The following is a 60,948-nucleotide window of genomic DNA, read 5'->3' as shown; positions in this document are numbered from 1 at the left end:
GTCAAGCGGCGAAAATCCCACACGTTTCCGTGGGGCTCCCGGGTCTTCCCAAACTTCAAACTGACAGCTTTGTGACGTTCTCACCAACCAGAGAGTAAATAGACGTGTGCATAGTCATTGAAATATTGAAGTTTGGGACTCATTTCATGATGTTAGGTTATGCCATGTCAGGTACTCTTTCACAAACTCAGACCTTATGCCGAGAATAGCATCTATGCAAAACTTCTGACATTATAAGCTGCATCATAAGCCACTCTTTCAGATGAGAGAGTCAAATCATTTCAAGTCAACGTACTTCTCTCCAATAAAAAACGACAAAATTCTCGCAACTTCCCGCGCCGTTTTAACTGACGATGTTTTGTTGACTTTATGACACGAGGAGGTACACCGTACAAAACATCTGCTTGCTATGTTATGATGCATAACATCATGCGGATAAGAACAGTAGGTTTAGAGGCCATCTCTTTTATTCAACGCTGTTCAAGTAACTTTGCTTCATAACCGGCCATTGCAAGCACCTCTGTTTGTGTGTAGTAAATCGTAGTTATTGTGTAGATGGCAGATGGAAATGGACGGCAGACGTCGTCTCCTTGTGCAGCATGTAAGCTGTTAAGAAGACGATGCACAGAAACCTGCGTGCTCGCTCCTTTCTTTCCACAGAACGATCCCCAACGATTTTCAGACGCTCACCGAGTGTTCGGAGCAAGTAATATTGTTAAAATGATTGAGGTACTCTTTTTTTTCCTCATTTAATTAGTGTGGAACTCAAATCATGATGTAAAATTTGTGACATTGACGGTTATCTATTACTATATTAGATATTGAGGACTCATATTGTAAATAATTGCTGCTTTTTTTTGGATTAAATTGTGTGTAAGCATTTATATAAAGAGCTATAGAGTAAGAAATTTATTTTCTATCTTGATGATAAACAAAAATGTATGATCTGTTTTTACTTTCTATCGTCTTGGATTTGGAAATAGGTCAGGGAGTAAGATCTGTTTGTATTATGTATTTTTTCAATGATAGATTATGGAATGTGAACTAAAACTTTGATGCAAAAAGTTTTGATGGAAGTAGTGGTTCAAAATTCAAATCCTCGTGCAAAAGAATATTGATACAGTCGGTCAGTTATTAGTCATAGAGATTTCCAGAAGACACATTGTGAATCATTGTTATTTTTGGATTAAATTGTATGTACAGTTTTGTAGAAATGTTTTTAGACAAGGATAATAAAGAGTTGTAGAGTAAAAACTTTTTCTCTATCATATGATGGATCATGAAGCTTGGTCTGTTTGGCTCTTTGTCATGAATCATATGATCTAATTTCTTTTTGGTTATCTATCATCTCGATGACAAATCATAGAGGGGATTTATTTTTATTATTAATAGAGTGTGATATACAATATTGATAAAAATTTATATAGTAAAAATAACAATAATCTACAATTAAAAAACTTATTGAATGATTTGCATCGGCTATGGGAACATATTGGCTGCTACTCTTTTCATAGATTTCTCATGTTACGTGTTGAAAAAATTGCAGGACATTCCATTTGACAAGAGAGCGGATGGGGTAAGCAGCATGGTATATGAGGCAAGAGCAAGGCTGAGAGATCCTGTGTATGGATGTGCAGGAGCAGTTTGGCAGCTGCAGCAACAGGTATCAAAGTTGCAGTCAGAAAAGGCCATTTTGCAGGCAGAGCTTCTCCATATGCACTTGCAACAGGCCAATCTGGCTGCTCTATTTATGGCAACAGAACAACCATTGTTCAATAGTTATGAGAGCTTTTCTGCGTCGGACAATAAGAGTTTTGCTCAAGGACACACCAGTCATGCCCCTCTGCAAAGGGTAGGTGGTTCGGATGAACGAGTACCACATTCGGATGCCTGCGACCCCCTCTGGAAATAGTGTTAAGATGCACGTTTTACAAAGATTTACACGTACATTACCCTAAGTCAAAGTTACATATAGATTTAAATCTGGCATAAAAGAGCATGAATGCTTCTGAAATCTATGGTACAAAAATTTGTATAAATGATCCTTGTTCAAAGTTTACAAATAGCATGTTTTAGCAAGGGCTATAGTCAACATACTGTAAATTTCTCACCAAACATCCCAGTTTGATGTCTTACAATAGATTTAGAAATACACGTAAATGATCTGTGATCATAGTTTCCTCTTTGTCTTGGATATGCACTCTATCCATACTGTGCTTTTGAGAAAAATCTTTCTTAATATAAACTAGTTGTCTAGAAGGGAAATATAGTTATGTTGACATAGGAGTTGGATTTGAAGCTCTAATTCGTAGTTCTTCTTTGCCTGCAAATCATGAATGGCCCTTGTTTGTTTCTACTTTTAATCTTTTCCAAATGGATCATTTGAAAGTTTTTCAGATGACCACACCAGTAGTTTTTTCCTATTAAACTGACTATTCATGGGTAGATTTTCTTGCTAAAATGACTATTCATGGAAATTTATACATTGTGAAGAGTAGTTTTCTTATAAGTACTGTTTAACACAAAAGTTATTATAAAAATTAGTGAGCAGCAATGTAACATAATCAATTTTGCAATATTCATAATATTGGAGAAAGTCTAGAATGTTGAAAAATATATACTAATTTTCTGAAAAATGAATTTATGAGACATTGTATATTTGATCTTTCTTGATTAGAGGGACGATATCATAGTTTATATTATTTATTTACCGTGTTCTAAAAAGGTTTGATGGAGCAATCTATATTCATCTTCCAATGCATTTAATTCACATTGCCTTGAAAGCTAAAACAAAAAACTAATAATAATTGTTATGAATGTAAAGATCAGAATGAAATTCACTGTTGTCTTCTTGTTCTAATGTATGAAGAAGAGATTTTGGTTCAAATATATTTTGTAATCAAAATACTCTTCTATGTGTCGGGATATGAAGTCTAACGGTCACATGACTGTCTATTATTCCTTTTGTCTCTTCGTATTCGAAGAGCTTTCTATAAATGACTGTGCAATCCATATAAATTGTATCATTTATCGATTAATACAACAATTCCCTACTAGAGTGTGGACAAAAGAAATGTTTGCCAAACCATGATAAACATTGTGTCATTGTGTTCATCTTTTTGGTTTTTTGTTTAACTCCATTTATTTTCTCATTTAAATATTTATAATTGGTACCAAAGCCAAGGTGAGGCTAGAGAAGAGATGGAAGAAGGTGAAGTTGGTTTTATCATCAATGATTTTTTAGAAATTTAGGCACGTTAGAGGATGAGGTTATGTCTGCTAAGAGCAGGAGAATCCGCTATATACGCTGGTGGGATGACTGAGAAAATAAGCCTGAAGCTGAACTAGAATATTTAAAAGCTCTTAAATTTGAACTTAATAAAATTCTTGAGCACAAAGGTACACACAAGAAAGTCATAATGGGAGAATTGCGGAAGAGGACAAGAGTAGACAAGACTGACAAGTCTATAAAATGCCCAGTGTTGGTATATTATCAAAATGACTTCTCCTATTTCTAGTCCCAACCTTGATGACATAAATAATTTTGCATCCAAAGTTCTAGGATGTTGTAGTTAGAGTACTGTAGAGAGCATAAAAATTCCTGACAGAGGAAGATGAAGAGGCAAACAAGAATTTTTCTATAGAAGAAGATGAAGAGGAAAACAAGAAGTTTTCTGGGGAAGAAGTGAAAGTCAACATAGATGAAGACATTGGTAAGATCGATGAAGATATTGTAGTAGTTGTAAATGTTGAAAGCAATGGGTTTCTTGTTGTATGAAACTTTGAGGTTGAATAATTAAATCCTCAAGAAACATATGCCAAAGACCAACATATCGTGCCTAAAGAAATAAGAAGCTTGGATTGCACAAACCAAGCCATTTTCAACGGTCTCCTACTAATTTTGGTCGTAGCATCAAGAATAAAGTCCTCAAGTAAATGAAATTAATGGATTGGTAACCAATGTAAATGGAGGATATCTCTCCAATGATTTTTTCTCCCCACGTAACATGTCCACTTCCTCATCCCAAACTGTGGAGGATGAATCAATCTAGTTTGGCAATAATTTGTAATGCATGGATGTGGATAGCCTAACAGAGACTCTTGTAGTTGGAAGTAACAAATATTATCACATGCATAGAGGCAAAAATTCACATGGTATTCAATTAGATCGTGACTATTTCAATGTCACACTAGGAAGTATTTCTACGCAACTGTAGGAAGTTTCCAATTCTCCCTTGTGAATATCGGTTTCCCTACAAAAAAATAGTTTTAATGTTTATTATTGTGTGGCGGTGTTGATCTCACACAAATTTATCAAACAAGGCAATTTTTCTTGAATTGAATACTGATATGGACTAAAAACTTACAAATCATTGTAGAATTCATGCAATTTGGCCAAATGGTTATAAGGGAAGCCAACAAGATAATCTTAAAATGATGTAGCATCGATAGTTTGGAGTATTTTACTTTATAATCTAATTATTGATAGACAACACATAAGGGATGATATGTGGACAAGAACCGTCAATTGTGTAAAAAGGGGGTTGGACACTATAAGCATTAAAGGGAAAGACAAAAAATGTCTCGTTAGACCATCAGCTAATGAGTTCCTAATATTGCTATACAGTGAAGACTCCAAAGCTAAATTTGGAATGGACGAGAGCATTGCATTCCTAGAAGATTTAGGAGCATGTGGCCTTATTATTTCTTTATGGGTATTGTTATTTTTGGTTTCTTTGCAGTTGTAGTGAGGCATGTTATCAAATTATAAAGGGCACTTGCTGGTTTAGTGTTGTTTTTGGTTGAGAAGTCATGGTGATTTTGGTAGGCTTGGTAGGTTTGGAATCCTTAGGAAAATCCTTTACTGTTGGGGGTCCTTCTGAAAACCCTTCAAGGTTCTAAGATCCTTTTAAAACTCTACAACTCGGCTTTGTGAGCTTGTTTCCTTAGCTAAGCTTTCATTTGTTTTTATTTTATAGAGTGTTTTCTATTGTACCAATTTTTAAGGGCCTACCAATCCCCGCCTTCTTAACAAAAAATAATGGAGGTTGTTATATATATATATATATAATTAAAGAGGGGCAAACGCTTTGACCTGGAGCTATGAACCAGTGAGGCCACAAACGAGGGACCTCATCCCCATGAGATTTGAACCTTGATGGCACGGAGAACAACACAACAACTTAACCATCACAACATGCCACTATTGGCAGGAGGTTGTTAGATATTATTCTTTAAATGTTTTTCTTTTTTTATTCTCTGTGTTGAGTTGAGTGCTTGAATCAACTTGGTATTAGAGCACAAATATGATCTAAGAGAGATATTCATGATGAGTTTGTGTAGTCATTATTCAACAAAAAAAATGTGCTGGACACAAGTATGTAGCTAAGATTAAGAGGACTTTCCAAGCCTTGAGAAGTATATTTTGGTAAGCATCACATTACAGGAGGAATTTCAAAAAGGAAGAGGAAAATAATTAAAGTAACAATAAATGAGGAAAGAGAATGATAATAGGTGGTGTAGATTGGTGGCAACCACAACTAGCAAAGGATTATCTAAGGTGTAGAATAAGTTTTTTTGTGGAAGAATATGAAGATAGTCAGTTACGTATATCAAGGTAGAAGAAATGATTTTTTTTTTTAATGGAATCAATTTTCTAATATTTTTGGTATGATCATGATCATAAATAAGTTGTGGAGCTATAATGCCTAAGTATTAGTCTATAATGCTTATTTATAAGTTTTTTATAGTCTTGATATTTATTTTGAAGTTAGTGATTTTTTGCATAAAGAATCAGTAAATAAAAAATATTAGAGGGAGTAGCCATTGAAAATAAGGAGACAAAAACTACAATAGATTGATGAGTTTAGATTTTCATTGACATGCATTCGATTCAATGTGATGTCTTTTTCAATGAGTATTTTTGACTTTATAAGCCACCATTCTTGTGAATAACCATCTATGGGAATGTAACTTCCCATAAACTAACATAAAACTAACTTTTATTGAGTATATTATTTTATTAACCTAAAATATAAAAGTAAATTTTTTAAATGTAAAATCCAACATTCCCCCTTTTATTGCATTAATCTAAATGAGAGTAAAAGTTGCAAGTGTTTCAACCCAAACCTATAGAGACTTTGATGAAGCATCTTCACCAATTCTCCCCTTTCACTCAAGAAACACCAAACTAATTGCATTAGTGGATCTCCTGACCACAAAACCTAAAGTTGTCTTCATAACGCAAGTGTTTCCATCTTCGTGCATAATGAGACACATTTCCTCCAAAATTCTACATCTCCTCCAAGTGTGTCTAGTGTCTCCTCTTGTGCTATACATGAGAAACCTTTCCTCTTAAAGTCCACATCTCCTTCAAGTGTGTCTAATTACTCGTCCATTTCTATAGAAATAATCATCACCAATATGTATACACATGAGATGCCTTTCATATGAAATTCCACATCTCCTTTGAGTGTGTCTAATGCCTCCTCAAGTGCTTGACAAATCATATTCAAATCCTGCATTCCCTCACTCCTTGGAAGGATAATCATGTTTCCAATCCCACTCTTCTCTTGAGGGACACAAATAAGTCAATCCCCCACTTCTCTCTAGGGATGAATATGCCAAACCTAGAGTTTAAAGGGACACAAATAGTTGCTTCTCATGTAATAATAATCTCCAAGTGAGAATCTATCTTAAGATGATAGGTTCCCTCCTACGTCCATCGCCTCAACCCTTTTGTAATATCTTATTACAATTTATCCATTTGATGGATCATGTGATTTTATGAAGACCTTTCATATATGATGAAGATGGTTTGGGAAACACAAGAAAATATTGACATGTATGCAAAGATAAAAATACTAAATTTTAACAAATGATAGACCCATACCTCCAAAAAAAACTCTTATCACTCTAATTATAAATATAAAAGAAAAATTTGAATGGACAAACCTGATACCCTTTGCAAGATAAATCTAAAAACTTCTTAAGAGAAAAATATGTCTTAAGAACCATAGAGAAACATTATATTTCTGTTACCTCATTCTAAATTAGAATCCTTTCGCAATAAATTTATTTCCCTTGGCTCCTTCAAAATTTAATTCCTCCTTCCACCATACTTGTTTCCTTGAATTTATTTCAGTAAATATGATTTATAAAATCAATAGGAAATATACTAATTTGAGTTGCTAATTATGGGAAGACAAAAAAAAAACATATGAAAGATAATCAGTCATGTTGATAAGGGAAAACTATACTATAAGATACACTCACATAGGAGAATTTAAAGTACTAGAAGAAAGTTTTCAGCGTTGCCTTTACAAGATCATCATTGTGCACATTAGTCTTCTTTATAAATTCTTTGTTGGTTCTATCATGTTTGACAGTCACATTCACATGACTTTCAATCTCTATAGAAAATACTAAATGCTTGAGGTTTAGTTCATATGATAACCACCCAACACACATTACCTCTAAGTACCATTGGTCATTGTTTTGTTTTAGAATATTTAGACCAAACCAACAATATACATAATGGATTATTTGAGTAGCCTTATTTACACCGTAGCATCATTCAATCTTTAACAATCATAGAAAATGAATGTGATAAACCCTAACTTCCATACTTATGCGATACGCTTATCCACTTCTTCACATTGCTACCAGAAGATCATGTCACTTAGAATGCCACTATGAACACCTCCATTTCTCTATGATTCATGCTATCTACTCCATGCTTGAACATGAAAAACAAAACAAAATATAGTCACATAGATAAGCTTTTCTCTGATATCAAATGAAAATAAGGAAATGGAAACTACAATAAATTGATGAATTTGATTTTGCATTTATTTGCATTCAATTCAATGTGATGTCTTTTACAATGAGTAATGTTATCTCTATAAGCTATATTCTTGTGAATAACCATAAATGAGAATGTAACTTCCCATTAACTAACATAAATATAGCTTATATTAAATAAATTATTTTATCAACCTAAACTATTAAACTAACATTTTCAATGCTAACTCCAACAGGAGTTTTGGTTCTGTGTGAAAATTAATTAGTTTCTATTTATGGGAATTATAGAAATCGAAAGTATGATAAAAGTAGAAACAATAAGGAGTAGTTGCAATTGTGCATTTGAATATTGGTTATGCATGGAGATATGTGGTATTAACTAGCAGAAGTATCTTCTTTAAACTTGTATTGATCTCTCTGAAGAGATGAAGGATAGAAGAAAAAAATGTTGATACATATTCAATAAATTTTTAATTCCATAGGAAATAAGAGAAGAGAGTTAAAATTGTATCTTAGAGATGAAGAAATGACCATGGAGCAATATCATGATGCAAAAAATAGGATAAACAGTTGGAAGAAAAAGTAAGACAAAGACAAAGAAATAAGTTGATAAAGGGCTAGAAAAAGGAGTTGCAACAAATAGAGTTTAAGTTGGAGGAGTTATGGTGCATATTAGAAGATTATAAGGCATGCAACAATTAGAAGCCAAAGAAAAATAAGTCTACAACAAAGGTGTTGAAGAGTTAGAAGAATCCAAAAAATAATTATTCATGTTATGGGAAAGAACCATTCTCCAAGAGGAAATCCATTGAGTCAAGGATTAGAGTAGGAGCAGCATTATTAGAGTAGGGAAAGATTGAATCAATTGATGAGTTGGTAGAAATACTAGTGGATAAAAGACCTCTGAATGGGATCTTCCAAGAGTTACAAAGAGAAATAGATGAATGAGATAAAGATGAAGACACACTTGAGTTTGATGAAGCTATTGAGTTGTGCTACCCTAAAAAAGGGGAAGGCATTGAAGAGAACAATGTTGAAAGAGAAAATGAAGACTGCAACAAGAAGGAATATAGCCAATCACAAGAGAAGGTTCAAATTGTTGTAGTAGTGGAAGTGGTCCCTGTTGGAGAGGAACCTACAACTAAGATGGAGATATTTGAGAGCCCCATATGTGATGAATGGTTATTGGTTTTAGAGAACACAACTTGTTGGAAGTAGTTAGAGAATTATCTTGAGAAATCCAATGGTGGTGAAATAGGAGTAGATCATCACTTTCCTAAGGAGAAAAAAGGATTCTTGAGGATGAGAGTAAAGATATGAATCATTATGGTATAAAGGACAATGCCCAAAAATATTGATCGTATGAAAAACATCACATTGAACTTAGAAATGGAAGCCACCTCACAATATATGAAATTGAACACATACCTCAATGACATAATGCATAATACAAGAACACGTGGAAGATTTTTATTCGATTGCCTTTATTTTTGTTACTAATGATTTACGTGCAAGTGATACAAATAGATGATTTAATTATCTATTTCAAACTCTTTCGGAAATGTTTTGATGGACAACAACTTAGGAGAGATAGCAATTCCACATCACAATTTTGCTGTTGCTGTTGTTGTTGTTATAATCAGATTATTATTTGTTCAAGCCTACTTCCATGAAAAGAATAAGCTTTGAACCAGAGGTTCAATATTTTAAATGAAAGGAATAATGATGCAGAACATTTTGGGTAATAGTTTTAGGTTAATTGCCAACACATCCAATTATTAGACTAGTAATAATCTTCAATAGTCTTTGTGTCATGTTTGTTAAACTTCAGATCTTAGTTGAGGGAGAATTATGTAGGAGTAAATTTAGGATATGATTCTCAGCTAATCTACAGTTTACCTTGCAACCACACGTACGCGTAAATTTAGAAGTTAATTATTTATGTTATGAATTGTTGTTTCATTATTGTATTTAGTTAATCTAGAGGTTTAGTATTCTGTGAAGGAATTAATTTTAAAACCATAGAGTTTAGAAATTAGAAGATTTAATTACAATTTTATAAATAAAACTATGGAGATTACTGGATATTAGTCTTTTAAATGTTCATTCTTTTTGTTTCTCTCTATTGAGTCGAGTTTTTACAACAGTAATCGAATTCATCCTTGCAGCTCGAAAATGACAGGCACAATTCTGGTCATCTTTCTTTTCCACTTCCTTCCCTTGATTATTTTCCTCTTCCTTCCCTTCATTATTTCACATGACCATTTTTCTTTCTATTTCAACCAATTCAATGCATCAACCTTGTAATTATTCGGGGATGCTTCAGTGCAGTCGAGCGCTGCCTCTCTTAATCATCATTCCCATTTCAGTATCAGCTGAGCTTTTTTATCGGCCTCCTGTTCATATGAAAGATCACGAGTCTCCCACTTCTGCTTAGTCTTTTAGCACAACTTTTGTGTTCAACATTGTTCCTTCTTCAGATTCGATAAGCGGTCATGGAATGACGTTTAAAAAGATGCCCCACAGATTTCCAGATGGATTGATAGCTATTGAGTATCTTGGATTGGTTGGCAATCTTTCAATCTTTTAATCATCTATTCAAATCCTCAACCAAAAGACAGGCTTGGAATGAGACAAGTTTTGCAAATACTTGAAGAAGAATCTTCATTACCAGATTTTGATGATTTGTTTTATTTGGAGATGAGTGGACCCAACAATACTTGGAAGTCGTCTCCATATTTCAGTTACACCAATGATGCTTCTATTTCCCTGTTTCACACAGTCAACAAGCTATGCACAACCAGGTCAAACATTAGCCTTCTAGTACTCTGTATAAGATGGATCTTTGTATTGTGCATTTTTTCTGCTTTAACCTGTTGGTTGATATCTGAATAAACTTTTTGTTGATTCATCTTGCCCTTGACTTCGGGATGTAGATATTTACATCTCATATTTGGATGGATTAATAATTTCTGTTTAGTATAGCTTGTAATGCAAGCATTTATTAACTCGGTATTGCAATCCAATTTGATTGAGATGCTTATTGCTGCTAAAATTTTTGAACTTCTTACGACATGGTCAGTTGTTTGACTGACAAAAAAATGATCGTTTGTCAAGTAACGACAGATGGTTTGAATCCTATATCTCAGTGAGTCTCCCTCAATCTGGCTGAAGATTATTAAGAAGACGCAGAGTTGTAGAGGTTTCTAACTGGAATTTATAACTGAGGATCGTTGTTGATTGAACTAATGATGGTGGTAACTAGTAGAATCAAACTGTCAATTTAGACAATGAGAATAAAAGATTCTATATGATTTTTAATTCATGGACATATATCCAACTGAAATAAATAATCTTTAATTATTCTTAGCTATATTTTCCTTATGCTAATTATGTAATTCCATCTTTCAGGCAACTATTTCGTTCTAACAAATTCAATTGTCTAAGGCATCAAATTATTATTCAAAAATAAGTCAAATGACTAAATAATCAAATCGGTTGACTATTCAATCTAGTTAAATTTCAGTTAACGAACGGACCAATTGAATAAATTCATGATATTTAATGATTTGAATAGTTGTAAAAATAATATTTTGACTTATTTTCAACATCTAGAACCTCTTTGTCATTAATAATAAAAATCTTGGCAAGCTTGGAAAAATTCAAGATCTTTGACAGAAAACATTGCACAACGCAAATTATTTTATTTTGAATGCTTCACAGAAGAAAAACCTTCAAAAAAACAAAATTTTTAACAGCCTCACGGCAAGACCTTGAATCAGAGCCAATCCTTTTAAGGCTAGGTGTTAATAATCTTCTACACGGGCCAAGACACGAAGACTAGACTCAGTAGACTGGACCAAATAAAATACTTATAGAAAAAGAAAACAAATCTTAACACTAAGAGCGAGTGGAAAAACACGGTCTGTAGTGGAGGATGGGTAACTAGTAAACGTGGCGTGGGAGACGGGGTTTGGGGATAGCAATCAAATTTGAAGCTTTCTTTAGATCAAGCCCAAACTCGTCCCTCATGTCCATCTGCCGGGGACTCATTCCATGGGGAAGAGTCCATTCAAAGGAATGGAGGAAACAAGCCAGAGTCCAATGAGGCATACGGATGGCGAAAGGAAGTCCCACGCATCCTCTTCGTCCACTTCCGAAAGGAATCAGCTCGAAATTTTGTCCCCTGTAGTCTATCTCACTTTTCTCGCCTTCCAAAAACCTCTCCGGTACAAATTCCAAGGGTTCTTTCCACGTCGCAGGGTCCCTTCCTATCGCCCACACGTTCACCATCACCTGAGCTTCTACTGGTATCACATATCCCTCGATTTCACAATCTCTCCCAGCTTTGTGAGGCACCAGCAGAGGAGCAGTTGGGTGCAATCGGAATGTTTCTTTCACCACCGCATCCAGATATAACAATCGATCTATATCACATCCGTCCACTTTTCGCTCGAGACCAATTATTCCATCCAACTCTTGTTTCACTAGTTTCATTTTCTCAGGATTGCAAATGAGTTCTGCCATCACCCATTCGACTGCAGTGGTGGTCGAATCAGTACCGGCAAGAAGTAGTTCCTGAGATAATATTCATAGAGAAATAATTAGAAACCTAGAAAATTTGACGAAATTTAGATATCAAATTGCATCGTAGGTGCTTACAAAAATCAAGGCTCTAACATCAAAGAGACTGAAATCCTCGGATCTCATATCGAGCAGAACGTCGAGGAAATCTTTGTCGGAGTCGACGTTATGCTGATGCTTCGTGTTTTTGATGGCAATCCTATCTTGTATGAAAACATCAATGAAGTCATATAACCTCTTCATATGCCTTGCCATCTCACGGGACACACTCTGAGGATCCACCAACCATGAGAGAGGATGATAGCCCGACAAATTGGCCTTTCCAAAAAGCTTCATCGTCTTCGCCATGGTATCCTTCAACCCTAAAGAAGCTGGATTGTATGGATCCATCAAACTTTTACCGAAGATCATCTTTCCTAACACATTCATAAAAGTGAAGAACGCCATGTGCTCAATATTTACAGCCTTTCCCTTGCTCTCAAAAATCAACAAAACTGTGTGAAATACCTCGTGTCTTCTGAGATGTTCTTGGGCTTTTATTCTTTGTGGGCTAAAAAGTTCAACAGTTGTAATTCGCCTGAGATACCGCCAGTGAGGTCCATACTCGCCCCACACCAAGGAGGACTTGTGGTGGGAGAATACTTTGGCTGCTTCCATGACTGTCCGCCCAACAAAGATATGGTCGTGGGTTTTGAGAATTGCCTTCGCCATGGTAGGGGACGAGGCCACAACTATTGTTTTCGTACCTAGGCGGAAACTAATGAGTAGTCTGTGAAAAATTTAACTATTGCAGTCACTGATTATTAATCTCCTATCATAAATGATTATTAAATTGCTGAAAATAAATTTCCAGCTAATATCGAAAAATAACACAACTGCAACTTTACTTATAAAATATGGAAAGAAATGCGCAACACAATGAACACAATATTTTCGAACAAATTGTCCCTGGAAAAACCCCTAAGGGAAAATCAGTTCTACATATGAGAAATTATATTAAACTTCAGCAAATCAAGAGATACAAAATTCTTTGCCTCTTACTGGCAGAACTTCGACAACCTCTTAATTTATCTCGCTGATATTCCCCACTGCTATTCCCGCGCTAACACTGCGCCCTTGCTAACACTGCAAAATTGTTTGCTAACACTGCAAACGTTTCTCAAACTTCTTGTTCTCCAAATGCCCCCTAGACCCCCTTTTATACTACTCTCATTGGTAAACCAACGGCCAAGATTGATTTACAATCGACGGTGGAGATATAAAACAACTTACCAACCCTAACAAAATTGGTTTCTAGTTGCTTCTAAAAGAAGTCAATTATTTAATAAATAATTGTCCTTGCTCTAACCAATTTGTTAGCAAAATCAATTAGATACTAAATAATAACATATGGACAAACAACTGTCCAAGCTAACAAAACTAACACTCCCTCTTAGCGAGGAAGCTGTTCTGCAGGACACCTAACTTATCTCTGAAGAAAATAAATTTTGCCTTCCCCGATGCCTTAGTCAGAATGTCTACTACCTGCTCCTCTATAGGTATGTATTGTAGCTGAACAACTCCCCTTTGTACACAATCTCTGATGAAGTAATATCTGATATCTATATGTTTAGACCTATCATGAAACACTGGATTCTCAGACAACTTGATGCAACTCTGATTGTCACAATGTATCACAGTAGTTTCAACCTTCTGACCAAACAAGGCTACTAACAACTTCTGAAGCCATATAGCTTCACATGTCGCCATGCTAGCTGCTATGTATTCTGCTTCTGCTAAACTTAGAGCCACAGATTTCTGCTTCCTGCTGAACCGAGATACAACTCCTGATCCCAAGCTGAAACAACACCCTGAAGTGCTCCTTTTGTCTATTGTACTTCCTGCCCAATCTGCATTAGTATAGCCTATCAACCTAATACCTTCACCTCGAACATATCTGATCCCATACTCGACTGTACCACGCAAGTAACGTAGCACATGCTTAGCCACTATCCAATGCATTCTCTTTGGTTCAACCATGAACTGACTAAGAGAGTTTACTGCAAATGCTATATCTGGTCTAGTGTTGACCAAATACATAAGTGAACCAATCAACTGTCTATATCAAGTGGGTCTACATCCTTCTCCTTAGATGTATCTACCTTCCTCCAATTTGTGATCATGGGTGTAGACATGGCTTTGCAATCCTCCATCCCGAATTTCTTCAAGATTTCAATGCAATATTTCCCTTGACCAAGGAAAATCTCCCCATCTGTTTGCCACACTTCCATGCCTAGAAAGTAGTGCATAAGTCCTAAATCCTTCATCTAGAACTCTTCTGCAAGGTTCCTCTTGCAATCCACTATGAGCCCTAGTGAACCTGTAAGAAATAGGTCATCCACATAAAGAACAAGAATGAGAATCTCACCCCCAACCACCAAGTAGTAGAGGTTAGCATTTGCTTCACTCTTCACAAAGCCCATTTTCTGCAAGTATGTATCAATGCGCTCATACCACGCTCTAGGAGCCTGCTTGAGTCCGTATAATGCTTTCTTCAATCTGCACACGTGGGTCTCTTTGCTGTGTGCTACAAAGCCTTTTGGTTGTTCTATGTATACCTCCTCCTTCAACTCACCATTAAGGAATGCTGTCTTGACATCCATTTGATGGATTTGCCATCCCATCTGTGCTGTAAGTGAGATTACAGCTCGTATAGAAGTATACCTGGCAACTGGAGCAAATGTCTCTTCATAGTCTATTCCCTCCTTCTGAGAGAACCCCTTTGCCATGAACCTCACCTTGTATTTCTCGATGCTACCATCTGCACTGTGCTTTATCTTGTAGATCCAACGTGATCCAACTATAGCCCTATCTGTTGGTCTAGGTACTACCTCCTACACATCATTCTGCATTATTGAAGAATATTCCTCAACCATAGCATCTCGCCATACCTGATGTTCTGCAGCTTCCTGATAGCTAGAAGGCTCACTATCTACCAACTGATTAACTAATGCCACATAGTCATTGAACTTGGCTGGTTGTCTTCGCTATCTAGTACTCTTCCTAGGAGCTCCCACAAACTTCTGAGTATCCCTTTGTGTATCTGGAACCACATGGTTCTCGCTGCCAACTGTAGAGGATGAAATGTCAACCTCTAAGTCTTCTAGATGCATTTCCTATTGCACCTATTGCTCCATACTCTATGAATCTTCACTAACTGAGTCTACACTCGTACTAGTAACTGTACTTGAGCTTTGTTGCTCTTGACTTGGTCTTGGAGCTTCTGTTGGCTGCTCACTCTGATCATCTGCTGGCAAATCTCTAGATCTCCTGAATGCCTTGTCCTCCATGAACTTGACATCCTGTCTAACAATAATTCTTTTAGTCTCCAAAATGAAAATCCTGTATGCCTTTGAGGTCTCACTGTACCCAACAAAGTATCCCCTCTCTGTAGTCTGATATAACTTTGTACGTGTATCTCTAGGAATATGGCAATATGCCAAACTCTCGAATATCCTGAAGTGAATAACATTTGGCTTCTTCCCTGTGAAAGCCTCCTCTAGTGTCATCTTCCCTAGCGCCTTGTGTGGAACTCTATTCTGGATGTAGACTGGTGTATTACACGCCTTTGCCCATAAGTAACGAGGCATGTCCTGGTCATGTAGCATAGCTCTTGCTACCTCTGATATAGAACGGTTCTTCCTCTCAACAACTCCATTCTGCTGTGGATTGTAAGGAATAGTCCATTCTCTCTTGATTCCTTCTCTGCTGCAGAACTCTTGGAAGACATTTCCTTTGTACTCGCCTCCATTGTCTGACCAAAGAACCTTTATCTTCTTTCCTGTTGAGTTCTCCACAAGAGCCTTGAACTCTTGGAATCGACTGAAAACCTCATCCTTAGTCTTCAAGAAGTATATCCAGGTCTTTCTAGATAAATCATTAATAAAAGTAACATAGTACTCATATCTTATGAGAGATTTTGTTGACATCGGTCCACAAACATCTGAATGTACTAGATGAAGAACACCCTTAGATCTGGTGTCACTCCTTGGAAAAGATGCTTTCACAAACTTCCCCAACACACATCCCTTACATACATCGTCATGCTCTGTGCTCACCTCTGGAACACTTGTCACGGTCTCACGACGCAATCTAAGTGCTCCATGATGAATATGGCCCATCCTCCTATGCCATAGCTCTCCAAGATCTCTAGGATTACTGTTGCTCATAAGTGCCTTAGGAGTATCAAACTGCAATCTATAAAGGCGACCACTCCTAACTCCAATAGTTATGGGTGATTTCCAATCCTTGTGCTTAATTAACACATGTGTCCCTCTAAAGAGTACATTATACCCCCTATCCTGAAGAACAGATACAGAAATCAAATTCATACCTAAGCTTGACACATATAACACATCATGAAGTGGAATTATCTTTCCATTCTCCCTCTGAAACTGAATAGTCCCTTTCCCAATAGGGTTGAGTTTGGACAAGTTTCCCATAGAAATCTGGATGTTGGTGTCCTCCTCCTTATAACTGGAGAAGTACTCTCTAACTCCTGTCATATGAAATGACGCCCCACTATCTATATACCAAACACACTGTGAGGTTGAGCTAACCATACAAGCTATGAGTGAAAACTCATCTTCCATTCTACTGGAGAGTTCTTTCACACTTGCTAAAGCTGCCACCTACTTCTTACCCTTCTTCCTCTCTGGGCAATCACTGACATAGTGGCCAAACTCGTGACATCCAAAGGACTTGACCTTAGAAAGGTCCTTCTTCTTCTTCTCACTTTGTGAATTTGATCCTTTGCTAGATCCCTTCTTTGCTTTCCCTTTACCCGCTAGGGCAACGTTCTCTTGTTCCACCTCATTTTTCTGACTCTTGTTGGCCCCATTGACAAGACTTAGTCTAAACTCCTCCTGAGTGAAATCAGTCCATAGTCGATCCCAACTCGGTAAAGTATCTCGTCCACTGACAACTTGAATGAAGACACTCCATTATTTAGTAAACCCATTTAGGGCTATTCTCACTAGTTCATCATCACTAGGGCTATCTCCAACAGCTGCTAACTCATCCTTGACAAGTCTGAGTCTGGTGAGGTAACTTGTGACGTCTTCTCCCTGATTCATTTGGGTATTCTTTAGCTTCTCTCTGAGAATCAACTTCCTATTGGTGGTAGCATTCTGGTATAGATTCAGAATGGCATCCCACATCTTCTTCGCTGTATCTAGCTCTGCGATATGTGGAACAATATGATCCTTGACACCATCAAGGATAATCCTCCTCACTTTGGCATCATCCTTCCTATATGCTGCAAGCTGTGTTGCATCCGTTGGTACAGGTACAACACTGGTAGCATAATCCTTGATACCATTCTCTTCCAACAATAAAGAAATTATGGCCTTCCAGACACCAAAATTTGAGGCACCATCCAATCTATCCTGATCTCTCAAACCAGCTGAAGCCATCTCAAGGGTTTAAAGCAATAATAAATCTAAAGAGATCAAAATTTCTTTCCTAGGGCAAAACTCTTCTACCCTTAACAATGCTCTGATACCACATGAAAAATTTAACTATTGCAGTCACTGATTATTAATCTCCTATCATAAATGATTATTATATTGCTGAAAATAAATTCCTAGCTAATATCGAAAAATAACACAACTGCAACTTCACTTATAAAATACGGAAAGAAATGCGCAACACAATGAACACAATATTTTCAGACAAATTGTCCCTAGAAAAACCCCTAAGGGAAAACCAGTTCTACAGATGAGAAATTATATTAAACTTTAGCAAATCAAGAGATACAAAATTCCTTGCCTCTTACTAGCAGAACTTCGACAACCTCCTAATTTATCCTGCTGATATTCCCCACTGCTATTCTCGTGCTAACACTGCGCCCTTGCTAACACTGCAAGACTGTTTGCTAACACTGCAAATGTTTCTCCAAAGTTCTTGTTCTCCAAATGCCCCCTAGACCCTCTTTTATACTACTCTCGTTGGTAAACCAATGGCTGAGATTGAGTTACAATCGACGGTGGAGATATAAAACAACTTACCAACCCTAACAAAATTGGTTTCTAGTTGCTTCTAAAAGAAGTCAATTATTTAATAAATAATTGTCCTTGCTCTAACCAATTTGTTAGCAAAAACAATTAGATACTAAATAATAGCATATGGACAAACAGTTGTCCAAGCTAACAAAACTAACATGGTCCGTATTTCATAGAAAACTTAGTGAGAGACTCGTGAGGCCTTTTGGCCAGCTTAAACATGTTTCCTACAATATGCCAAGCACTAGGTCCGGGTGGAAGTGGAAGGGATGACACCCTTTTCCTTTTCCATTGGAACTAGAATAATGTCACAAGAATGATGAGAATCACAGAAGAACAATACAGTTGTGGGCTATCCATTTAAAAAGGGAACAAAGAGTGAACAAATACAAGGCTAAAGCCAACAATCTCCTGTGGTTCCCAACACTTTGTACTATTCTTTTAATGGGAGAAACCATTAGAAAAATCTAACTAATAAATAATAATAAATTGTCATATGACTTAAATGTGCATCCACGTTGACAATATACATTCTTCAACACTTAATTCGAATGTTCCAAATCGTTACTATATTCAACTTCAATTATGCCACATTTGTGTATTTATGAATCTAAAATTACCTCAAGAAGTGCATAGTTTGTAGATTTTTAATTTTAAAATGGAGAGATCATTTATTTTTTAAAAAATATTTAAGAGATTAAGTTAAAAGTAGGAAAATGTCTAGTTTGAACTTATAAAGTGTTAAATTACTTAAGAAGAAAAATTATATTAAAAATTGGACATTTGATCAAAATAATAAAAAGAAGATAACTCAAATATTGTGTTTAGTTATTATTTTGATGAAATTTGTATCAAGTGTTGAAATTTGTATTACTAGACATTTATAATTTTAATTAAATCTAATTATAATTGATAATAATTAAAATAAATAGTAAAAATGTACAAATCTATATAATTTCTATTATAATTTATCCTATGAATAATTTTTAAAAAATAGGCAATGTGGAAAACGAAAGAAACTATATACTATTCAACATGTATGATTATAACAAGGGAGGGAAAATTCAAGAAAAAAAAAAGGCATGATTTTTTTAGCAGGGTCCATACTTCAATTTGACTTTTGAATCTATTCATTGATACTCAGATCATATACAAAATCAATGTTTCATTTATAGATTTATTATTTTTAAAATCAAATACCTTTATTTTTTATTAGGCAAAAATTAGTTTGAAGGGGCTTGAAATCAGTTACAAATAGATATTTGATGAGATATAAAACCCATAAGCAACTAGTTGCAAAATATATAGCAAAATCACTAATAGCCACACTAACATCAAAACAAAAATAACCTATAGGAAAGAATCAAGACAAAGCTTAGGAGATGTACAAACATAAGAAGATGAAGCCCTAAAGAACATAATAAAAGTGTTCTGAAAAGGCTCTTTTAATCTTCAAAAAGAAACATTGGGAATTTCCAAGCAAAAAAAACCTAGGACATTGGGTTTAACCAAGGCCCCCCAAACCTAAACCTTATCTTTTGACACCTTATTGATTAAAGAAAAATAACAAGGTAAAGAGAATGTATCTATCCAAGGCCCAAAGAGATTACAAACACACTTACTCACAAAATTACACTTATGCATGTACAATTGTACCTCATCTCAATAAAAGTCAATAAAATAGTAAAAGGAAAGACAAGAGAAGGAGAAAAACATAAGAAAACACCACTTCTTAGCCACATAGAAGTCCAATTTCATAAGAGTCCCCTTTGCCTCGATAGGAAACATAAGAAATAGGGCACAAGCTATTAGGGTAGAAGAAATCCAACACAAGCAGAGGACAAAGAAAGGTATGAGCACATCACAATTCATTGACTTCAAAAAAATCATACCCAACTTCCCAAAAGAATTAAAATCTAGTATCAACTAGCACCTTCACCAAAACAATTCTACAATAAAAGGACAACTAACACAAAGAAAGGAAGGGAAGATGATGAAAAAAATTAAACATAACATCTAAAAATATAATATTCCATCCTTATCAATAAATAATAAAACCAAGAGCCAAGTACTTGACATAGAATGGATAAGGGGGAAAGAACATCAAATTATATCCTCTTAAAATGCTCACACCCAACCATACCCAATAATACATTATCTAAGAACCAACCAAAACCTATACAAGACATGTAACAACAGTGAAAATGAAGCCCAATGAAGGGGAATAAGGGTACACACACTATAATGCCTAAGGCTTGGATTTTCCTTGAACAAAAAAACCCAAATGCTTACAATATTCAAATGGGTTTGAGATATTTTTTGAGAAAACATACCAAAAAAAATATTTTTTTGTGGTGTACTCTCTGTTACGATTTCATGTGGTTCGACAATGATGAAACCAAATAACATGTTATTCTAGATCTCTCTATTAGCAAATCTAACCATATAATTTATTTTGAATTCTAATTATGTTAATCTTTTCTCTCTAGTTCTTTTATAAATATGTTCTATTTAAAAAAAAACTAATGTGTAGTATTTTTGAGAGAGATTTTGGGTTCATCAAATTTTGAAACAAGCTACTTTTATATTGAAATCATTTACAAATATTGTGCTCATTCAAGCAACAACATGAGATTTACAAGCTTATTCAAACTCCGTTAGAGCAACCACACTAGAAACAACATTTGGAAGACCAATAGTCACAACTTAGAATCCACATTTTACAATGATACAAATACAACCAATAGAAGACCAAGAGTCACAAACTTAGAATTCCATAAAGATGTCCCTTTTGGGATTTGAACTAGGGTCTCCACAATGAGAACTCATCACTTCAACTAACTAAGCTAAACCCTTTGGACAAAACAAGCTACTTTCTCAAAAAATAGACTCCATTATACATACGTAAAAAAATGAGTAATAATCCTAATTAGTTTTTAATGATTTCTAGGGGGAGCACACATAAATTTCATGTTTTTAGGACATGCGTATTTCAAAAATTAATTAAAAATCATATATCTATTAAAAAAAATTAATATAAAAATATGGGATACACTACATGATGTTAGCTGACTTCACACTACAATGATAAAAAATATTTAAAAATAAGGATAAAATTTGAGTGGGAGCACTCTAGATAATATGTTATATTTCTTTATACAAATAGGACCACTTTTCTACTCTCCATTTTTGAGGGCCATAACTCCAGGGATTTTTTTAGTGGCGATTAATCGCCAATTGGCGAATATGTCCGGATCGGGCTATAGAAAATGGCCAAAAAAAATACCGTATACTAGTTGATCGGTTCGCCCAGATTTTATAAAATACTCATATAGTGGTTGTAATGTTCGCCACTATTATTACGTAATTTCAGTTTGGTAGTCGGGTTCTTCGCCCATATTTCTCTTTAATGTTTACTCGTATTCACCACGAAATTAATTGAGTGTCTCTTTTGACGATCATCATTCACCAAATTCCCATTTTCCTATGTGAAATTTTTATTTGTCCTAGGACCCAATTCGCCATGCATCACACACAATGGGGTCCCAAATTCTTGCCCTGTTTGCCCACTCGATTACTTGAAATTACGCGGGCTTCGCCAAATATTAGTTCTTATCATATGTAACGGTCGACCCATTCACCAAAATGAAAACAATTTATTTGTAGTTGTCTATTTAAGACATGAGTTTCATTATTGAAACATGCCGAAAGAAGGAGCCTTCTTCATAGTATTGCGATCAGTAGAGAATCAGAACGACTATGACTACGAGTCCATAGTATTTTATTGTAGCCTTAATTTGATGGAGATGTCACAGTCACATTTAAATAGGAAGAGGAGTAGGAATAATGAAGGTGGAGATGTCCAAGAGAGGCCAATGAATTGCAAAAATATATCTTCATATTTTGGCAGGGGTAGACACAATAGTGTTGGTCAAAGTAAGGAAGGTACATCATCAGAGGAGCCTGTACAATCTCAACCGACACAAGAGTCCATTCAACAAATTGGGAAGCCTAATAAATCTGGTGATGGAGTTGCAAAACCTGATATCTCTAATGAAGATGACCTTGAAGAAGAATATCTAGTACCAGGATGAATCAATTGACTTCGGTGATGATGATGGTGCAATTAACAGTAACAGTGACACTAAAGGGAGAGGAAAATCGAAAGAAAAGATTGATCGTCATTGGGAGATGGCCAGGAGATTTAAATTTGTTTGGGAAGCAAAGTATCCATTCATTGAGCCCGTGGACAATCCAATTGTAGGTGAGCCACCAGTAGAATCTAGATGTGCAATTTGTAGTTGGAAGTATAAAAAGGAAAAGTGGTTGCAACTTAAACTAGACACCATAGAGAAACATGTTGGTAAGATTTATGAAACCTCAACTGTAGATGGTAAGAAAACAAAAGTGGTAAGATATAAAACAAAGGAGCAATGTCAACATAAAAGGAATGCTGAAGAATATTATATGTTTCAGAAATTTCAGACGGAGCCTGGTGAACTTCAAGGTTCTATCAATGCTATTTTTGCAAAAGCAAGTGAAGTAGAAGAACATGGAAAAGCTATTCAATTAAGTAATGTTTTCTATATTTTGAGCAGAGGGCATCCAATGACAGACTATCCAGAAATGAGTGGTTTTTTACACTTTCTGAAAGTTCCTAACTATCCTGTTAGTCATTGGTCGATAAACAGTGGATGGGAATGGGCAAGTTGTATTGTGCAAGTTGAAATAGAGGATGTACAAAGAAAAATAAAAGAGTCAACCTTTAATGCATTGTCCTTAGATGAAGTTACGGCAATAGATAATACGTCATGGGTATGCATGCATGTTTATACTATACAGAATAATGTCTGCCAACCACATCTACTATCTGTTGCTAAATTGAGAGACAATGCGACAGCAGAAACTTTATTTCAATTAGTAAAGAGCAATTTAATTGAATATGGAGCTATGGATGAATTGACAATAGCGAAGAAGTTGGTCTGTGTTGGAGCAGATGGAGCTTCAGTAATGCAAGGTCAAAGGAATGGTCTTTGCACAAAGATGCAGGCTTCTTGTTCACCATATGTTGTTTCCATTCACTGTATGGACCATAGGATGAATCTTGCTTTTAGAGTTGTGAAGAAGTTTCCTTCAGTAAACAAGGTTGAAGATTTAGTAAGAGAGTTGTATGCATATTTTTGTCGAAGTCCCAAGCATTTTAGGGAATTTTAGCACTTTACTGATGGAATTACCGATGGAAACAAGCTTCTAAAAGATGTTGATACCAAATGGATCTCTTTGGATGGACCAGTGCATCAAGTATTTTTTGAATATCAATCTTGGATTGGACTGATGTACAAAAATTGGGACAATGCAGAAAATCAGAGATGTGGCAACCTACTTTGGAGGTTAAGCAATATAGAGACACTTTTGACTTTGGCATCTCTTCTTCCCATGCTAGAAGAAATGAGGTTAATTATGAAAAAAGCCCAGCAAAGAGCCATGTATATTGCAGAATATGCTTAGCTGTGTAAAATGTCATGCCGAGCCCTCGATAGTCTCTATCGTACTGACCTAAATTTATCCGATGATAGATTTAATCACTGGCAGAAACTAACAGATTTGGACAATCCTGATAATTATTTAAAGATCATTGAAAATGGAGATTTATGTGTTTGTGTAAGGGGATTTTAGATACCAATGTACTACAGTGGCCCAAAGAAGCGAGCTACAAGAGTTACAAGGGAAGAGTTTACCAAGATCGTCGAGTCCATAGCATCTACTGCAAGGGACATAGCCTATAGATTTTCCTCTCAAAAATATCATGATTCCCATATGATCAACTGCTTGAGGCCATGGCAATTCTGTTTCTTCAATATTGGTCCTTCAACAATAAGGAAGATTATCGTAGAAGGCTGTTGATTTTGATAAAGGAATTTTGCAAATCTATAGAATTCAATGGAGTGACTATCAACGAAATATTAGATGAGGGTCTTCTTAGACAGCAATCAGGCACCTTTGCAAGGACCATGAAACATCAATATCAATTAATGCGTAACCCACATGAAGAGGGCTCGACAAAAAAGCTTTGGACAGAACTAAAACAGAGCACATTGTTGCGTGAAGAAATTTCAGAGTACTTCAAGCTTGCTGATCTATGTCAAACCATGATATTGGGTTCAGTGGAGGATGAGAGAGTTTTCAGTGCTTTGGGCTTCCTAAAATCAAAGCTAAGAAACAAACTAGACAAGAATTTGGAATCATACTTGAGGGTATACACATCTAGGTATAATGTCAATACTTTTCCTTTTCAAAAAGCATTGGAAATCTGGAAGAAAAGATGCAAAAGAAGAAGGGTGGGACTGGGCAACACCATTAACCAATCTCCTACAGCAACTCCAAGTGGGACAAGTACAGTTGGCAGTGGCATTGGCCATGAGATTGGGAGTGAACTTGAAGTTGAAGAAGAAACAAATGAAAATGAAGAGAACAATGAAGCAACTGGACTACCAAAATTGGATGATGATGATGACATACAGATGAATTGGAAAATTTAGGAAATTTTTGCTAAATTAGCAGTGGCAATCAATAGGTATTTTTGAACTTATTAACTACTATATGATATCCTATCATTCAATGTTCATTTTAGAAAAGAAAGAAATTAGAATCTATTATGTTTCATCATTAAAATTTGAGAACAAAGAGTATTACTACTGTAGAGTGTAGTTTATATCATGTCATCAATGATCATTCATATTTGAATTTGAAATTCTTGAATGAAATTTTGTTTTGTATTTTATTCATTTATTCAACATACATTGAATTGGAAAACATGAAAATTAGATAGAATCATAGATTCAATTCCACAATTAATAATTATTAATGGTTTTCATTTGCAATATTCAGCTAATATGGTACAATTCTTGTAAGCCAATGACCCTGAATTCTCTTTTATAGAAACAAGGGAGCAACAACAACTTCAGGTCGATTTGCCTAATGTGAAGTCTCAAAATCTAAATCAGTAAGACATCTACAAGTCTACAACATCTCTACAACTTTAGTAGTACATTTCTGCATTTGACAGGTCGGTTTAGTAAATTAGCAATTTTAGCATAGGCAACAACATCTGCAAGACTGCAACATTGATCCAATTCAAAAAACAAAGTTCAAACTTGTTACTTTAAACTCAATTCTAAAGTCTAGACTGTAGTATGTAGGATAATATGAAAGATATTCATATATAGTAAAGATATAGAGATGATTGAAACTGAAAGTACTTTCACATACAGACTATAAGTTTTTGTAGTATGCTCCATTCTTCTTTGGTTAGAAGGGAAATTTTTTTGATGTTATGGTAAATGACCTGCATTCTCGTCAGCATTCCATACTTGGAAGAGCGAGTTTCAAGCAATGTTCGTTCCACTAGTGCATACAAATTTGCGAATGTTTTGATGCACTTTGCAATGCCTTCATGAGTTCTGTCTTGAGGAAGGTTGCCTAAATCAGAGGTTATTTGGTCCTCCAACTTTTGTTTGTAAACTTCTCTTCCAATGAAACCCATTGTTGAGAAATCACATCCAGGACTCGGTAAACCAAGAGATATCAATTTTGTTGTTTTATTGTTCATCTTGGCGAGCTTTGGCCCAAATAAAGAAAGAACTTCTTCTCCTTCTGTTAGTTTTTGACATTTATGAAATACAGAGGTCGCCTTTATTATTGAACCAATGCAGTCCTGAATTCTCTTGCTTGCCAAATGCTTGTCAGCAGTGTTGTTGATTTCTTCCATAATTTGCTTTGCAGTTTTCTGTCTCTGACCAAATCTTTTGTTCTCCTCAAGTTGCTCTTTTAGCTTCCCAAAAACATCTGTAAGAGCTTCGTAGAGTTCGAACCAATCACACAACCTATTAGTAGAAGTCTTTATTTGCCCCTAGAAGTAATTTTTTATTTGCTTTACTGTATTATTTACATGGTCATTCAAGCCGTTTTCATATTTTTTATTAGTATCATATGCCTTCTTTAGGTCTTCTTTCATTTCTGAGTATTGGTGTTCACTATGTTTTCTTATTTGCTCTGCTTTATTTTCCCACCCTTTTGCTTTCTCTTCTCACTGTTTTGTTTTTACCCTCTCATTTTCCAATTCTTTATTTAACTTATTGTTTACATTTGCAACATTCTCGAAGTTTCTGTATAACTTTGTTGAAGAGTCTTTTTCATCTTGGAGTTTTTTTCCCATTTTTTTCCAAATTTTCCCTCAGAGTTTTCAGTTCTACGTCCATTTGTTCTTGCTATTTAGTTATTTCTTTAGAGCCAGAGGATGATTTTTTTTATCCTTTTCTCTAATTCTTTGCACCTATTTACTGCTGCTTTCTCACTTGCCTTTACATTTGCCAGGTCTGCCTTTAACTTATCTATTGTACCCTGAAGCTTTGCTTTCTCTCTCTCCAACTTCATTACTGAACTGTAGACCACTTGGTCATTTTGGACACATTTATCTTGTCCACATTTTTAATTTTGGATAAATCCATTTGGAGGGTGCTAACTTGAAATTCAGATGGATCTAACTGACTCTCTGGTGGATTGTTATCTCTAGCTGGGGGCATAACAACCATGAATTCCATCATATCTTTATCTGGGTCATATGTGGGAAATAACCTGTTGGTTGTAGGTTCTGCAACACGAGCTGCAGCAATTGCTTCCATCTTCATTGTCTTACTATTTTGTCTATTATTGTTTTTTGATTTTTCATAGTTAGTTACAAATTCATTGTAATGAAAATCAAGATTTTGTGAGACAATTGAATGTTTGAATGGTGAAATAGCAATAGAACTTGCTTTGATGTACGAGCTTCCACCAATACCATGAGGATAACCAACACCTAGACCCATTAGTGGGGTTTGTGGATTGTTTTGAGGGTTTTGTCCTAAAGGATGGGCAATTGTTGGACTCATAGTCACCATTGGCATTGTTGTACTAGTAGTAGTACTACTACTAATACTTGTCATAACCTTCTGCTTCTTTACACTTTCTTGATCTCTAGGACCAATTTTTTTTCCATCTATATACAATGTCCTTTTCAGACCACTAGTTGTAGTTGTACCCATGATATCTACAGCTGTGGGAGTGACAGTTGATTCAGATTGAATCTGAGTGCTTGGAAGTGGAACTGTAAATGAAGCAGGAACACATTTGATTAACTGAGATGAATCCAATGTGGATGGAATTGACTGAGTTGATGATTGATCTCCATGCCCAAGGCCTGGTTTTTGACCATGTTTTGGTGCTACAGCTGGTGGTTGATGTGGTAACCAAACCCCTTCTCCACTGGGACCCAGACCACCATAACCTTGGTAGCCCATTTTTTCTACAATTTCTACCCCTTTTCTATATAGAAGTTTGGTGGATGCATCAAATCCTCTTTGAATTTGTGTACTGGATGAAGGATTCAAAGAATCCTGGTCATCGTAATCATCATCAGTATCACTGTGATGTTCTTCAGGTGGATACTCTTTATTCCACAATTCGTCAAATGTTGTATCCTCTTCAACCTCATCAAGATCTAAAGATGTCTTTGGCTCACCGAGATTCTTCCTCATTTCCCAAAATTGAGAAAGTTTGCTTCGACTCCATCCAACATCTATACAATCATTCATTAGCTCTTTTGGAATAGGTTTTGTAGATGGTTTATCAGCTTTCTTGTAGAAATTGGACGATGTCATGCCCTACACTTTTCCTTTCTGTTTGTGCAATGCCATTATTTGTGATGACAATTCCTATATTGACATATTATTTTCAACAACATATTTCTCCATCTATTTTTTGACCTCCTCACAGGAGTCCATGTTTTTGAATTTTTCAATCAAAGGCATACTTTCATGTTGATATTTGCTTGCAGAAGTCCCAATGCCCTTAAGCCTTGCTCCAATTATGTTTAGTGGATCATACTGCCAGTGACTGTCAACATCAAATCGAAAAATTGAAAAAAAGGCTTCTGCCACTTTGAATCCTCTTCTCTCAAATGCAAACCCTCCAAAGGAGAATGGCAAGGAGGGAAATATCATTTTCTTTTGCTGACCATGAAAGAGTACATCTGTGCTCTCCATTTGTCGTACATATTCTAATGCAAATACCCTCTCTGTTACATGTATTGGAAATTTGTAGGGTTATACCCATGAACCGTAAAACCTTAACACAGTGTACTCTTCCATTAAGTACCAGTCAGCCAATTGTAGTTCACTTCCGAGTTGAATGCAATTTCTACAAGTAACAGGAAATCTAGGCATTGGAGTGCCTGTAATTTTATGGTACATTGGTGCCAAAAAGAGGTCTACAAAATTGTTGTAGTTCCTTCTGTTATCAATCATCCTTATCTGAGGTGTCCACTCATATATTGGATTTTAGCCTTGAGTCTGACTGCAAAGCTTGTTTGCCTCAAATAATGCACGATGCTTTGCTAGGAGAAGATAACACAAGTAGGTTGTGGATCTAAATGTCTTCTTTGAACCTCTTTGAATCATTAGTAATTGATCTTGCATGCAACGAACAATGTGCTCAATATAACGATATCTTACTGGTTCTTTTTTAAAATGAATATGATAAAGCATTTCAAGAATGCTGGCATCCACTTGTTTGTTACTATCCAATCCCAAACAAAATGCTAGCAAGGAAATACTGTCCTGTGCCCATGGCACAAAAAATTCAATATCATAAGGAGGCATGTGATTTGGGCTCAGCCTACAACCGCTTGTTATTCCTCTAATATAGGAATCTCTCTGTTTTGCATCTAATTTTTCATAATCATCTGCCAGCTTTCCCAGGTCAATATATAAGTTTGACTGTTGTTGTTGAAACCCTAGGTTCAATAGACTAGCAAATTCACTCTCAGTTATGGACAAAATTTCCTCCTGAGTAATTTTATTCACAATTGCTTTTCTATTTTCATCATAATTTTTGGCGCAGAGCATAACAATTTCTGGGCAAGGGAATACTTGAGGTAATGCCATGTGTGCCGACCCAGCTACCCATGGTGCAATTTTACTTGTAGTTGCATTTACACTAGGGTTAAATGAACAAAATTTTGAAGCCTTATTTGGATCGTTCCACTTGTTTTCAAGTGCAAATCTTATCTCCATTATACCCTTATTTCCATGAATAACAGGATCATGTATATCATGGAATAAATCACTGAAACCTGGTGTTTTAAGCATATTGTGGAATTCTGTTATTTTGCCCATGTTATTCTTGGTTTTTGTTTTGCCCATCATGGTAAATATTTAAACACAGCTACAAGCCTACAGGGGTGATTCAAAATTAAAACCTTACAGACTAAATTTTTTAATATAATATAAACAGTAAAGTTGTAAAATTTAAAATGTGGGACGTAAATTTTTAGTATTTTAGTAGTTACACTTACCCGTTCACGTTCACATTGCCCTTAGTTTTGATTTTTGCAGAGAGCTGAGAGACTGTAGTTTGTTGCTTTCCTCGGACCACAATCCTTAACCTTGAAATTAAGAATCCGTAACTTTGTAAATTGTAATTTGTAACCCCTTTCTAATTTCTAAATCTACAGACAACATATAACTACAAAATTAATGAAACTTAACGCGCCAAAATTGTACAATCTGTACTCTATAGTCTATAGTCATCACACTTGTCACACAGTACACTTTCAATTTAAATGTGAGTGGAATCGTGGACCACTAGTGTTACCTAACCTGTCATAATGTATTAATGTCATTCATAACGTCACTGTTAACTGCAAGTGGAATGTGATTATGTCAATGTGTTAACTAAGCAGTGACACGTGTCATGATTCCGGGACGCATTTGAAATGACAGGGTTTCTTTTTCCTTTCATCCTGAAACTCAACTTTGGTTGTTGATCTATAAACATCCAACGACACCGGTGAATGGTGTGGTGGCCCTGTGGGTCATGGGTCCCACTCCCATTAAATTACGAGTATAGTTAGTATATTATTAAATTATATAACCGCAATGATGTATATTAATTAAAATAGTAAAAGAATATATAAATAAACATTATAGTATCATGCTAAATTAAAATTAGATGACATCCTAAAGAACATTTATCATACCAAAGATATTTATCAACTAATTATACATGAGATATAGATAAAATTGTATAATTTTTTTAAAAAAAGAGTTAAATTGATTAATTTCAATTATTAAATTGTTTTATATATCTTGTTCAAGTGATAATTTTATTCAATTGCAGAAGCTGGACAATATTCTTAAGGTTAAATATAATGCATAAAAAAAAACATAAATTAATTTTAAAATAACATTTATGCTTTAAAAAAACCAAACACACTTATAATAAATAAAGTTGATAATATACTAAGCTAAATAATTTGAACTTTATTAAAATTGATACAAAATTAATATTATATATTTTAAAGTATAAATTAAAAATATCAATATAGTAAAAATTATATATGTTAAATAAATGTATAATCTAATAAAATTATTATTTATATATATAAATAAAAAATAAAAGAAAATTTATTAAAAGCATTGGTTTAGATATGTAAAAATAAAAACAATTAAATTCTAATTTAAACTTATATACAAATTAAAATTAAAATAAATATGAAATTAAACTATATAAAAAATAATTTTTGAAAATTGACAATTTAAAAGAGTTAAAATGTCTATATTTGATTGAAATGTCTATATTTGAATAACATTTTACAAATAGAGGTGTTGAAATTTTTTTTGTATTTTTAATGAAGAAAATTGAATTTTTTCATTGCCTTTTTCATCATGAACCAATCAAGTTTCACATAATTTTTTAATAATAACATATTTTGCTATTAGGTAAAGTCTAAGGGAGGAACTACGTTGCTCTGCAACGTTGTTTCTAGGGGAAGTGTATTAGTGATTATCATTACAAATAATATTTTATATTCACATAGGCTTTTATAAACAATTCAATAGGAAATTCAAAAATGCAAAATATTGCAATGTTACATAAGTAAGCATAAGAAGTTAAAACAATGAAATACAATTTTATATGGAATTGAAACTCTATAAATTTCATTGATATTTCTTGAAATTTACAAATTTACAAAATCAGGGGAAAACCCTAGACTCTAGTACTATTGTACTATTCGTTGTAGAATTTAGAAACCACCAAAATTGACCATGGTTGCGAATTCTTGTAGCCAGTGATTGCCATCTTCCACTTCATCCAGGAAAAACTATTTTTGAAGAGAATTCAACCCAATTCTTGCACATTTCCTATGGTGCTGCAACTGCCCAGCAGTCAAGCCCAGTAAAAATGGTTGCAAGACCACAATATGGCCAGGTTCCAGAAGCTTGTGGACTTCACCCGCCCAAGGGATCCCCACTCCTAAAACTACATGAGCGACAATTTCAATGTCATCGCCCAAATATACTACTTTAAAAATCTTCCTCAAGAGCACCACAATTTCAGCCCTTGCTTCTCCAAGGTCAAGCAGGGAGGCTAGAAATTGTGACGTAATGTCACTGTTGACACGATACCAATTCTCATTCTTCAAAAGCTCACGCCCCAAAACCATTTTGACAGCAGCAATAACAAACTTCACACCAGAGCATGGAACAACCTCATTGCAAATTGACAAGAGGTTTTCCTCAGGAATGCAACCTAGAAAGGCCTTCTGCTCCTCTTCCAAAGTGCATCTCAGGCGAATAGGGTTGTCCATCTTTATTGCAAAGTTCAAACTGCTAAGCAGACTAACACCAAACAAACCAGACCTATCGACTACCAAAAATGAGATGAGCAATGATGAAAGAAGTAGCTCAATCGTCTATAAATAAGCTCGGTGGGCAGGGTGCCAGGGATTTTTTTTTTCTGTCCAAGTGCCAATTCAATTACATTAAATTAGCAAATATTCTCAAATCTTGAACATAATTGCAAGTACGTGCCGAAAAGACCAATTTTAATTAAACACTAACACCGTCCATTGTCCTGTAATGTGTGTGAAGTTGCTTAACCGATGGAAAAGGCCAATTGTAATTAAGACTAATAGTACTACTGCTAGTGGACTATGGCATGTATTGTAATGTGTGCGAAGCTGCTTAGCCAATGGAAAAGGCCAATTGTAAATTGTAATTAATTAATAGTGACAAGACATCAATATACTGAAGTACTAAATTTTCTGGATTCGATTGTGTGTGTTTATTTATCATTGATGTTTCAGATCACACTACATGATCCATCATCAATATACTATCTCCTGCAACTTAAGTGATACACGCTGGACAGAAACGTGTCACCATTTCGGACACTTGAACAAGGTCGAGGCTTCATTCCGGACATTTGGTCCCGAAATAAACCTTCAACCGTTGATATATTATCATCGGACGGTAGTCTGAATCATGTAATTAATATTTTATATGTAATTAATGTTTATCATTTAAATAACCCGAGCTTTGTTCATTTTAAATTTTAAATTTTTGTCTATAATCTACATGTAATTAATGTTTATCATTTCAATCATCTGAGCTTTGTTCATTTTGTATTGGTAATAATAACAAGTGCGTGTATTTGTCATTATAATTTTAATTTAATTAGTAATTAGAAATATAAGTTCAATTTATAAATTGTCAATTTAAAGTAAAAAATATAATGCTCTCAAGTTACACTTGCGAATTATAAAATTTTAAAAATTTGTAAACAATTTTTTTTATCATATAACACATTTGAATCCTAGTTAGATTAACAAATAATCATTTTAATTATTTTTAGGAAGTAAAAGTCATTTGACTAAATTTTAATGATAGTATTTTATATCTTTACTATAAATTTTTGTTTTTGTTTTTTACCTAATTGAATATTTCTAATTTTAAATTAGTTAGAGAACCAAATAAATATGCAATACTTGCTAAAATGTTTCCTTTCTTATTAAAAATATATTTTTACTTTTCCTTTCATGCAGTTATACACTATAAACCCATATCAAAATGTGTATAATATTAAAAATATATTAAAGGCATTTAACTAATTAAACTTAATACAAAATTTATCTCACAATTAGGGGTGATTGTCAAATTTCAAGCCTCACACTAAGTAATTCAGTGTTGGGAGGTTATAAATAGAACATGTTTTTAATTTAAGAGATCAATAAATTTTATTTTATAATATCCTTTTAAAACTGATATGTTCTATCAATATAAAATATTTAAATATGTAAAAAAAATAGTTTATTTGTTGATAACAATTTAAAAGTACTTCATCAATGTTTTGATGGGAGTATTTGTACTTCATTAATTTTATGAGTTTTTCAAAATCTATATTAAAAATTGGTTCAATTAAAAATTTAAATTTAATTTTTTTAATAAACTAAACTGCAATGGTATTGGTAACTGTCGATAAAAAATTTTCAGAAATCGGCTGTACAATTTGGGAAGTGGTGTGTGGTTAGTGGTAGCATTTAATTCTTTTCGGGTACACTGTACTCCGCAGACAATGTCGCTAGTCTAGCACATCACAATTTGTGTGGTTAGTGGCTGTACTAGCGAGAGAATGTCGCTATCAATGACATGGAATTTAATTCTTTTCAAGTACATTGTACTCCACAGACAACTTACCTTGATACGTGTCAACATTCCGGTGACTACCTCGACTATTCTTCTTCCTTCAAGAAATGTTGCCCGAAATTAAACCTTAGCCATTGATCTTGGATCATCAGACGGTCTGAGTTCTCAAATAATACATTTAACATAACTTTCTGAAAACCATTCACCATAACAAATAAATTAATTCAATTATTTGGAAAATAATTTCGCCATTTTTTTTATAAAAAAGGTATCGGTTATTAAAATATTCGCCAACCAATATCTATATTTCAAAACATAATTCGCCATCAGTATTAATAATTTTATTAAAAACAAAAATTATAATCGCCATTATTTTATAAAAATTGTCTAAACTTTTAAAAAATTCGCCACCAAATATCCATTGATTGACGCATAATTCGGCAACACTATTAATTTTTTTCACCCAAATGACATGTGATTCACCACAATTTTATAAATTTTGGAAGGGGGGGTTCCTTAAAGTTATCCCTGCATAACTCTACCATTTAAAATAATATTAGTAGTTTAGAAACTAGATCCAGAGTACTATAAATTTTGTTCTTATCAAATTTTAAAATATTTAGCCTAACTATCTTCAATTTCTTGTTGAAGTTAATATTTTGTTGATTTCAGAAAAAATAGCATCTTATACCTCCTTTTTGGTCCCCATCTTTGTGCACATACCCTAATATCTATCTCTCTATCTGTATAAATATCTCTATATCTTCATGATTTTATGTCTTCCTATCTCTCCTCTTATGTTTCTATATTTACCTTGCTCACTCCCCTCAAACCCAATACTCTCTCTCTCTCCCAATCTCCCTCCTCATCTCCCTCTTCTTCTCATGCCCTATCTTCATCTCTACCTCTATCTTCCTCTCTCCTCCTCTACCTCTATACATATCTCCCTCTATTCATCCATCTCTCCCCCTTGTCTTCCTCTATCTATTTTTGGACCTTAGTATCCATATTTAATTTTCTCTATACATATCTCCCTCTATTCCTCCATCCCCCATACCCTTTGTCTTCCTATACCTATTTTAGACCTCTCTCTCTCTCTCTCTCACTCACTCACTCACACACACACACACACACACACACACACACACACACACACACACACACACACACACACACACACACACAATCTCTCTTTACCAATATATCTCTCCCTTTCTTTGTATATCCCTTCCAATTATCTATTTATTCTTCTTCTATGCCCCCATCCCCTATTTATAATTTATTTTCATCTCACATCTCTATCCATTTCTCTTTTTATCTCTCCATATTCTCATCCTCTTTCTTTATCTATATGAACTTCTTGGTAATAGAACATGATTATCTTTTTCACTCAAAGGTTTTCTATAAATTATAATTGAATTCTTGTAAGTGGATGAACCGTTAATATGAAGCTATTACTTCTCTATTAATATATTTTTTGTACAAACAATATCATTTTCTAAATGTTCAATCAAACACAATTTTATGAAAAAAAGGCAAAGAAAACATAGATTATATTTATTTCCTAATTACTCCTTTACATCTCTTTCGCATACCCATTCAATATCAAGTGCAATTTGCAATTGGGAATTGGGAGTATATTGAGTTCTGAAATTTCTATACATAATTTTTTTTCTAATTAATTATAAATCACAACGTGTCAATTTGGATTATGACACTAAATTGTGACGGACGTGGCTATCCTCTATTACATGCACCGTTAACCAAATTTCAAAAAAATCGAAAATACAATTTTATTTTTTTGAAAATTTCAGCGTTTGTTCTTCATGATCTTCATATTTTGTAATCGAAAACAACCAAAAAATTAAGAAAACATCACTATGTTTTCCTGAATCTAGAAAAAAACATGTTTGACTCTTTTGATTTTTTTGGCTCTTTGCTATTGGCTGTCATTAAAAGTTATACTAAATTAGGGTAAATACAGTACAAATACCTGCATCGCTAATTCTAAAAGCCAATGTCATGACCCCTTAACGGCAAGTGTATGCAGACACTAAGAAGAAGGTTACATCAGAAAAAAGTAGACGTTACAGAGATCCGTCTTGTACACACCGGCATCGGCAGAGAACAAGTTTTACCTTATTGCGCATAGTCTATCGTCCCTCAAGAGAAATAGATATGGAAGCCTCTGCGCTTCGACTGTCACATACAGGAGATCTCCAAGTATTGCTCGTCTCCAATTGAATCGATGCATCGAAATCTGGCTTTGCCGCTTCTTCTTCAAGTGTTTGCAGAACTTGTCTCGTCCCTGGCCTGCCTTCTGCTTGAGGATTACAACACTGCAGCCCCAGTTTCAGCACTCTCTCCATCTCACCTTCAACGTATTGCCCGCTAAGGTTCTGGTCAGCTGCATCCATCAGACTGCCATTGGCATGCAGCTCTCTCACCCAATCCACCATGATTGTCTCCGGAGGTTCGAGAGACAGATCGACGGGTCTCCTTCCGCATGCAACTTCCAACATAAATATACCAAAGCTGAACACATCTGTGGCGGGGCAGGCCTTCCCTGTGTGTATGAGCTCTGGTGCGATGTATCCCAGCGTTCCCACTACGCGAGTAGTCTGCGAGCTTATGTTATGCTCGTATAACCGGGCAAGCCCAAAATCTCCTAGCTTTCCGTTGAGCTCCGAGTCTAGCAGAATATTGCTGGACTTGATGTCTCTGTGCACTACGCGTTGTTCCCACTCTTCGTGAAGATACAGCAACCCTGCAGCCACATCCCTAAGGATTCTGTACCGCTGACCCCATTTAAGCACGTTCTTTGGGTTTCCGAATATCATCTTGTCCAGGCTTCCATTCGGCATGTAGTCATAAACTATAAATAGTTGATTTTCTCGCCTGCAGAAGCCCCTTATCTGGACAAGATTTCGATGCTGAAGTCGACCAAGAGTGGAGATCTCTGCTATGAAGTCTTTCACCCCATCATCTGTTTCTCTCAGAATGCGTTTCACAGCCACCTGGAGGCCGCTTGTGGGAAGAACTCCTTTGTAGACCTGGCTAAAGCCTCCGGAACCCAAAAGTTGTCTCTCTCTGAAGCCCTTGGTTGCAATATGTAGCTCTTTGTAACGGAACCTGTGAGGCCAGTATTCCATCTCCCATTCTTCAATAAGATCTTTGTACTGCTTTCTCCTCAACCACACAAGCGATACTATCACCACCACAAGGACGACAAAGCAAGCTGCCGTAATACCGACAATCAGTCTGGAGTTTGAGCTCTTGGATTTTCTGCGCCGTACAAAGGATGGAAGATTGGATGTATTCAGGGACGGGGCGATTCCATTTGTAGCAAAGCTCCAGCAGAGGATGTAATTCTCTTCAAAAACGACTCCCGTAGCTGCTGAGAAGCCAACGTACATTTCTTCTTCTACAATGTTTGACAGAGACATATTTTTTATATATATCAATGGCGTTTCCGGGCGATGCGAACCAGCCTCTGCAATGGTCACTCTGAGCTCCTTTTGGAGATTGTCATAATCAATCCAGGCCTGAATATTCTGTCCACTCTTGAGATCCAAATTTCGGAACCGATTGTTGGCGGTCCAGAAGCCTGCGGCCTTAGACTCTACAGATCTGAGATCGTTGAGATCTACACCAACGTGATTGTCGTTGATGTCATGAAATTCCATGTTCTTTAAAGTGGAGAACTCGACAGCAAACAGATGATTCGAGGCCTTTCCCATACTCGATGTGTTGCTAATCAAGCCAAGGTACTGTGTGGTTAAAAATCCCTCTGGAGACTTTTGTGGCGTCATTAAAAATGCCAGACCGAACCCGCTATGTGAAGTTGAAGAAGGAACAATGCTAAACACAAAACTTGTGCTGAAAGACGACATAGAATGCAGAGAACCACGATCTTTCATACGTACGGGATATCGATAAAAAGAACGGCCAATGCTGTATTGGAATTGACCGTTAAGGGAGATGGCATTGGACTTTACGGAGGCATTGGCAAACAGTTCAAGGGACGACGCATTGAATTTGTTGAAGATAAAATTTGTTTGAGCGTCTGCAATGAGGAAGGGAAGGAGGAGGAAAAGCACAAGGATCGCACATGCCCACACCATTGTCTTGATTCAGCTAGATTTCGATTTTCTTTCCTAACTTAAAACAAAATGATCAGGTGGCCGATAGATTAAAATAATTATGGCCATAGAAACCAAAATTGAAACGGATATACATGCAATAGAAGGAGAATGTTTTTTCTTGAATCAGCGCAAATTGTACAGATTTACCTTTCTCTGTCTTTCAGACTTTCTATTGTTTTTGCTTGTTTCCCCTCCTCACGCCCAGCTTCTAATTTGTAAAAGCTTTTGTTAATTGGAAAACCTGAACATGTCTGGTTGTGCTTTGTTGATGGAGAGGAGTCATATATTTACCCCTAAGTCCGTCTTCCACGTTTTCCCGAGGCTTTTATCTGTCAAACCTTTAATAAATAATAAATCAACTACCCATTCAATAACAAATCTGAAACTTGTTATTACTTATTATTGTAAATGAAAAGTCTTTAATGAGCTTTGGAGAAGTCTAAGTTTGGTTAAATGAAAGATTTTGATTTTTAAAAAGGATGACTTCAGGATGGTGACTTAAATGGCTTTAGTGTGTCAATATTTCAAGTCTTTGGAGATGTCAAGTATGATTAAATGCAAGACTTTGATATTGAAAAAGGATGAGGTAAGGATAGTATCTTGAATGACTTTAGAGTGTGGAAATTCTTGAAGTCTTTGTGTCTTAGTCAAAGAAGTGTAGTCTAAGACTTGCTTCCATATCATAGGGCTAAAGTCATTGTGATTATAAAATTTCAAAAAAATCAAAAAATCATTGCTAAACAAATTTTATGAAATCACCCAACTATTTACATCCTTACCCTCTATCATTGTAAAAAAAATCATCTCAAACTTCATAAAACATATTATAAAAATCTTATAAATCACAATCCATATGCAATTCCATTCAAAATAAGAAATGTTTACATGATAACCAAGGACAAAATCAACATAGGAACTTTTTACATGATAACCAAGGGTAAAATCGTTCTATATAATCTTCATTATGTATGAAGTTAATACAAGATTATGATAGTTGAAAATAAATATATTGATTATTTTATTTACACAAAGAGTAATCTTGTAGAACCGAAACTCTATTTTCTAACCTATTTGTTAGGTTTTACAAAATTTGATCTTGAATTTTTTTTTACACGGTAATTATTTATAAGTTGGTTTATTTTGAATGTACAACTACTTTTATTATCATATGGTGACATTTATGTATTTGAGATCAACATTTCTATATTAGATATGATCTACATTTGTAGAAGGTTGCAATGTTATTTTATTTTGCTAGATAATTTATTTTTAATTTATAGTTTTTTAGTTTATTATAGTCTTTTTAAATTTTGTCTATAGTCTTTTTGCATCTAATGCAACATTTAAATTTGATCTATAATATTCTTATTTGATCACGACATTGTTACATTTAGTTTACAATTTTTACTTTTATTTCAGTATTTCTAACTACATACAAGTACTTATACCCATGTATCATGTTTACTTTTTATTGTAACATTTTATTTTGATTCCATTTGCATTAAAATTTAATTTTTTAAAGTGTAAGATTTATATTATGATTTCATGGAAAGATAAAGCAAAAAGCCTAATGCTGGGTTGGTTCTTTTGTCTTTTGGTTTTTGGTCTTTTTATTTATTTTTAAACTTAGTTTTGTCATTTGATTTTAAATTTCTATTACATGCTAGTTTTTGATGGGATATTGGTTGTCTGGGGAGATGGTTTCTTTTTCCAACATTGTTTAAATTGACAAAAAAATTAATATATTTTTTGAGATGACTATTGGGATTTTGAGTCTCCTACAAATTTTTTTGTTTTAACTCCTAATCGAAAACATAATTATTATGTATGTAGTAATTATTAATATATATAAGATAAAATAATTTGAACTACTAACATATAATATGCTCATTTATTTGGTTGAAAACTTAAATTAAGTTAAAATTAATTCATTTATCAATAATCAAGAAATGAGTTATTTTATTTTATCTTATTTTTATGCGTGCTTCTATGTGTATATATGATGCAATAATGTAGTCATCATATTGCATTATGAGATGATATTAAGAATCATTATTAATGGTCCAGGTCATTTCTGTCTCTTAGGGATAATTATGCATGATCTTTTCATAGGTTGCAAGGTACTTTTAAAGGTAAAATTTATTGTTCTTTTTTTGCTTTCTCTTTTTAGAGGTTGAATATTTGAATTTCTTCACGAAGTGTAGACCAATTTTCATATTGTTGTAACTTATATGAATTCATTAGAGGAGCCATTATTTTTGTGTAAGCACTGATGTTTTTTAGCACACTATGAAATGAGTTTGTTTCATCCAATCAATTTACATAATGTTTAGAAGATATCACTTTATCATATACCTAAGTTTCATATACTTCAAGGTATGCAAAGAGCTTCTATGATAAGTGTGTAGAATGCAAACATAAAAACTCTCAATTAGTGATAATTTTAGGAAACCTCTTCTAGAAACATATATACAATCTTTGAGGATCTATCATTTCTTTTTGAAGAAAAGTAAATTCTTTTATTGAACCTTTCATTTTTTCAAAAATATATTAGTTTTATTGATGATTTTTTCAATCCATAATTTTCTTTAGAAAATTGCGAATTGATGATGAGTTCTTCTAAGTAAGAAAGAAAAATTAAACTTCTTATGGAAAGTAGGGGTTAGAAGGTGCAAATAATTGATGGATTTAAGTATTAGACATTATAATATATTAAGTTTTTATCTTGATATAAAATGTAATCTATTAATTTTCACTATATTTCAAGATGTAAAATATAATAGTAGTTAATATTCTAATAGAGCATGAAATCTCTTTAGATGAACTTCAACAAGATTCGTAGAAATAACAAATATTTAATATAATTATAAGAAAATAATTAATCAAAATACTTATAAAACTACATAAGCTTGCAATGGTGTTTACATTGTATTAATAAAAGCTACTAGGCCAATATTTATTCCCTTAATAATTTTTCATAAAAATTTGCCCACTATGAATAAATTTCACCTTGTCAAGCGACTTCATGAGCATATAAACCATTTGAATTTCTTTTTGAAGCATTTTAACTTGACATGATAGCTCATCACTTGTTCTTAAATGTAGTGCCATGTGATTTTGAAATACTTTGTTATTTGTTTGAGAATAGGATTCTTGATTAGTTTCAAAGCATCCTATTTATTACAGTAAAGGATGGAGGAGACGATTTAGTAGTTGGGTTTCCTAACTTCATCCTTCTCAAAATCCTATGTATAAATTTCAAATCGTCTCTAATCTTAAATAGAAACTTACTTGACAAGTCTCCTACTTGTAACTAAAGTTTTATGAGTACCTTAAATTTAATCATAGATAGTAATCATCAATATTGATTTGTATGTTGTTTTAGGATTTGACTATGTGAGAATTCCTACATCAATGTTTTAGATCATACTCAATGTTTCATCATTAAGATGTTAGAAAGCATAAGGAGAAAACTAGAGTGCTATGAGTCAGTATCATTTGGCTATGGCTCGTTAGCAATTTAGGATGTTCTAAAAATTGTTATAATACACGTCAATTTTTGACAATATAGTATCAATCATTGTGACTTTAAAGTTATTGATGTTGATGATAAGAGTGAGGGAGTTTTCAAAATCCATTAGATGATCAGTTTCTCTTTCTAGATTGGATTGTGTGAGTGTTTTTGTATCAACATTTTAGATCATACTCCACGATCCATCATTACGATGATGGATATATTTATCTTCTTATGCTCTTTATCATCATGATGATGGATCATTGAGAATGGTCCAAAATATTGATATAAAAACACTCACGAAAATCAAATCTAGAAACAAAAAACAGATCATCTATTTGATTGTAAAAATCTACTCACTCTCACCATCAACACTAATAATTTTAATAGGATAACTATAGATACAAACATTGTTTAAAAAATACATTAAATCAACAAATATTACTAACCAAACATAACCAAATCACTTTGACCCATAATCCATCCCGTGCCACATATTTATCCTTGGTAGTTGTGATTGCGTTTCTATTCTACTCTGCCTTGTACTACACGTTCTTCGCTGTTACGTGTCCAGCGAGCTAAATTATTATTTTTGATCAATAATGTTACCCTTTGTTATTAAATTAATTAGGCTTCAGATATTTTCGGATTATTAGAGACGTGAGTAGGAAAAACACTCTTTGAGTATCCGAGGCCAAGAGGAGTATTTTAACTGTTTAAATTTTCGTTGTGTGTTTGGAGTTGCAAAAGGTAATCGAAGTCGATCTTAGAGCTCGAAAATGGCAGGCGCGAGTTTGGTCATTACTCTTTTCCTCTTTTCTCCCTTTATTATTGCACAAGGCCATTTTAGTTTTCACTTCCACCAATTCAATGCATCAACCCTCCAATTGTTCGGGGATGCTTCAGTGCGGTCGAATGCCGTCTCTCTTAATCATAAATCCCAGTTCAGTATCGGCCGTGCTTTTTATCGGCCTCCTCTGCATATGAAAGATCGCGAGTCTCCCACTTCTGCTTTGTCTTTCAGCACAACATTTGTGTTTAGCGTTGTTCCTTCAGATTCGGTAAGCGGTCATGGACTGGCGTTCATAATGACGCCCCACAAATTTCCACAGGGATTAATAGGAGCTGAGTATCTTGGCTTGCTTAGCGATCTTTCAAACTTGGGAAAGGCCTCCAATCATCTGTTTGCAGTGGAATTCGACACAGTAAAGAATGAGGAATTTCATGACATCAACGACAATCACGTTGGTGTGGATTTAAACGGCCTCAAGTCTGTAAACTCCACGTCTGCAGGCTACTGGATTGGTAAAAACCAGTTCCAAAACGTGGATCTTAAAAAGGGACAGAATTTTCAAGCGTGGATTGATTATGACAATCTTCTTACCGAGCTCAATGTCACCATAACAGAGGCTGGATTAAATCGCCCAGAAAAACCACTGATGCACATAAAAAACATGTCTCTGTCCAACATTTTTGATGAAGAAATCTATGTTGGTTTCTCAGCTGCCACGGGATCTATCTTTGATGAGACTTATATCCTTGCCTGGAGCTTCACTACAAACGGATCTGCTGCATTCCTGAATGCTTCAAACCTTCCGTCCTTTGCACAGAGAAAATTGAATAGCCCGAACTCCAAACTGATAGCTAGCATAAGCACAGCTTGCCTCTTCCTCCTCCTGTTTATTGTCATTGCATCGCTTATTCTGTTGAAGAGAAACCGGTACAGAGATATTATCCAAGGATGGGAGGAGGAGTACTGGCCTCACAGACTTAAGTACAAGGACCTACATATTGCAACCAAGGGCTTTCGAGAGGACCAACTTATAGGGTCTGGAGGCTTCGGCCGGGTCTACAGAGGATTACTTCCCACAAATGGCCTCCAAGTAGCGGTGAAATGTATTCTAAGAGAAACCTACGATGGGGTGAAAGAGTTCATAGCAGAGATCTCCAGTCTTGGTCGCCTTCAACATCGAAATCTTTTGCAAATCAGAGGCTTTTGTAGGCTGGGCAAAAAGCTATTCATAGTTTATGACTACATGCCAAATGGGAGCCTGGACAAGATGATATTTGGAAACCCAAAGATTGTGTTAGGATGGAGTCAAAGATACAAAATCCTCAGAGATGTTGCTGCGGGTCTGCTGTATCTTCATGAAGAATGGGAGCAACGTGTAGTGCATAGAGACATTAAGTCCAGCAATATATTGCTGGACTCAGAGATGAATGGGAAGTTAGGGGATTTTGGGCTTGCCCGTCTATACGAGCATAACGAAAAGTCGCAAACCACTCGAGTGGTTGGAACGCTGGGGTACATCGCACCGGAGCTGATACACACAGGAAAGGCGAGCCCAGCCACAGATGTTTTCAGCTTCGGTATTTTTATGTTGGAAGTTGCATGTGGAAGGAGGCCTGTTGATACTTCTCTCCAATCCGTTCAAATAGTCATGGTGGACTGGGTGAGAGAGTTGCATGGCACAGGAAGTCTGATGGATGCGGCCGACCCAAATCTTGGTGTGGAATATGTGGGAAGTGAGATGGAGAGAGTGCTGAAACTAGGTTTGATCTGTTCTAATCCTCAGCCAGAAGGCAGGCTTGGCATCAGACAAGTACTCCAAATACTTGAAGAAGAATCTCCATTACCAGACTTTGGGGATCTGTTTTATTTGGAGATGACTAGTGGACCCAGTAGTACTTGGAAGTCGCCTCCATATTTCAGTCACAGCGACGATGCTTCCATTTCCCTGGTTCTAGACCGATGACAGACTCTGCACAAGTAGGCCAAACATTAGCCTTCTAGTACTCTGTTTAAGATGGATCCTTGTGTGGTTTGTGTTCTCTGCTTTAACTTGGTTGTGCTTGCTCATATCTGGATATTTGTTGGTAATTCAACTTGCCCTTAGACTTCGGGTTGTAAATATTTGTCCCATATTTGGATATTGGCTTCGTAATTTTTGTTTAGTATAGTTTGTAATTTCAGGATTTATTAACTAGGTTATTGTAATCTAAGCTGATCGAGATGCTTGTTGCTGCTAATATTTTCGAGCTTCTTACGGCATGGTTAGTTGTCTGACCGGCAGAAAATGAATGTTCGTCAAGTAACGGTAGATGGCTTCAAACCTGTATCTCACCTTCAATCTACATGAAGTCTATTGAGAAAAGGCACATTTGTAGTGATGTGATTTCTAATGTGGATAGTTTTTTTTTAAAATTTATTTTTAAATGAAAATAAATACTGTGGGTGTGAGTATTTTAGTATCTATACACATTCTAATGGTTTTGATAAAAAATGTTAATTTAAAATCTATATTTGTTGATTTAATATTCATTTTTTTTGATAATATTGTACTAATAATTGACTCTTAAGTTGTTTTTGATAATGACAACTACTCATAGGTGGATCAAATCATGTGATGCCACATGAGCTGCATAAATATGAGTATCCCTAATGCATTGTGATCGATGTCACTATTTTTGTAAAGTTTTAGACACTTTGGCAACAAGTATGCTGATGTGACAACATAGTTGGTGATGTAGCCCTAGAACCTTATTTATCATAAGGGAACTTGCTATGTAAGTTGCTGGAAAAAATGGGATTGATTCAAAAATTCTATGTAGGATTTTGAGAAGCAGAAGGTTAGGATGGTCAACTACTGAGCCCTCTCCCATATATGATTTTTTTTGTGCAGCAAAAATAATCCACATATGAAATTATTATGTTAATCAATATATAATACATGTCCAAAATCAAACAAATAGAATAATTATGATTTATTAATTGATATCTTGTGACAATCTTCACAAATCATGTCTAAGATTACATAACTGCAATAGTTAAAAAAACAAAAAAAAAATTAGTTAAAGAAGATAACATCTTTAAATCTAAAATATGATAAAGTGCATTTTTTGAAGATGATATGAAGGGGACTTATTTGACATTAACAGAGAAAAAATGTCAACAATTTGGGATTAGATATAAAATAATATAGCTAGACTTAGGTAAAGGCAATATTTTCCTTAATCTTTTTGAATGCAGTCTTGAACCCAATATTGTAACTTTAATCTTCTTAAAAACTTTTATCCTAAAAAAAATCATTTGTACAGTGTAGTGTAGTTCTTGCCAAGTGTAGGTAGGATAACTTTGGAAGATATGATGCATAATGGTTGTGTTGTAACATATGATGAGCATTAAGACCACATATTTTGGAAAGGGGCATGCTCAAGCCTCCAATGTAATACAAGAAGTAACTAGATTTCCTAAATATGTAAAGGTGTAAAGCAACTAAAGTGTTTCAAATAGAATAATTTCTCAGACAAAAATAAATCCAAAAGAAATATAATTCATGACTTTAGTCCCATAATTGCATGCAAGTTATTGTATAGTAATAACAACATTTTAATTGATAAAAAGCTAGCCAATACAAAAATATGGGTGAAGCAAAGAAAAAAAAGATAGTTTTAGGAACAACAAGGAAGAATTGTACATGAACATTCTTGAAAATTGGATAAAATTTATTGTTACAGGGATATCATAAAGATTAGCCCCTACCTCTATAATTCTAACTAGAAATCAAGACGCAGTCTAGAGGAAACTTTAAGGTAATGAGTTTGATCTATTTTTTTACTAAAACAAGTTGAATCATAATTTGACAAGCCCTTGATATAATATATGAAATTGAAAAATTCATAATCTTTTGAGTTTTATTCCATTTTATGATATAGTATTTTTGTTGCTACAATGAGAACTTCTTTTAAAGTCTTCCATAAGCCTACAAAACATATATGAAATCCCCCAAAACATATTACACATAACATTAAAAGCCTATGGATTCAACATTAGATGATTATTCCATTCTCAAATACTCTTGAAAGAAATGTATATTTTGCAAACAATATGACTATTTATTTGTACTTGAAATACACAAGCATACATAAATGAATGATAAACCCTTCTAATGAAAATATTGAATGAAATATTGTATTAATGGATGTACCTTTCTCTTATTGATATAATAATTGTAGCCAAAATAAATTAACATTCTTGTGAATGAATAAAATATTGAAATTGATGAAAGATCAACCCCACAACTCCCAAAAATCACTTGTATGCAAACACCTATCATAGAAAGAGAGAAGCAAAAGCTATGGAGGTTGGAAATTCTCAAATTCACAAATGAGACATTCTTGATGAGCAAAAAAAGAGATTGCTATTAGTGAAAGTGAATCAATAAATAACAAAGAGATCAATCCTTATAAAAGGAGATCAAAACCCTAACATATAAAACCTAGCTTGTATGATAATACTTAATAAAAGAATTAATTATTATATGGCCAAAGTTTAGCTTAAGTATACTAGAGATAATAAGTTACTTAATAATTAAATCAATATGATTTAATTAATAAGAAAATACTTTATTACTCTAGCACCCCCCTTAAGATAAACTTAGGGAGTACCTAAAAACTTAGAAACTACTACTAGAAGTAAACTTGGGTCCCAACAACAAAGGCTGATAGGTACCCAAGCACAACTAAATCTCTGAAAAGAGGAGAAATAGAGAAAACCACATGGGAAGAACCCTACTCCAAAAAGAGATGGAAATAATGTTGAAAAGAACTAGTGAAGGACTAAAGAAGCCTCTAAACTAGGGAATGTCCCAGAAGATATGAACAAAATATGATCATGAAGAACACCACTAAAGCATGAAGCTGCAAGCACTGCCAAACTACTAATTTGAAGAACCTTCATTGTATAGAACATGACCAGGTCTAGAAGACTAAGTCTTAAGAGTTGATCAATCGAAGATGGAAGGTATCTTCATGGCCTCCAAAAATAGGAATGAAAGAATGTCTATATGGTAAATGATCCATTTCACCGAAATGCATAGGTATCTAGCCACTGCAACCACCTAGTACATAGGACCAAATACTGAATACATAGCTCACTCCATTGAACCAAGAAAGAAGTAGAACCAACATAACCCCCCTCTAATGATGAGAGATAAGAAATAAAAATTGAAACTAAATGCAATATCTCCTACAGAAAGAAGAATTAGGAACATCAAATGTGCAAAAAAAATACAAACACCTATAATGGCACATGTCATTGACACATCATGATGCTAATGTCGTGGAAGGAACACTCACTTGATAAAGGAAGATGGTGAACATGGCCAACATGAAATCCCCCAAGGAACTTTATAATGTAGTATGAGTACAACAAAATACAAAGATGTGCAAGATCCCAAAATGCAATAGTGTGATACTTTATCTCAGCGAGTTTGTAAAAAATGCATACAAATGATGTCTAAATAGACCATAAGAGACATAAGGCTAATATAAAAGATAATACAACCCATGAAAAATAATTTGAAGCAACGAAATCGATCCCTAGACCTGAAACAACCAAGATATCCACCATAATGCAAAAAAGTGAAAAATTTGAATAGAATGTGCCTAGAGCATAATATGGAAAAACAACTAGCATCACTGGAAAGAGCTCTCAAAGACCTTTCCAACGATATAAATAATTTTCAAATTGGGGATCAAATGCTCAAGATATGTCTCCTAGAGTGCAAAATAAAACTCCTAACTTTGACACCAAAAATAGCCATAATAAAAAACTACGACCTTGGGATCTATTCCAAAATGCCTCAAAAAGTGTGCCCACTAGCACCAAAATTACTTTGGGAAGCATGACAATTTCATACCAAAAGTATCTTGATTTGTGTATCAAAAAATCTCGATTTGCATACCAAAATCTCAATTTGTGTACCAAAAATCTTGATTTGTGTGCCAAAAGACCACAATTTTTGTGCCAAAATATCTTGATTTCCATATTGAAATTTTTTGATTTCTATGCGAAAAATCACAAAATTATTGCCTCACAAAATGTGCCCAACCTCAAAGCAATATATTTTTGCCTCAAATTTCAATCATGTCCAAATTGGACAAAGTTTATATGAAAATAATGGTTTTTGGGTGCTCTGAGCTCAACGATGATGTCCGTTTGGGCTCAAAGTGCACAAAAAATTAGTGACCCCTAGATCCAATACAAAAATCTTTGAAGATGAAACCATTTGAAAAAAAGGCACATATTTGAAAGCCAAGCCAAAACCTCTCATTAATAGAACCGGGGCATGAAGAGTTGGAGCTCTAATACCATATTGAAGTTGATGAAAGATCAACTCCACATATCCCAAGAATCACCTATATGCAAACACCTGCCACATAAAGAGAAGAAAAAGCTATGGAGGCTGTAATTCCCAGACCCACAAATGAGACATCCTTGATGAGAAAAGAGAGAGATTGCTATTATCAAAATTGAATCAATAAATAAAAAAGAGATGAATCCTTATAAAAGGAGATGAAAGAAAAATGCTATTAGGATTCTAAAGATTCAATTAAGTTTATTAAATATAAATTTACCTCATTCAAGTGTTTGTTTCAACTAAAAGTGATTCTCTATTGCGGTCTAAATAAGTGTCCATGCAATGACAACAACATTACATTAATATATTTTAGGAATAAATTGTTAACAATTTTTTCATACTAATGTTGAAGAGAAGAGACTTGAAAGAGAAAAAAGGTTTGCTTAGGGACAATCCAACATTAATGCACGTGAATAAATATTTAAAATAACTTAGGTTGCATGATAATAGTTAATAAAAGAATTAATTATTATATGCCCAAAGTTTAGCTTAAGTAAACTAGAGATAATAAGTGACTTACTAATTAAATCAATATGATTTAATTAATAAGAAAATACTTTTTAAATTACTCTAACATAAAATATTTTACAAATAATATAAAGATAATGTTAGTGAAGTCACAATGTCCTATTACCCGCTAATGCACTCACAATCATTAGTTAATTGCATGTGCAAAGATAGATGCTATAATAACCATATATTGGGAAGGTACTTCTAGATCTAATCCCCCATTCAAAAAATTTATTGTCCCAACTGCTATCACTTGATTATGGTCTCTAACACATAGAACCTACAAAATAGTGAGGTTGGCTCAAGCTATGCATTCACAATTTACGACCTATTATTTGAACACGGCTAAATTTATAAATTTAAATTGTGATGTCATAGATGTGAAATAAAAAAAATTTCATATTGGACAATAAAAATTGATATCAACACCTTCATCATTGAAATCTGAAAATTCAATGCATTTACCATTACAAACATTGTCCGCAACTTGACTATGCAACTTTTGATACCCTACAAATTTGAAGTCGTCCACCCCTCTCCCACCTCCATGCCCTCTCATTCTTCAGAGGGATGGAGTCCCCCTCCATCCCCCCATTGAAACTGGCCCCTATTTGCCCAAATTTTGAGCCAGTCGCAAAATCCCAGAATGGCCATTTCCTTCTTTAGGAGTACACTAATCTTCTGATGGAACCTGATGTCGTTCCTAATGACTATGCTTGTTTGGGCCCCAAACCCCTGAGCAGTTCCATGATAACAGAGGCCCCAAAGTCAAACTGGTTGGGGGCTATTGATGGATCCAACACTCCTATAGGTTCTGGTGCAAACCCCATGTTCTCCTCAGGACCTAGTGGACCTTTGATTTCTTTACCTGATTTTGTGGTGGATTCAATTTCCTCAAGGTTTACCCTGTGCCTTGTTGGAAAGTTTGTCTCTTTTTGACCTATGGTGGATATGGTCAGAAAATGGTGCTCGACAAAGTGGAAACTAATAGGTTATGTATCCATCTCAGTGGTGGCTGGGTCCTTCTTCTTGTTCAGGTTCATGGCTGAAAAGGACCAAGATTCGATCATGGCCAGATCTTGGAACTTTGGTAAACAACACTTGATTCTAGTGAAATGGAAACTGGGTTTTAACCTAGAGAGTGACCTTTATAGATCCACCTTGATTTGGATATGCTTGCCTGGGCTCCCCTTGGAATTTTGGTATGAGTGTGTTTTCAGATAGATTGGTAGCTCCTTTGGGAAGTTCATAAAAATGGAATCGATGATTGGTTCAAAGATTAAACTAGGTTTTGCTAAGATCTATATGAATGTGGGAATGAATAAAGCTCTACCAACTATGGTGGATCTAAAGTCTAAATGGGGAACCTGGTCGCAATCGTTGGTTTATGAGAATTCTACTCCTTTTTGTCAGAAATGTAACAACTTTGGCCATCTGTTTGTAGAGTGCCCAAAGAGTGAGAAATTCAAGAACAAGATCTCATCCCTAGGTGTGGAGGTGGCTGAAATTTCAAAATAGCTAAAAGGGTTGTCATATCTAAAATATAGGAAAAGAAAAAACTAGTTGGGTCCACCAAAACTTGAATGGGGAATCCTTAGCTAAATGGAACCCCTTGCATTGATAAGAGCACCAAAACCCCTATAAAGGAGAAGGTTGTAGTGCAAGGTGAGGGGATGAATGATCTAATGGATGCTACTACTCAAGAAGAGGGGGAGATTATTGACATGCAAACCCTGAAAAAGCCACATTTTGGTGATGGTTTGCTAGACAAAGAAATGGTTTCTGAGGGGGTTATGAGCTACTGCAACCCACCCCTCAACTTGGGGGCTGGCTCACCACTCAAAAATGGAACCCTTGTGGTTTCCCTTCCAAGTATTGTTGAAGTCTTTTCCCCTACTTCTGAGGGCGCAAGCCTTGATTTCCTTAGCAATGAAATTGAATGGATAGTCCCAAAGAGAAAGATCAGAGGAGGGAATAGGGAAAATATTGGATCAACTATGAGGATTAGGAGACCTCCAATCAGGAACATCTGCCAAAAGGAAATAGAAAAGGATATTGCAATAGGGAAACAAAAAACCCTAAAGGAAACCCAGAACCATAAAAGATAAAGATCATATCTTGGAATGTGAGAGGGTTGAATAGCCCTAGGAAGTAGTACAAAATCAAATAGAGGATCATTGAACTTAACATTGATATGATTCTTTTGCAGGAAGTGAAAATGTCTGAGCAAGTCTTTTTGAGAATGGTTAATTATATACAGTCGGGTGCTAAATATACCTATAGTAATGCTAATGGAGCTTCTGATGGTATTTCTATGATGTGGAATCTTGACAAGGCTATGGGTGTCGATATCTCCATCAACACCCATTTTGTTTCCACTAACTTCACCGCTCAAATTGGTAGTTGGACTATTTTTAATTTCTATGCCCCCAACAATCAAAATGGTAGGCTTGCTATCTAGAATGAGGCTACCATGAGATAGGATATTTTTTTTTGTCTATGTGTGAATTTAACACCCTATTATACCCTTTGGAGAAGTTGGGGGGATTGGAGGATTTTTTGGATAATATGTAGGGCCTGGAGGATTTTTTGAGAAGAAACGATCTAATAGATATTGATCTCTAGGGTTCTGCATTCACTTGGTCTAATAACAGACTGGGGAAAAACTTGATTCAAGTTAGGTTGGACAAGGCTCTAATCTCTTCCAGATGAGACATTCTTCAACACACCTCCCTAAAGGCATATCTGAGGACCATTTTAGATCATTCTATGCTTCTTCTCTCTTGGACACAAAGTTCTACTAGACGAAGACCTTTTAGGTATGAGATCATCTGGAATTTGCATAATGAATCTAGAGACTATATTGCACGAGGTGGAAGGATCCAGTATAAGGCACAACCATGTTCTAGATTGGTAGAAAAATTGATAGAATCAGAAAGGAGGTGAGAGAACGGATAAAATCCTCATTTCAAAATTTATCCAAAGAAAAGAAGGTTACTGAAAAGAAGCTAGAAGGTCTTCAAAATAAACTTGCACAAGACAATGCACAAATTGAGTAGTAGTAGGAGGAGAGGGAGTTAGGAACAAATGGAAAACCCTCCTGAATAGGGAGGAAGTATTTTGGAAACAAAGATTTAGGGTCCAATGGTTGAAGGAGGGAGGCAGAAACACAACATTTTTTCATAGATCAGCCTCGAGAAGGAAAAAAAGAAACACTATCAACATGTTGACAAATGATAATGACCATGAGGTCATAGAAATGAAATAGATAGAAGATAAATTCAATTCCTATTTCCAAGAATGTACAATCCCCCGGTTGCCTAGGTTGATAGAAACTTACAAAGTGATATCCTAATGTTGCTTCAACTAGTGATTAATGACCAAATGAATTGGAAAATAACGTGCAAGGTCAAAAAAGAGGAAGTGAGAATAGCTATTTTCAGTATGGATCAATATAAAGCCCTCGGTCCTGATGGGTTCCCTCCTACCTTCTTCCAGGAATTTTTGGACATTATTGAGTATGACATCATCCATATTTCACATGACTTTTTTAGGACTAGAAAGCTGCTAAAGGAACTTAACCAGACCTTCATTGTTTTCATCCCTAAGACAAAGGACCCTCGGAGGCTAGAAGACTTTAGACCAATTAGCCTTTGCAACACAATTTATAAGGTTCTTGCTAAGGTTATGGTGAATCATATCAAGCCCCTCCTAGACAAATTCATTAGCCCCTATTAGAATGGCTTTGTGCCTGGGAGCTAGATTCTTGACGCTGTTATAACCACCCATGAGGTAATACACTCTATGGAGAGGTATAAGAACCTAGGTATGGCACTTAAACTAGATATTTCCAAAGCTCATGATAAGGTCAGGCGTGATTTCCTCTTTGATATTCTTACCAAACTTGACTTTAATGCAAAGGATAATAGTATTATAAAAAACACTATTACCTCTGTTACTTTTTCGGTGCTCATTAATGGAGCCCCTAACAAATTTTTCTCTTCCTCCCAAGGCCTTTGCCAAGGTGATCCCTTATCTCCCTACCTTTTTATTATTATAATGGAAGTTCTAAGTAGAAATTTAGTTTCTTTGACAAACTGTGGCAGAATTAAGGGCATTAAACCTGCCTTTCAGTGTCCCCCACAAATCATCCAGTAGTTTGTGGATGATACTTCCTTATTTAGAATCTCCTCCATACATGAAGCCAGAGAATGGAAAGAGACCCTAAATTAGTATGCATTGGTCTTTGGTCAATGCATAAATTACCAAAAAAGAAAAGTCTTTATCTTTAACACCATTGTCAATTTGAGAGAAAAGGTGATAGGTATTCTTGGCTACCAAAAAGAATCCCTCCCAGATACTTATCTTGGCCTACCGCTTACAATAAAGGAAGTTCCCAATCAATATTGCAATAGTCTAGTTGAACACTTTCAAAAAAAGATGACAGGCTAGAAAGGAAATATCTTGAGTAATGCTGGGAAGCTCCAACTTCTCCCCACCTCCTTGCAGGGCATCCCAGGGTATTTCCTCTCCATTTTCAAAATCTTGGGTAGGTTCAAAGAAATTATTGAGAAAATTCAACATAATTTCTTATGGTCTGACACTGAAGAGAATTCTAGAATGAATTTGGTTAGGTGGGAGAAAGTTTATTGGTCGAAAGCTCTTGGAGGTTTGAATTTAAGAGGCATAGGACACTTGAATAAGGCCCTATTATCTAAAATTGGCTGGAAATTGGTGAACTCCCTGGGTAGTTGGTGTAATATTATAAAGCCTAAATATCTCAGAAGATTGTCTCTCCACCAATTCCCTTGGGCACATGATCTACCCCAAGGCTTTAAGATTTGGAACAATGTGGTTAACACCCAAAATATCCTAAAAAATGAGGTGTCACTAGATTATGGGGAATGGTAATTCTATTGACTTCTAGGAGGATCAATAGATTCATGATAACCCCCTCAAGCATAGTAAGTTTTGACCTCTGTGTCAAATGTGTACCATATTGTATGGCCCTCAAACGTGAAACTTTATCACTTTAGATAGACAATGGGCTACTTTCCAAAACCTTGAGCCAATGGAGATGAGGCTTGATTAGGATCTACAAAACCTTCTTCATACCTATAGGATCCCCCTCACCCCAGTTGAGGAATCCTTAGTGTGGAAACTCACACCCTCAGGGGAGTTCACAATTAAGTCTACCTATCTCTATTGTATGTGGGGGGAGGTGACCCAGGCTGATTAGAAAAATTCCTCACACCCTTGGAGCTACTAAATATAAGCTTCTTTTGGTGGATAACTTTGCGTGGGTTGATCCTCACTATTGATAACCTTTAGCGTAGAGGGTGTCAACTTTATAACTACTGCATTTTATGTCCCAAGATATAGAAATTATTTCACACCTGCTGATCCACTGCCCCTTTTCCATAGATGTTTGGAGGGAAGTCCTTGCCTTATGGGAGGTCCAGTGGTGTATGGAGAGTGAATTGAAGCAATTTATTCATTGGGACGGTTTGGCTACTCACCCATACCTCATAAAATTATGGTCGATTATCCCCCCAAATGTTACTTGGAATATCTAGAAGGAGAGGAACAATAGGATTTTCAGGGAAAGAACCACTACTAGTGGGGGGGGGGGGGGGGGGTTGCCAATAGATTATCAGACTCCTAAAAGAGTGCAGTGGGATATGGTATTGGAAGCCCCCCCAAATCCCCCAGGTGGACTAGATATGAAATGGTCATCTACTTGGAATGTTGATGCTATTGTGGCACAATTTGATAACTCAAAAGTCTTGGCTAGAAAGAAGACAATGTGGCATCCACCCCCTAAGTCTTGGTTCAAACTAAATTTTTGATGGCTTAGCCATGATGGGTAGCAGAACAATGGGAGGTGTCCTTCATAACAGTATGGGAAATATGGTGGTTGCCTACATTGGAAACTATGGAGGAGGATCTAACAATGAAGCTGAAGCACTGGTACTCTTGTGGGGGTTGAGAATTGCAAGAGCTCAAGGAATCAATAAGCTTTCTATTGAGGGGAACTCTATGCTTATCATTAAGGCTGCTAAGGGGGAGGGTCGATGCAATTGGTCGATTAAGGTCATAATCGATGAAATCTAAAGGTTGATGGAAGATTACCATGAGATCCACGTGGCTCACATATATTGAGAAGGGAACGTCATGTTAGATGAGCTAGCCAAATTTGGCAATGATGTCATGATATTAGTTGAATGGGAGGATATTAGATTGTTGCCATCATCAATGCAAGTTGCGATGGAAAGGGAGAGTACTTTCAACAATGGCATATGAATAATCAAAATAGGTGGCAAGCCTTTATTTTTCCATATGGGCATGAGGAAAAGGTGCTTCATAAAGGGATTATTTGGAAATATTGTATGATGATACAAATTAATATTTTTACTACTATAAGTATTGATTACTATTGTAAGAGAATGTAGAGAGAGGATTTCGTGAGATATAGAGAATGACCTACTAATGATCAAAGTGACAAGTTCCTGAATTCTTGCACAAAAAATAGTTGGCAATGACTATTTACAGATGGAAAGAGATTGCTCACACGTGCTACAAAGGGTGGATTTTTTTTTTTTCGAGAAACCTTGTAGAATAATGTTGGTTATTCACTACCTTTCCATTTTCATTGTTGAGGCTTTTCATTTTATATTTGATAACTGCCAAACCTACAGCAAGGCTATGCTTTCTGAAGAATTGGTAGTTGAACTAGGAGAAGACATGGGCACTAGTGATTGCATTGAACCAGTGGGTGTGGAGTGAGGTGGTGATGGTTTACTTGTAGGAGGGAGGCCTCTTACCATATATGGAGGGTATGGTGAAGCACGATGAGAATGTCTCAATGTAGTTCTTCCAGACTTGGAAGGATAGAAAGGTGACTATCAATGGAATGAGATTTGAAATCTCAGTGGAAACCATTGCAAAGGTTGGAGAATTTACTATGGAAGGAAAGAACTATCTGAGATAGGGGGTAAAAGTACAAAGTTGTGTCGCCTTTTAGGCTGACTTATCAGAATGACTAAATTTGAGTATTTATATCTAAAAAATAATTTTGTTCAAACATACAATCTTGATAAATTTATTCTAGCTAAGCTACATATGGTCTCAAACTTTTCCAATTGGAAATGTCTATTAAATACATGTTTTATACTAGTTAGTATCTAATTACTAAAGAAATACAATTATTTCAGAAAACTGACATTTTAATAACTCTTACTATTTGTTATGATATTTTTTAAAATAACATATAAACACCATTTTATAGAGCTCAAACTCAAGAATATTCTCATATAGAGTTCATAGTGTTTTAATTAGATATAGTATATTATAATTAAAATTTTTTATAAGTATGTATTTTAACACTCGAGAATATGTCAACTTTGAGAAAGAAAAAAATACTAAATTATATTTAAAAAAATTAAAAATTACATGATGTTCTAGAGGAGAGAGATTCCTCTTCTAGAATCTATAGTAATTCTTTTGGTTGGAATAGATTTATTTTGAAAAATGTGGTGGGAGATGAAAACTATCGATTTGAATAAGTTGAAATTTGAATCATTATAAAAGAGAAAATATAGGTCTAAAGCCAATTTTTAGTTTTGATTGTTCTAGCTAGATATGTTATCCATAACATAATCTAAGATCAAAAGAAAATAAGTTTATTTCCATGTAGTTTTGTGGTGGGAACTAGACCCCTAATTTCCAATGTTTTTCAGCAAATAAAAGTTATCTTTAAAAATTAAGAAAATATATAATTTCTTATTCCAAATAATTATTAAAAATTATAATCCTAAACTTCATCCAATTCTACACGTTTCATTAGTTTACTTCATTTTCAAATTCTAAATAATAATACCAGTTCTATGTCATTGAAGGTGAACAATTGTACTTTTGTTAACCTTTTCCTTTGTAAAAGGGTGACATAGGTTTGTGCTTTTACCCTAGGCCAAGGTTAACGAGGAAGCTAGTTTGAATTTTTTTTTCAAATTCAAGGAGGAACCAATGCATATGCACAAAGAGCTTTCTCGGGAAGCCCTTCCCAAGCCTTAGGATGCCATCTACTATGCAATCATATGGAATATCACCTTGGAGAATCACTTTTAGGTAATCTATTATTACCACTTCCCTATTTTGAATCACTTTAGAAATCTTGACTGCATTTCCTTCTCATTTCTGTTATTGCACTCGCTAGAAGATTGTATTTTTAAAGCTAGGAGGAAACATGAAGAGGGTAAAACTTTCTACCTTGTCCATCAGGGGCTTATGAATAAATTGTTTATCCAACATCTAGCCCAAAACCTGCCGTTCTTGGTTAATCCTCTGGCCTCTATCACTCCCCAAGTCTCCTTGGACCCTAGCTCTAGCCCTAGCCACAAGAAATTCAAGAAAACCCCTGGCCCAGAGGTCAAAATTGACCCTGAGATTAAAATTAGTCTCATAGAGTTGGATTCAGATACTAGAAAGGGTACACAGAGTGCCAGGAGAACCAATAAGCATCTCCAGCTAGATAAATTTAAGTCCCCCCCAAGCATGATTCCACCTTTGAGTCTTCTGAAAGTGATGTCAAACCTGGGAGAAAGAAGAGACTGTCTCAGGACACCAAGTCTACCCCCAACACTTTGACTCCTTCCCATATCTCTAACACTCTAGAGGCTACCCCAACTAGAAGTGGTGGGGAAGATATCACATCCCCAAGGAAGGAAACCATCAAAGATAATGGGAAGAAAGGCAAACATAGCCACAATAAGGCAAGAATGGAAAGACTCGAGTAGTCTATGAGGGACTTGGTGGACAATCAAACTGGTATCTGCCAAAGATTTGAAATGTTGGTTGATTTTTCTACCAAGGTCATGCACTCCATGGCCACAACCCTCTATTTTTTGTAGGTGAAAAAAGAGGAGAAGGACCTGGGCAAAGCTACCGAGACAACCCGATCCATCTATGGGTTTCTGGCAAAGGATTGGCTAAAGACCATCTTGGACAAACTGATTAAGGTGGAAGGGGAGGATGCAAATAATCATATGCCTAATGAAAATGAGGACAATCATGGGCAGGAAGAGGGCAGCTAGCCCTGGTTTCGATGCTTATTTTTGTTGTTTTTATGCTCGTAACTATGAACTTGGTACCCCACATGGTCTTATGTTTTAGGCTTAGGAAGTTTAAAGGGACTAATAGCAATGATTTGTTTTGGTGTTGCTGGTCTATGTTACAGTCTCTTCTACATACTAGTTTAAGGACTGATAGTATTGTTAAATATGCTATGGTTATTTCTTATTTTTTGAAGTTTAAAGTTTTCATAAGGTATATGATTGGGAGGTAAGCTCTAACTAATTATTCAACCTTTTTGTACTTTGAGGTTATCCCACCATCTTTTTGGTTGCTATCTAATACTTCAAAACAATTTATATTAGCTAAAAATTACATATAACTAGTATTGAGTAAATAAAGAATTTGATCTATACTAATAAAAGAATGTTGAAATGAAAAATGAAGAAAACCAAAAACATTGATTGTAATTTGAAGCATGGATATAGTGAAAATTAAAAAATAAAACTTACTTTGAAAAGCTTGATGTAAATTTTTTCAAATATGATCTAAAAGTGTTTGAACTGTCTACAATGATAAGAGGAAAAAATTCTTGAATGTAGAGACCTAGCATTCAAATGCCAACTTTCTTTTCACTTTTTACATCCTTGAAAATTAATATACAACTATTTAAAACAATTAGTATAGAAGTTTACAATAGTAAATTTTAAATTTGAGATAGATCTACTTGCATATATCAGAAAAAAGTTGTTGGTTTTACTTCATTACCATTTTATCACTTTCCCTCCACTAAACGATAGACAATTGGTGGATAGGAAATTCATTTTAGTTTAGTAGTTGGATCCTTCGCCAAAGTAAGTATACAAAATGTAACCTATAAAATTTTATAATACATAATGAAAATATTATAACTAATGCTCCAACAATGGGTACCAATAACTCCTAAAAATAAATACTACCATTAGGTATACATATATATTATATTGAAAGCATGATTATACAATACCATCCACCAACTTTGAATTCCTAGGATTACAAAAAAAAAATTAAAATAATTTCATGCTAGAAAGCACCACAAGAACCCTAAAATAAACATACAAGGTTAAGTTCTGATAGGAAAACCCTGGTGTAATAAGACATGAGTTTAATGTTGTTGGTGCTAGAAAAAATCTTAATCAAATGGAATGTTTTGGTTGTAAGGGCGTAAATAACTACATCTAATATAATGAAAGGAATAATGTCAATCCTAGAAAAACTAAAAGCATAATATGCTTTACATAACATAATAGGGAAGAGCACTTCCCTAGCCCAATCAATATATTATTGTAGGAATATATTTAGAATATATTCTATATAAATAGATTTTCACAAAATAATAAAAGAAAAATAAAAGAAAATTGGCCTTCCACATAATAGGGAAAATTATCCATACACAATTTGATATTTTTCTCTTTGATTAAGATAAATTCTTACTGCTCAATTTTTTTTATAGGTAATGGAATATCAACCTTTATTTTTGTAAGTTCTCCAAAATCCTTTAAGTGATTTTTCTTCTAGATATGACATTCATAGAACTATGGAAGACGAAATATGTTGAAATAGAAATATATTAATTAATTACACTCAACACATCATTCATAAAATATTTATAGGTATACATTTATAGATAAAGGCTATATACCAAAATAAACCAATGACCATAAGGGTAGTGCCTTCATACAACTTACCAATGAGAGTAATAGTAAAAAGATATAATCAACCTTCCATAATTGAAAACCTAATTTGATATAAATATACACGATGTATCTTCAACCATAAGAATTTAAAATCCTAAATATGCAAGAGGCTCTAATATAGCTTACTTATCTCCTCACCATAGGCCACGTTAGAATCATGAAAAATGTTGGAGCATAGAAAGGTAAATGGAATTTAACAAATTTTATGTGGTGCTAAAAAATCTCACTATTTAATTTATGTCAACAATATCATTGGGAGTGAAATAACTTCTTTAACTTCTTTAACAAGAGCTGTGTTACAGCAAGAGTCCAGCCTAATAGTAAAAAAATAAATATTGTTTGAATAGATTGAACAAACATTGGCATAAGTAAATGATTGTAAATAATTATAAGAAGAAAATTAAAATAAAGTAATATAAACTAATAATTATTAAAGAGTAAATCAAGTAAATTAATTTTATAAGTTTTAAAATAAAATTTAATTCTTTTATAATATAAGAACATAGAATAATGAAATAGAAAATTAGAGAAAATTAGAGGAAAGTGTTGTTTGAACATATATTTTTTTATTTTAAATCAATAGGTACAATATTATTTTAAATCAATTGACTTAAATAATTTCATTTATATGATGACTTCAAATTTTCTTCATAATTTATGAATTTATTCTAGCATATTTACTATCAATCTATTTAAATAATATGTATTTCATTACTATCTCCTAAAATAAAAAATTACTCAAACTTTTTTTTTCAATATAAACATTAAATGGGTAAATATTGTGGTGCTTATCTCTAAATGCAATTCTATTATTGACCCT

The 60,948-nt window shown here is 34.7% G+C and overlaps 1 protein-coding gene and 3 pseudogenes across 3 annotated transcripts; 2 read left to right on the top strand and 2 right to left on the bottom strand.

Annotated features, from left to right (window-relative positions):
- The first annotated feature begins 555 nt into the window (after nt 1–555).
- Nucleotides 556–1,912, top strand: LOC149549385 (LOB domain-containing protein 23-like). Its single transcript, XM_089794904.1, has 2 exons — nt 556–729; nt 1,547–1,912. Exons 1-2 carry the CDS (start codon nt 556–558, stop codon nt 1,910–1,912), a joined length of 540 nt encoding a protein of 179 aa, XP_089651030.1.
- Nucleotides 1,913–11,748: 9,836 nt separating this feature from the next.
- On the bottom strand, nt 11,749–18,788 carry LOC149549384 (cytochrome P450 76T24-like; annotated as a pseudogene).
- A 17,113-nt stretch (nt 18,789–35,901) lies between these two features.
- On the bottom strand, nt 35,902–38,356 carry LOC149549383 (L-type lectin-domain containing receptor kinase SIT2 pseudogene; annotated as a pseudogene). The gene has a single exon (XR_016354468.1). The product of XR_016354468.1 is annotated as an L-type lectin-domain containing receptor kinase SIT2 pseudogene (transcript).
- Nucleotides 38,357–42,299: 3,943 nt separating this feature from the next.
- On the top strand, nt 42,300–44,782 carry LOC149549382 (L-type lectin-domain containing receptor kinase SIT2 pseudogene; annotated as a pseudogene). The gene has a single exon (XR_016354467.1). The product of XR_016354467.1 is annotated as an L-type lectin-domain containing receptor kinase SIT2 pseudogene (transcript).
- The last annotated feature ends 16,166 nt before the right edge of the window (nt 44,783–60,948 follow it).

This window comes from Cupressus sempervirens, chromosome 7, assembly GCF_028749045.1.
Source record: "Cupressus sempervirens isolate cs-2001-9-10 chromosome 7, ASM2874904v1, whole genome shotgun sequence".
In the NCBI taxonomy this organism is placed as follows: domain Eukaryota; kingdom Viridiplantae; phylum Streptophyta; class Pinopsida; order Cupressales; family Cupressaceae; genus Cupressus; species Cupressus sempervirens.
The sequence above is the reverse complement of the archived record's forward strand: the minus strand, read 5'-3'. Positions and strand labels throughout refer to the sequence as shown.

Excerpts from the sequence above, each read along its gene's own strand:
- LOC149549385 (XM_089794904.1), top strand. The coding sequence starts at position 556 with ATGGCAGATGGAAATGGACGGCAGACGTCGTCTCCTTGTGCAGCATGT. Across the intron at positions 730-1,546 it reads ATATTGTTAAAATGATTGAG|GACATTCCATTTGACAAGAG; the intron begins GTACTCTTTTTT and ends AAAAAATTGCAG.